Below are 70,664 nucleotides of genomic sequence, written 5' to 3'. Positions count from 1 at the left end.
GGGAGCGCGTCCCCTATGGTGTGTCAGTGATAGAGCGCAACGCCCGGGTGATCAAATGGCTGTATGGGTTGCGACAAGCGCGAGAGACTCCAGCAGCTGAGGGCTAGGCCTCCATGGGACTCGACATTCGCCACGGGACAGATCTTAGAGAAGCCATAGGCCCCTTGACCTCTCCTGCATCCATTCCCTGGCTTGGGGCAGACCAGAAGCTGCTGCCTCATGTGAACTTGCTATAGAGGCAAAGCCTCAGAGTCTGGACCAGCATCCGTCTGACAAGGACTGACCCGGAGAGAGTTGGCTCTTGACCTTGGACTACCGCCTACGCCTCACATGTGGGGTTTTGACGTGGATGGACCCCTGCTTGTAGGTTTGGATTTGGGGCACTTAGCCCTTCCCACTGAGAGTGAGGGACCAAGGGATCTCACCAGAGCTGTCTACCCAGCAGCTCTGTTTCTTTCTTCCTTCCTTGGCCTCTGGCCTTTACTGACTTCCTCTTCCTTAGCCAGTGGGCCTTGGTTCCCTGGGAACTCACCCTGGGGTGGGGGTAGGAAGGAGTGGCCTACCCACATTTTTCAAGGGGCTTGCCAGCCTGGGCCTAGGTGGGTAGACTACAGAAAGGACTGGTAGGAGTCTGCACTGCTCTGACTTCCCTCCTCTTGGTTAATAAACACAAATGCTTGTTTTTCAAGGGCTGGGTCATCAGACTCTTCTGTGTACACAAGGAGGGGTGGGGGAAGTCTTGGGGTGGGGCCTTTAAAACTAAGTGATTGCCCAGCCCAGGATCTGGGGGGTATGAGGCCAGTGGCTGGCTCTGCCTGAGACTCGCCTCACAGGGCACCCTCATAACCCCTCTGGGAGGCTAGCTGATGGGCCTCCTTCATAGTGGAGGACGCTGGGTCTGGCCACAGAGTGGATCAGGAAAGAACTGAGAAGAGGACTGGAGACTTTCCCCTGCACCAGGAAGGGTACCTGCCTGGGAAAGGCTGACAGGTACATGGACCCTCCCCAACCGTAAGTATTCTGCCCTTTCCCATCCCAGCCCAGTTCCCAAGAGGGCAGGAAGCTCAGAGGGGGCAAGCCCTGAACTTGAGGTCACACAGGCCATGGATTGGAGATTGGAAGTGGAAGTTCTTAGAGGAAGAGGGACTTGAGGTGTATAGCAAAAACGAGTGGCCTTGCCTCCAACTCTAGGTGACCCTGGGAAAGCCAGTCCTCCCTCTCTGGGCCTCCGTGGGAGAGTTGGAGGCATGGTCCTGTTTGGGTTGGGGGAAGGGGAAGGAGGTGGCTGGCACTGGGCTGTGAGGTCTCGGCTCCTTTCCATCTCCCTCCAGGTTAGTTACCTGCTAGGAGACCCCCGCCTCCCACCCTTGGCTGGTGAAGCAGCCAGGGCCGGGCACACAAAGGGTGAGAGCCTGGGTGGCCTCTGTATCCCCTCTTCCCGTGGGGGGGTGGCAGGGCTGGGTGGTGCTTCCTCTCCCGCAGGCTGCCTGGGCTGCAGCGCTCAGAAACAGGAAGCTCTAATGGGGGCCCTGGTGACAGGTTTGATGTAGGTTTTATTTTAAGCATAAAGAGGAGATTTCCGTTGGGCTGTTGACAAACATCCAGGTCAGCCCAGCTGTCTGTCTGTCTGACAGTCCACAACCAGTCCCCAGGCTTGGCTGGACCTGGGCCATTTGGGGAAACAAGGGGAAATCGGGTTATAGAAGAGGATGGTGTTCAAATTCATGAGAATGGAGTTCACCCCTCGTGATACAGATGGGGAGACTGAGGCATAGGAGGGGGATGACCCACCATAGGCTCCCAGCAAGTTTGGCAACTCAGGAGTGGCGCCTTCTGGTCCCCAGGTTAAAGGAGTGATGGGGTCGGGGGGATAATCTGGGTAAGCTCTGCAGAGGTCGTGTCCTTTGAGGTGTCAAAGACCTTTCCCTCCAAGGCAACCCAGACAGAATTCGGTGCTAAGTGTTGCCCCTTGCCATGAGCTGCCAGACCCCCAGAAACACAAGAAGGTGGGAGTGTTGGCTGCATTTTACGTGTGAAGAAATTGAGGTTTGGGTCACAGGACTGTTGGTGATGGGCTGGGAGACCCCTTGTTCCTGGAGGAAGTTTCAGTACTGGGCTCAGACCTTTCATACTAAACCTGTCACTGAGTCCTCAAGGTGGCTTCTTCATGGTCACCTGAGAAGGTCACCTCTTGTCTTAGAGCAGGGAGGGGTAGTGGCTTGCGGGCTGTCACAGAGCGGGCCTGCACTCCAGCCTGGGGTCACACCCTGGGCTGCTGGACACCCCAGTCACCGGCACTCTGGCTCCTTGATTCTCCCGACACACGCCTCACCTCTCTTCCCCATTCTGGCGGCCTTTCCTCCTAGTCACTATTGAGCACCTACTGGATGCCCAGCGGTTGACAGGACAGCCATGGGCCCTGCCAAGTCTAGGGGGAGGGAAGGGGCAGCTAAGCAGAAACTAGTCATTTACACTCAGGGACTTCTGCCCTAAGACCAGGGCTGTTCCTAGGAGCTGGGCCAGGGGGAGCAGAGAGGAGCATTGGGAGGGTCTGTTGGAAGAAAGCAGGGAGGGATTCTTAGAAGTGGGGAAAGTGCCACATTGAGCCTTGACTTCTCTGACAGGCTGCCTCGTTCTGGGAGGGCTTCCCCTCCTCCAGGATTCTGTGGAGGGAGCGGCTAGGGGCTTCTGCCACTCCCCTTACCCACGGGTCTACCAGCCTCGGGGATCTGCAGAAACAGGCCCTCTATTGTTTTGCCTCCAGTTGGAGTGTGAGGGGCAGTGAGTGGCAGCCCCTGTGTTTCAGGCCCTCTGAGGGCCTGCAGCTGCTGCCCTGTCCCCTGGGGCCCCCTGGCCGCCATAGCAGCTTCCCCAGGCCAGATTGGCCCCAGCTGCCTAGCCCCTAATTAGGCAGAGATGAGATATCTGCTCCCTGATCTATTTCCCACCAGCTAATTATACACATGTGGGCTTGGGAGACTGGCAACCTGGCTGGCTACTTCTGTCATGAAGGTGTGATGGGCCCACTGGGAAATGTACCCATCCCTACCTGCCGGACCTCAGTTTATCCTTTTGGCAGAGGATGGGATATAGCAAGGGGCATTGTTCCTGTCCCTGATGAAATGGTTCTGGCTTTGTTAATGAATTGCTGAAGGGGACCAGGGGGAGGAGACCCCCATGCTGCCTGACATCCTGTGTCCAGGGGGAGTATGCAGGTCCATCCAGGCCCAAGACAGAAGTGCCCCATCCAGTTTTTTTTTAATTTAATATTATTTTTCATAAAACATATTCATATATTTCCCCCAAAATTTTATTAAGAAAAATTTCAAAGTTGAAAGTATTATATAGTGAACACTGATGTATCACCTACTAGATGCACAATTGTTAATATTTTGCTGTATTTCCTCTATCAGACATCTATCCATCTATCCACCCATTAAAACAACTTGTTATTTTTTGAAGCTTTTCAAAGTAGGCTGCAAACATCAGTACCCTTCCCCTTAAAGGCACTTCAGCATGCATTTCATTAGCTAGAGTTGTGTATCTGTTTATGGTTATTCTTGGGAGTGGGAGGTACAATTTATATACAGTGAAATGCATAGATCTTAAAGGTACCATTTGCTGAGTTTAGACAAGTACATACTGTACTCCAAACCCTAGTCAGGATATAGAGCCGTGAAAAGTTCCCTCACGTTCCTTCCGTCAGTTCCTGTCCCCAACTCATGGATGGATCTATATAAATACTACTAATAAAAACATTCCCTTGCCCTGTACTTCCCACTCCCAGCCCTGCTCCCCAAAGCAACCGCAGTCAACTTTTTAAACTATTTCTTCTGGTACTTTCCTCTGTATTTCTAAGTAACATTCTTTTCCTGCTATTTTCTGTTTTGTTTTTTTTTTGGTACGCGGGCCTCTCACTGCCATGGCCTCTCACTGCCATGGCCTCTCCCGTTGCGGAGCACAGGCTCCGGATACGCAGGCTCAGTGGCCATGTCTTACGGGCCCAGCTGCTCTGCGGCACGTGGGATCCTCCCAGACCGGGGCACGAACTCGCGCCCCCTGCATCGGCAGGCGGACTCTCAACCACTGCACCACCAGGGAAGCCCTCCTGCTATTTTCTTGATTATTTTAGGCAAATATTGACTTTCAGGTCTGATGTTCCCACAGTGTGGCTTCTGCAGCCTGACTGTCTGCGTTTGAATTCCAGCCCTTCTCCTTACTGGCCAGATGACCTTGGGCAAGTGACTTAACCACCTGATGCCTCAGTTTCCTCATTTGTAAAATGAGAGTAATAAGAATATTGAAGTTATTGGACTGTTATGAGGATTCAACATGTGAAGTGCCTAGAATAAGGCATACCACCAAGTGGTCAAAACTCTTTCTTTTTGTAATTTTTATTATCAAGGAAGACAATTTTTCTCTACCTCCGTTCCTTTCAAAATCTACATTTATCACAATTTTTCATTAAATGATTAATTAATGTTATTTATATTGTGACCATATAAATATTGTTTCTTGCCAAGTTGCATATTACAGTTACATTTCCCTTTTTGTGCAACTCTGTTCTTCCTGGAGTTACTACCTGCTTTGGTTTTTCATTTGCTTAGTTTCTTCTTTACTCATCCTTAATTCTCTGACATCCTCAATTTCCCCGTGGTTACACATAGAAGATACTTTATTGGTTCCAATTTTCTTCCTGAAACCCTTCATATGCTTTTTAACAATCCCACCCCCCCTTTCAAAAACAACAATGGGACCAATTTAAAAACTAGAATCTCAAGCACAAGTACAATTTGTAAGATAAGCATTTGTGAGCATCCACGCTCTGTCCCTGCTCACGTGGGTCTCTAAGAGGAATAAAAACTGAGGCTGTGACACCGCTGCCAGGCCTCTCCATTTACCCACAGGAACCCCTCAGCACTGTCTGCTCACAGCTGCCAACCTCTGGCTTGTCCTGTGCCCTTCGCTTTATTCATCGATTCATTCAGCGAAAGTCTACTGGGTCCTTCTTCACCCCTGGAACTGTACTGGGCAGTGCCAGCAACATAGAGCTTGGGCAGTATCAACCCATCTGTTCCCAGATTGGCATTTACATTGACATTACATTACATTGGCAGCCAGGAGAGTGGTCTGAATAGAGGTGTGTGTGGGGTTGGGTGATGGCTCTGTGTGTGTGTGTGAGACTTGTAGGGGCTAGTGAGTGTCTGTATGGGTGCCAACAGATTTTATATGAAACGTTATCTGTGTGCATTTATGTGCATATGTGCATAGATGTTGTCTGCACAGTGTGTGTTCACCAGGTATATGTATCAGATAGCCCTTGCTGTGTAACAGGCCACCCTAGACCCAGTGGCCTAAAACAACAAATTATTAGTTTATGATTCTACGAATTGGCAAGCTGGTCTGGGATCAGCTGGGCAGTTCTGGTTTTACCTAGGCTCACTGATGTAGCTGCAGTCAGCTGGGGCTTGGTGATCTTGGAGGGCCTCACTCACATGTCTGGCAGTTGGCAGGCTGTTTGCTGGGGTGCTTCAGTTCACCTCCAGGAGGCTAGCATGGGCTCATTCCCATGGTGATCTTGAGGTTTCGTGTTCAGCTCCAATGCACCAGTGCTTTTTAAAGCCTCTTCTTGAGTTATGATTACTAATGTTCCATTGGCCAAAGTGACATGGTCAAGTCAGATTCAAGGGGTAAAGAAACAGATTCCATTTCTTAGTCATATTGCAAAGGGCATGAGTACAGGCATGGAGGAATTTTTGCAGCTGGTTTTCAATTTATCACAGCCTATGTGTGCTGGGTAAAGAACTGGGGAAAGTTCCCACCTTTGGAATCAGAAAAACCTGGATTTTTTGGTGCCGCCACTTGTCTGATCTTCGCCAAGTTGCCTCGCCTCTCTGAGCTCTGTAAACTGGATAAAATTGAATGACATGAGATGGTCTTTGTAAGTGCTTATTCCATTCATTTGTTCATTCATGCAACACATATTTATTAGGGCCTACTACATGCCAAGCCCTTGGCACGCCCTGGGGAGATTGCAGTGAACAAAATGAACCAAAACACTTGCCCTTGGGAGGCTTAGTCTAGGTTGTGGACAGACACCAGTTGATCATCCCAATAATTTTACGATCACTAAGATTAGGTCCTGAAGGAAGGAGAGGTTGCTGACCTGACCAGGGAGGTCTCGGAAGCCTGAGATATCTGAGCTGAGATGTGAAGGATAGGTAGGAGTTAAACAGGAGAAGAGAGGATAGGAGTGGAAAAGGATTACAGATTGAAGGACCAGCATGTGCAAAGGCCCTGTGGTGGGAGGAGTAGATTATTGGAACAGAGAGAGTAGGTGAGGCTGAACCTGGAGCATAAGGGCCTGACTGTCTGAGGCTATCAGGGCCTTTGAACAATGGGAGGGTCTATCTTGCCAGGCAGCCTGAAAAAAACCCCCAAAGGTCTAACAGTGTTCTACAAGGCCCTCATGACCAGGATCCCTGTTACTCCTCCCCGTTCCCCTTTACCTACTCTGATACAGTCCGCTGCTTCCTCGATGTTCCTGAAACACAATAGACACATTTCTACCTCAGGGACTTTGTACTTACTATTTCCACTGCCAGCATCTATCCTACTCTAGGTGTCCACATGACTCACGCCCTCACTTCATTCAGGTCTCTGCCCACATGTCACCTCCTCAGAGAGGCCTTCTCTGACCCACCCATTCACTGCTTTCCGCAGCTAAACCATCAGCACGCAACAGCCACTAGTTCCCTACCCTGGTTTATTTTTCTTCCTAGAAAAATACTCCCTCACCCCACCTCCCACCGACACTTACAGTAAACAAAGGCCACATTATATTTCTTGTGTGTGTCTCTCACTAGAATGCAGCTCCAGGAGGCATGGGCTCTACTTTGTCTAGGCTGTGTCCCCCTCCCCTGCGGAACAAGAGGTGTTTCATAACCACCTGTTGGGTGAAGGAATGAGTGAAAACAAGTGAGTGAATGGCATGCTGGAAAGAACTGACTCCTAGAAATTAGGAGATCTGGCTTCAAGCCCCAGCTGGGTGAACTAGAGAAATCATTCACCTTTCTGTTCCTTGGTTTCCCCAGCTGTGCTGTGAGGTGTTTGTGGTCTCTAGGTCCGTTCTGGGTTTGGAAAGGAAGACTCCAGGCTATGGAGGGTTAGGGCCTGTCAGGGAGGAAGGGAACTGGGGCCTTCTCCATTGCCTTCCTGGGGATGAAAATAGCCTAGCCCAACCCCTAGGCTGGCCCCTTACCCTCACTGTGGCACGCAGCTGGAGCCAGGGGGCTCTGTCTGGAGCCTGCCAGCCTGGCGCTGGGCTGGAATCAGGCCGCCTGACAGCTGGGCCAGGCAGCCCTGGGAGGTTCTTAAGGGCAAACTGGGCCTATTGGATGCCGCCAACCTCCCTCCGCACCTCCCCTTCCTTTCTCAGTGTCCACTGGCAGGGTAAATCCCTTAATCTTCTACATGTCTGCAACCTTTGCAGCTTGCGAAACTCCTTCTTGGTCTGTGTCTAATTTCACTCTGCATGGTAACTGCTTTACTGGTGGGAGCATTAAGCCTCAGAGGGGACAGCTGTCTCGTTGGAGGTTACATAGCCAGGACCTAGTGCAGTTATGGGGGAACCCAGGCCTGGCACAGCCCTGCGCTGCCCTGCCTGCCTCTGTGTGTGTGTGTCTTGTATTGTGTGTGTGTGTGTGTGTGTAGGGTGGCATTATCACGGTTAAACCTCGCTACCAGTGCCCTCCCTTCACCACCAGCTCCCAGAGTCTCTGATAGGCTGGAGGTTAACAACTTGTGGAATCAAAGTGCCTGGGTTGAGATCCCACCTTTGCTGCATCCTAACTGGGTGGACTGTTGGGTTACCACTGTCCCCCACCTCAATGTCTGCCAATAGGACAAATCCCTTAGATCTGGACACTGGTAGGACTAACATTGACCAGGTTTTAAAAAATTGAATTAGTTGCCAGTATTTAAGCATTTAAACAGTTGGAAGAGTCACATAGACAAACCAACTATGAGCATCTATGAGGCCCCAAGCCCCTACTGTGTGCCTGGCACAGAGCAAAGTGCTCCCAGGGGAGCTCATTCCTGGGCATGAGTGCCATTGTGACATGGGTACCATTTACCACATCCTCCAACGAAGTCTTAGAAAGGTGAAGCCATGTGCTCAAGGTCACGTGGCCAAGGAGGGCAGAGGTGGGGAGGGAGGTGAGTTTGAGGGGGCTGGGACCCCAGCACTCACTCTTCTGGGATCCTTGAGACCGACCCAGTGGCATTTATTCAGGCAGGTGTGTCACTCCCTCTCTGGGTCTCGGTGTGCCTCTTGGCAAAATGGGATGGGGCCCAGGTGAATGGAGAGGGCCTGCCCCGGCTTAAGGGGCAGTGGGGCCCTGTCCCAGCCCAGGCTCACTCCTGAGAACGGGGGCTCAGTGGGCCCAAAACTTCTGGGTTCTCGTGAAAAGCGAGATCTCAAAAAGCATTTATTTTATTTTATGTTTTTGGCCGCACCACACGGCTTGTGGGATCTTAGTTCCCCAACCAGGAATTGAATCTGGGCCCCCAGCAGTGGAAGCACGGAGTCCTAACCACTGGACTGCCAGGGAATTCCCTCAAAAAGAATTTAGTATGTTGTTCTCTCGCTGTTTAAATGTGGGCAAGTAACTACTTAAGTGTAAAAGTACCCCATACAAAGGCTGTAGGTATTTATTACGCCATTGTTTGTAATAGCAAACAACTGGATATATCCATCAATGAGAAGTGGTTACATCAGCTCAGCCCAGCCATGTAACGTCCCATTGCGGCACTGGGAAGGTGCACTGCACGCACTGGTGTGGACTGGCAAGGTACTTGGTTCCATGAACAGAGCAAGGTGTGAGACCAGGCGCCACGTGCTACGTTTGTTGAAACCAGAATATGTGCCCAAACCCTCTTGTACTGGCCTTCAATCTCCTGGAGAGCTACACAGGGAACCTGATACACTGGCTGCCTGGAGCCAGGGGTGGGAGGGAGACTCACTTCTTCCTCTTTGTACCATTTGAATTTTGAACCATGTGAATGTATTATCTATGCAGAAAAAATAAAAATAAATTCAAAATAAAGTAACATAAAGTAGACGGCAAGAAACCTGAAACAGACAGACAGAAAACCTCAGGCTGCAGGCCCAGTCGGCTCCCCATCTCCCCTGGGGTAGCCACGGCTGCATTCTGGGCTCTGCGTGGCCTGGTTTTGTGGCTCCACCCTCTACAGTAATATTTTGGTTTCCCCACACACGGCACTCACAGGAAACCCCAGCCAATGGGCATCAGGTTCCTGGCTGGACTGCCTGGTGGTGGGCATGACACATCCCTGGGAATGACGTCATCCAAATGCTCGAGTGGTGACACAGCCCCCAGTTGAGGGAGGGCACTTCCCGCAGTCCCACAGGCCTGGCTGTCTGGGGTTTGTCTCGCAACCTCCAGGTGGGCGTGTGGACACTGAAACAGCCACCCCCGTTAACTAGCTCTGAGCCTTCAGGAACTGAATTCATCCATCTACCCAATACTCTTTAAGCACCTACTATGTGCCGACTCTTCTAGCCACTACAGAAACAGCAGAGAACCAAACAAATAAAACCTCGTGCCCTCCGGTGTGGGGAAAGGCAATGCCTACCAGCGAGTGGAAGTGCTGTGGAGGAAGAAGAAGCAGGGAAAGGAGGCGGGGCTCTAGGGTTTTTCCATTTTTACTGGCGTAGAATTGATATACAATAAAACTGACCCATTTTAGGTGTATAGTTTGGTGAGCTGACAGTTGTATACATGTGTGTATCCACCACTCCAGACAAGTTATAGACATTTCCATCCATCCGGTAAAGTTCCCACATGCACCTTGGCAGTCAATCCCCAACTCCCACCCCGCTTCCCATCTAGAAACTTGCTGGTCAGTCTTCCTTCACTGTGGATTGGATTTGTCTTTTCTGGTGTTCACACAAGTGAAATCTGGCTTCTTTCACTCAGCGTAACACATTTGCGATTCATCCATGCTGTTGTGTGTTAGTTCCTTCTGGTCGCTGAGCATCCCATGACCATGTTTTGTTTATTCATCCAACCTATTGACGGTCATCTGGGTTGTTTCCACTTTTTGGCTGTTACGAATAAACCTGCTATGGATATTCATGTACAACTGTTTGTGTGCACGTATATTTTCATTTCTCTTGGGTAAATACCTGGGAGTGGAAATGCTGGGTCTAGTAGAAAGTGTATGTGTAACTTTATTAAAAGTGAGAATTGTGCTTTTAAATAGGGTGGTGAGGGCAAGCTTCACCAGGTGACATTTCAGCAGAGGCCAGAGGAGGTGAGGGGAGCCTTGTGGTGTCTGCAGGGAAGAGTATTCTAGGCAGAGGGAACTGGTGGGTGGTGTGTGTGAAGAACGGCATGGAGGCCAATTTGTTGGGATCAGGGTGAGTGAGGCAGAGAGGCCTAGGAGGTGAGGTCAGTGTGTAACAGGGCTGGATGGTGTCTGGCCCTGTAGGTCATGGTGAGGACATTGGCTTTTACTCTGAGAACCCATGGGAGGGTTCTGAGCAGAGGTGGGACAGGATTGGGCTTGTATTTTAACAACCCCCTTCCCAGATCTCCAAGTGGAGAATGGGCTGTAGGACAGGGAGCAGGGAGGCCAGCAAGAAGGCTACTGCAATAGTCCTGGTGGGATATGCAAGAGCTGACTGGGGTTAAGGTGGCAGAGGGTGAGGAGGTCAGATTCTGGGTCTACTCTGAAGGTGGAGCCGCAGTGGAAGCATTGGATATGGGAGGTGAGGGAAATAAGGACATGAAGGATGGCTTGGCCCCGAGGTGGCCTTTAGGAGCTGAGAGTTACTGCCGGCCAACAGCCAGCAAGGAAATTTGTAACTCAGGCCAGCAACCCCAAGGAACTGGACTCTGCAGGTCACCTGAATGAACTTGGAAGAAGACCCTGCGCCTCTGCAACGGAACACGGCCCAGCTGACAGCTTGATTCAGCCTGGTGGGACCCTGAGCAGAGAACCCAGCTGTGCCATGCCCGGACTCTGACCCATAGAAACTGTAAGATGTTGTTTTCAGTCACTAAGTTGGTGATAATGTTTTGCTCAGCAGTAGGTGACTAATACGGGCATCCTAGAATCTACAGTGTCAGAGCTCAAGAGGTCCTTGGCAACCACTGAGTTCAACCTCCTCTTCTACAGATGGGGAAACCGGGGCCCAGAGAGTAGCTGGGCCTCGAACCCTGGCCCCTGCAGGGAGGAAGTGTCAGGCAGAAGCTGCCCAAGCGCTAGAGGCCCTGCCAGGACCAGCCCCTCGTCTCCTAGGAGGCTGCGGTACCAGCTCCTCTGCCAACCCCTCCTCCGTCTGGGCGCTGGCCTCCTAGAGAGCTGGCTTCTGACCACCCACTGAATACCCTCAGCTCCCGGGCCAGCAAGCTCAGGCAGGTTCCCCGTCAGGCCAGGCCCAGTGACCGGGAGGGAGGAGCACCCTCGCCCCCAGCAGAGCAGGGCCCAAGGGCATAAGAGCCAGGCCTGAATCTGAGAGCCCCGGGGAGAGGGACAAAGCACAGGCTTAGGTCAGAGGAACCGTGGCTAGAATCCCAGCTCTGCCATTCACTGGCTGTAAGACTCTGGCCAAGGGAAACCCCTTTGTTGAGCTGCAGTGTCCGATCCATGAAATGGGAGCAGGAATGCCTTCCTCCAGATGGCCAGTGAGCTCAGGTACATGAAACTGTTAGTGGGAGCTCCGTAAATGCACAAATGCACGTCCCCAACCTCTTCCTTCCTATGGGCCTCAGTTTCCCCATCTGTTAATTGATCTCATGGCTTAGATGTGTTTTGGGAGCACTTTTAGCTCTAACAGTTGACCATTTTAAGGTTCAAATTCTGGCTCTGCTTCTTATCAGCTGTGTGACCTTGGATACGTCACTTAAGCTCTCTCAGCCCCAGTTTTTTAACTTGTAAAATGGGCTATTAATAATACCTACCATTACCTGAGAGACGCAGGTCAGATACCTAGGCTAGTGTCTCAGAAAATGTCAGCTAGTTTTATTATTGTCATCATTATCATCGTCCCAAGCATGTAAGTAAGGTGGTGCCCACTCACAGGGGCAATAGGGCAGAGCCTCCCAGGGTGGGGGAAGTTTGGTTTCCTTGGACCCAAATGTTTGTGGGCTGGGCCTACAAACTGCTGGGAAAATAAAACTCGTTCTTTTCCCCCAGGCCTCTGGCCCTGCACCCACCTTGAACCAAGCCTCCAGTATCACAGTGCTTATAAACGGCAACCCCACAGGCAGGTTTTGGGAAACAAAAATATGCATTTATTTCTCTTCCCAGTTCTGAGAACCACCGCTTGCTTTCCTCTAGAGGAATACCAGTATCTTGTGCAAACACCTGGCGGAGGGAATGTGTATCATAGACACAAACTGGGGTGGGCATCGCCACGAGGTCCCCGCTGGCCATGTTTGAATTATGCGCGCTGTCCTCTGACCACAGCTAATTCTCAGGTGCTTCCAGACACCTGACTGCAGGCTGGGCAGGCCAGAGTCTCTCCCAGAAATTTGAAACTTGAATAGAGGGCACATAGGCAGAGCCCCTCCCATAAATCCACAGCCAGGCCCTCGGTTAGTCGCTTTCTGGTGTTTGTCACCCAACTTCGTCTTGGCCAACATGGTGACTGGGGGGACAGAGCATTGTGGCGGGTTGAGGACTGACTGTGGGATGGAGCAGTAACCCTCTGGTCCATGCAGGAAGCTGTCAGTTGCTTCTGCCCAGAAAGAGTACTGGACTCGAAGTCTGGTTCTCCACAATTTTCTGGCTGTGTGACCTTAGGCAAATCACTCAACCTCTCTGTGTGGTCCAGTGGGATGGGACCACAGGGGACCTCAATGAGCAGATGGGGAACCTGAGGACCAGGGAGAGGAGGGAGGGGTTTTACTTAAAGCCACACAGCAAGTTTAGGACAGACCCTGGAGAGCTCCTGCGTCCCCCAAGTGCCAGCCCTGGGGATGGGACAGTCCCTGGAGTAGGAAGCTTGTCTCTAATTAGTGGCAGGGCTTGTTTCCCCCAGGTGAACCTCAGGCCCCAAGCGCTTCACAGATCACAAATTCCTTTCCCAACCAGTCGTCACATTTGGCCCAGCAATATTATCAATGTCACATTCAGGGGCCGAGCAAACTGAGCCCAGCGAGCCCCAAGACAGACTTGTCCAAAGTCGCACCACAAGTTCATGGCAGTTTGAGGCAGATCTGAAAAGCCTGTGCTTTTTGCTCTAAATCAGTGTTTCCCAAGCTGGTGTTTGGGGATGCACTGGGGGTAGTGGTTTAATGAGCTCCCCATAAGACTTTTTAAGTTGCTTGCTTTCATTTTGACAGTAACCCTAAAAAAGTAACTCGAATATATCATGAACCATCTGCATGACCATAGGTGAGTCCTGTCTGAGATTGTGTTTGGATTTGGGGTCACACTGGCATCAAAGAATAACATTTATTGAGAACTAACCATGGGCTGGGTACTGTGTTTTGTACTTTTCATGTAGTATTCATTTAACCCTCACAACAACCCTATAAGATAGGTACTATTATTATCCCCATTTCACAGAGGAAGTTGAGGCCCAGAGGGGTTAAGTAATTTGCAACAAGGTCAACAGCGAGTATGGGGTGCAGCCAAGATTGGAACCCAGGCTGACTTCGGAGCCTGTGATCTTTTTTTTTAAGGTAATTTTGCTTACCTTTATTTATTTTTAAAAAATTTATTTTTGATTTATTTTATTTTTGGCTGCATTGAGTTTTTGTTGCTGTGCGCGGGCTTTCTCTAGTTGTGGCGATCAGGGGCTACTCTTCGTTGCGGTGTGCGCGGGCTTCTCATTGTGGTGGCTTTTCTTGTTGCGGAGCACGGACTCTAGGCGCGTGGGCTTCAGTAGTTGTGGCACATGGGCTCAGTAGTCGGCACTCACGGGCTCTAGAGCGCAGGCTCAGTAGTTGTGGCACATGGGCTCAGTAGTCGTCACTCACGGGCTCTAGAGCGCAGGCTCAGTAGTTGTGGCGCACGGGCTTAGTCGCTCGCCCCGGAGCCTGTGATCTTGACCACAATGCTTTACCACTGTAACCAGCTCGGAGTGGTGAGAAAAGGCAGGTGTGGCCTTGATATGTAAAATGAATTCCTGCTAAGTGAAGGCCATGTGATGCAGAGGTAGAGGGTGAGAAGGAAGTTTTGCCATGGGTAAATCAGAGACAAGTGGTGGGAGAATAAAGTCAGCAGCACACAGAGTTGGATGGAAGTGTGTGACGAACCCAAAAGAAATGGCAGCACAATTGAGTGTCGCACATTCACACTGCTAGTGACAATTCAGGTTTAGCAAAGCAACATTGTCCATATCACTAAATTAATATTGTTACATTGATGCTGTGACAGCATAACTTAGTGGTTAGGGCTTAAGAGACATGATTCCTGAGTTCAAATCCATCTTCCTCCTTGCCTAGTCCTCAGACGGTAGGCAAGTCACTCAACCTCTCTGAGCCTCAGTTTTCTCATCTCTAAAATGGAACTATAATAGCACTTGAAAGACTGCTGGTTCCCTATGCCATTCCCTTCTCTTCCTTTTCTTTGTTGACCAAACCCTGATTTTATTCCTGGTAGCAATGTACCCAGCCAAAACACTACATTCCTAGTCTCTCTTGCAGCTACCTGTAGCTAATGAGTGGAAGTTGTTAAGTGAGGTTTGTTGGAAATATCCTTAGAAGATGCTGATGCAGCTGAGAAGAAAACCAATTTGCCCTTTTTTCTCTTCCTACATGGAACTCAGGCATTAAGGCTGGAGCCCCAGCAACCATCTTGGATCAAAAAGGACCTGGAGGATGAAACCATGTATGGTTAAGGATGAAACAACATGAAGCCGGAAGGAACCTGAGACATTGGTGACACCATGGAGGCTGCACCAGCCCTGGCCCAGAATGATCTTTCCAGATTTCTTTTTTAAAATAAACTTTTTTCTTTTTTGAAAGAACAGTTTTAGGTTTACAGGATTATTGCATAATACAGAGACTTCCTACATACCCTACACCCAGTTTCCCTTATCATTAACATCTTATATTAGTATGGTACATTTGTCACCATTAATGAACCAATATTGTTACATTATTATTAACTAAAAAGTCCATTCTTCATTCAGATTTCCTCAGTTTTCCCCAAATGTCCCTTTTCTATTCCAGGATCCCATCTAGGACACCACATTACATTTAGTCATCATGTCCCCTTAGGCTCCTCTTGGCTATCAAAATTTCTCAGACTTTTCTTGTTTTTGATGACCTTGACAGTTTTGAGGAATACTGGTCAGGTATTCTGAAAAATGTCCTTCAATTGGGATTTGTCTGATGACTTTCTTATAGTTGGACTGGGTGATGTGTTTGGGGAGGGAAGTCACAGACCTGAAGTGGCAGCCTCCTCATGTTCTGTCAAGGGTAGATACTGTCAACATGACTTAGTGTGGCGGTGAACTTTGATCACTGTCAGGTTCTCTCTGTAAAGTTACTCCTTTTCCCCTCTTTCTATGCTGTGCTTTTGGGATTAAGGTCACTTTGCACAGCCCACACTCAAGAAGTGGGGAGTTAGTTTCCCTCCTTAAGGGTGGAGTATCTACGTAAATTATTCGGAATTCTTAGGAGAGTTATCTCTTCTATTTGTTTGTTTATTTACTTATTTATACCAGTATGGGCTCATAGATATTTATTTTATTCTTTGGGGTGTAATCCAGTAAAACTTTATTTTTTTTACTCAAATTGTTCCACTTTTGGACCTTGGTATCCCGTTCTGTTGGTTCCCCAGACTTCTCGACATGAGAGTAAAACAAACTGAGGTAGATTTTTAACAACAATGGTCTCAAATTCCTCCCATTCCTCCATGCTCATGCCTTTGCAATGTGACTTTATAGCTTCTGGCATCAAGACCTGACCCTCTCTCCATCCCTGGAGTCTGGGCTGGGCCAAGTGACTTGCTTTAGCCAATGGGAAGAGGCCAAAGCATGAAAGTGGCTTGTGCATTGGGGCTGCTGCACCCAGGACCCTAAGACCACCATGTGAGCAAGCAGCGCTTGCCTGTGGAGGAAAAGAGGCCGTGTGGCCTGGTCACCTCCGCTACCCTTGCCTACAGCCAGGCAGCAGGCACGTGTGGGAGACCTTCGACCATAGCTGACTTCAGATGGATGACAGACCCAGAGGCGAGCCATCCCCACTGCCCACCCACAGGGTAATGAGCACATCAGTGGTCAGCTTAAGCCACTAGCTTGTGGGGTAGTTTGTTATGAAGCAAAAACTAACTGCTACACAAGCCACTTTCTTTTGCCAATCTGTTGAGTTTTCTGTTACATGAAGTCAAGCCTAATTCTAAAAGACTCAGTATTTACTTCATAGGGAGGTTGTGGGACTTGAATGAGTGAGGCAGGGACAGTACATGTAATAGTATCCCAGTAGATTAAGATTATGTAATTATATTCTATTTCTATAAGATATATAAGATATACAATATAACCATTGTGGTTATTATTATTAGTTTTGTAGTGTGTTAGTATTTAATTTGTAACTTTGTTTCAGATTATAGCTGTTTGAAGACTATAAGCTTCAAGACCTGAGACCTCATTTTGTGAGCGACATGAATCAGTAATGTTCTGTCCATGCCTCCAGCCCAGGACCACCAGGAGCACACCAGTGGTGGTTACACACGGGGGCTTTATCACCCACGGCAGGGAGGGAATGCATGCCATGGGGAACCCAGGTGTCTCAGTAAGAGGGTGTCAGAGAAGGCTTATCATAGGATTTGGGCTCGTGTGAAGTGATTTTGAGGAGAGTTTAGGGAAGTGGGGTTTTTCTCTCGATTGGATGCTGTCAGGAAGTGGGAGTCATTACAGGCTTGGGACCTCGATAATCTTCTCTAAAGAGAAGGTGGGCTAGAGCCAGGCTAACTCTGGTAAGTGGTGAAGAAGCAGCAGTCACTGTGTCAGGTGGGGTAGGGGGACAGTGTCTCAGCAAAATGTTTCGTCATTCTGCCTGAGACGTGATTACAAGCGGTCTTGGTTTTGTCTTGAGTCATCAGCCACAGAGCACCTTGTCTGTCGCTGGTGTTCTGTGAAATTGTTTATGTTCGGTGAGACATCAGCTGTCCCCTGTGAGTGTCAGGCCAGTTTGCAGCAACGTGATCACCATCCGTGCCAGCTCCTGGATGGCAGGGCTGCTTTTCTCCTTCTCAACTTAAGTCAACACTGGTGAATCTGGGAGGATTCCTTCCCCCTTTTAAAGATCTCAAGTTGAAGCAAAAGTTCACTCCTGCTCAAACAGGACAGCTATTTTTAAGGCACTTTTCTTCTCTCAGAAGTTTTCCTCTCCCACTTACATATTATATCAACACTACCTTAACCATATAGTTATAGTATTAATTGCACATAAATGAATTATATAACTAATAAGATAATAGTAATAACAATATTTATCATGCACTTGCTATGTGCCAGGTACTCTTCCAAGCATTTTATATCTATTCGTTTAAGGATTCTTAACTGGGGTCTTACCACAGTCCATGAATGGAATTTATCTTCATTCATGTTTAATTAAATTCAGCACTTTTGGGCTTCCCTGGTGGCGCAGTGGTTGAGGATCTGCCTGCCAATGCAGGGGACACGGGTTCGAGCCCTGGTCTGGGAAGATCCCACATGCTGCGGAGCAACTGGGCCCGTGCGCCACAACTACTGAGCCTGCGCGTCTGGAGCTTGTGCTCCTCAGCAAGGGAGGCCGCGACAGTGAGAGGCCCGCGCACCGCGATGAAGAGTGGCCCCCGCTCGCCGCAACTAGAGAAAGCCCTCCGCACAGAAACGAAGACCCAACACAGTCAAAAATTAAAAAAAAAAAAAGAAAAAATCAGCACTTTCTTCAGTTACGAACATGGAGACAAGCCACAGTGGTATTAGGGCCTGAACTTTGTCACCATTAGAAACCATGGCTACTTTCATATCCTATCAGTGGTTTCAGATAGCTCAGAATGTTGTTCACAACCACCATTACTTTGAAATTGCAGTATTAATGACATCCACCACTAGATCGTGCAATAAGTGTTTTAATTAAAATTTTTTAAAATTTTATATTGGAGTATAGTTGATTTACAATGTTGTGTTAACTTCAGGTGTACAGCAAAGTGATTCATTTATACAAATACATATATCCATTCTTTTTTAGATTCTTGTCCTATATAGGTTATTACAGAATACTGAGAAGAGTTCCCCGTGCTATACAGTAGGTCCTTGTTGATAACCTATTTTATATATAGTAGTGTATATATGTTAATCTCAAACTCCTAATTTATCACTCCCCCATAAGTGTTAATAAAGAATCATATATAATACTATGTCACAATTGTGTTCTTTAAAAATATTTTGATAACCACAATTTTAATAAATTTGTTTCCTTCTAAATCTGATGCATTTTATTTCAAGCATTTGAAAACACCATTCTGAGAAGTGCTCCATGGCTAGATCCAAAGGTATCCATGACAAGACAGACGTGAGGAGCCCTGGGCATTGATTAAATCCTCCAGTGACCCCCACGAGCAGGTATTATTACCAGCATGTTACAGAGGGGGATGTGAGGCACAGAGAGGTTGTACGGTTTGCTTAAGGTCACGCAGATATCAAGTTGTAGTGCCTTATCTAATCTGAGAGCTGTGTTTACAGCCTATGGTCTGCTGTGGGCTTCTTCTCTGTGTTGTGCTTATGCATGTGAATGTCCCTAGGCAGGTATCATGCGTGTGGTTGTATGGATCTCCGTTTCTGTACGTGGGTGTGTGTAATGCATATAGAAAAGGGAACCACAAACACCTGTCCACTCGGGGGGTTCTGTCTGACTTCTGGGATCACTTGGATTAATTGCATCTCCACATCCCTTGGGCCCTGGAAACCGAAGGGCTGGGTTGGGGGAGGACAGTGCGGCCAGGCCCGGGGGAAGGGGCAGCAGGTGAAGGTGGGGTAGGAGGGCAAGCATAACCCCAGGGCTCAGCCTCTGGCCTGGGTCTAGACATGTAACCTGGGCACAGCCTGGGGGGAGGGGAATTTGGAGGAAAGCGGAGGCAGTTCCCATAGTGAGCCCTTCTCTTGGGCACCTGTGACTGAAGGCTATCTGGGACCACAGTCCCTGTGCCAGGCTGCCTGTGGGGAGTGGCAGTGCTGTTGGGAACTGTAAAGGAAAACCACACTCTTGGAGGGCTTCTTGGCCCTCAATACCCCACTATAACACTACTTCACTGCTGATGCCAGACTGGGTTTTCCACACATCAAGCAGTTCTGTGACACCAGCTGGGTGTGTTCTACAATTTAACTCAGTTCTGTCACTACCTGGAATTAGTGTCAGATCCTACAAGAGTGCCCTCCCTCCACTTCAGACACGAGTCTCAAGTTCAGGTTGTCACCTGTGCTTCTGACAGACCAGCTATCAATCGGAGTTTCCCAAGACCCCCTCCCCAGGTTTCATTAATTTGCCAGAGCAACTCACAGAACTCAGGGAACCAGTTTACCTACTAGATCACAAGTTTATTGTAAAAGGATAAAACTTAGGAACAGCCAGATGGAAGAGATGCGGAGGGCAAGGCATGTGGAAGGGGGGGCGGAGCTTCCATGCCCTGCCTGGGTCCCCACTCTCCCTGCACCTCCACGTGTTCTCCAGCCCAGAAGCTCTATGAACCCCATCCTTTTGGGGTTTTATGGCAGCCTCATTACACAGGCACAGTTGATTAATTCATTGGTTGTTGGTGAAAACCTCCAGCCTGTGTTCACTCCAAGGATTTAGAAGTGTGTGCCAGAAACAGAATGAAGACCAATCTATATATTTCTTTTTTTTTTTTTTTTTTTTTTTTTTGCGGTACGCAAGCATGTGGGATCTTCCTGGACCGGGGCACGAACCCGTGTCCCTGCATTGGCAGGCAGACTCTCAATCACTGCGCCACCAGGGAAGCCCTATATATTTCTTATTATAAATCACAATATCACAGTAGTCTAGTAAAGCCTGCCCCCTATCCACACAGGGGTCCTGGGGTTCATAGCCTGAGGAGACTGAATCCCCAGAGGGGTCTTTGGATGTGAGCCATCTGAGCCACAGAGCTAAAGGCTCTTCCCACCCCATGGCCCATGGGATAGGAGTCCCCCAGAAGGGGCCCTTTAATATTCTCCCTGAATATCTCTCCCTGCTCCTCAGCTGTACCTCTCAATATATCTTTCCAAAAATGCCAAGTCTAGTTAATTGTTTTCATCCCCAATGTTAAATGATATCAATAACAATAATACATATATTGCATGGATTATTTGTGGTCATCATTTGCTAATCCTCATACTTGTGCCGCACCGGGTCAATGATTATAGCTCTGTGATGTGCTTTCTAAGGAGTCGGGGCAGAATGGAAAAAAAAATCACAGCAAGTCACCTCATCTCATTTTCTCATTTAAAGAACAGAGACAGTTACTTGAAGTATTTGTGAGGATTAAAAGAAATATCTGTATTTCCTCAGTTCTGTATGGTAGCCTCTATGTCTACCCAATGCTATGTCTGAGGAAATTTGGGCAGGAAGAGAAAATAACAACTTGTATCTTATCTAATAACTTAAAAAAAGAACAGCTTTACTGAAGTAAAACTGACATGATGAATTACACATATTTAAAGGAAAGCATTTGGTAAGTTTTCACATACGTATACACCCGTGAAACCACCGTAGTCAAGATAATGAACCATATCATCACCTATAAACGTTTCCACATGTGTAATTTAGAGCAGGGGCTCTGGGAGCTCCCATTTGTCTGTGATTTTCAGAAGGATCATTCTCTTGTTTCAAGGCTCTGCTGTAGCCTTAACCTTCTTGACGATGGTATATTTGAACTTGTGTTTTGTAAGTGAAGTTTGACGGGATGGTGGCTCATGTGGCAGGAGATATGTGTGCATTCGTTCCTTGCTGCCTTATTAGTATATGCGTTTGTGATGCCTGCTACGTGGCTTCTGTAACAAGCTTATTTTGTATGTAGGGCCACACGCTCAGAAGGGCTCCTCTCTTGTTTTAATGCTCTGCTGTCACATCTTAAAATTCTTAATAATTGTCATCTTGAAATTTTTCATTTTATCTTTGAACCTGTGTATTGGAAGTGAAGTCCAATGGGCAATGGCTCTTGTGTGTGAGCAGAAGAGAAACATGCGATATGGGTGTTCACCATTCACATACAGTGTTCACAGTGCCCCATGAGCATAGAATTCTGGTGAACCCACAACGCATGGACAGTCAGCGAGACTCAAAATGAGTACAAGGGAAGCGTGTTATATCTATGGTAAGGAGGGGCACCAAAGAGGCCACGCTTTCTGTTCAAACTAGAAGTTTCTTAGGTCCCAGAAAAAAGGTAATGGACTTCCAAGAAACAAGGACAATCAAGGAAACTTAACATATCCTTTCTTAGTCATGATACTTCCCTGTTTTAGCCAATCACTTACACTGAAAATGATAACATAGAAGGAAGGGGAAACATAGGACACCTCATACTTCCCTTTCCTTTCAGCCTTCCTCATTCATTAGTAAGTAGGAAGTAGGGAGTGTCGGTAAAATGTGTGAATATCAAGAAGTGAAATAAAAGCAATTCAGTTGGTTTGGTGCAACATTTCCACTGTCCTGGTAAGAATGTATGAGCTATGCAATACCAACGGTGTAGTTTCAGTGATTCCACATATGAGTTAAATGCTCTTAGATTGCATTTAAAACTGTCATTGCACAATATAAACATGAATGGTAAAATTCATGCTAATAATTTAAAATTAATTTTTCTTAGAACAACATTTAGTAGTAAATAAAAAACACCATGACAAGTTGAGAGAGACTAGAAGAGAGGAAACAGCTTTATACTTCAATGCTCCTACTGGCACGTTTTTCCTACTTTTTGAACAAGGGGGCCCGCATTTTCATTTTGCATTGGGCCCTGCAAATTATGTTGTTGGCCCGGTTTGGAAAGCTTGCTGTCAGGACGCTTCCTCTCAGAATGCAGCTGCCGTGCTGGGAGCAAGCCCAAGCCATATGGAAAGGGCACGTGTAGGTGCTCCAGTCAACAGTCCTGCCCAAGCCCAGGCTTTGGGGCATCCCAGCACAGGTGACAGAAATACAGCCTTCAGATGATTCCACTCCTACCTCTCCTAGCCCTCCCCCAGCCCCACCTCAACTTCCAGACACCTCCATCCACCTGGGTCTTCCAGCTGAGGCCCAGCCTTCATGGAGTAGAGACAAGCCATCCCTGCAGTACCCTGTCTGAGTTCCTGATCTACAGAATCCATGAACAAAATAAAACACATGGTTGTTATGTTTCACCAGAGATTAGGGTAGTTTGATATGCAGTAATAAATGTATCCTAGTTTATTCACTCGCGTTGATTCCAATCTTTTGTTAATACAAATGAAGCTGCAATGAATAACTTTGTGCATAGCTTATGTATACTTAGGGCAGATTCCTAGAAACGAGGATTACTGTGTCAAAGGGTAAAATGCATACACAATTTTGTTAGCTCTTGCCAAATTCCTCTCTAAACAGCCTTCTTTGCGTTTACAGTATATTTGTACATGTATAATTCCCCTCCCCAACATACCTACAGAGAAACATACATAGAGAAAAATGCATAGAGGTACAGCTTGATGAATTCTTGATGAAACTAAACACATGTGTAACCCTCACCCAGGTCAAGAAACAAACATTCCTAGCAGCCTAAAAGCTGCCCTTGTCCCCCTTCCCAGTGAGTACACCCTTCCATGGTATGAATTTACCACTATTTATCCAATTTCCTTTTGGTATTTCCCGTTAGGGGCTAATACATTCTATGCTCCTTGGCTTTTATTATAGTCATCAGAACCTGTTGCACAGATGTCACGTTTGTTAGATGCTCCTCTATGGTTCTGCCGTTCTGTTGGGTTATTGTTCTCAAAGTAGGTTCCTGTGGAACCCTGGGGTTCTTTCTCAAATGACAGGAAAAAGAACAAATGCATGGATTGGCTCTTCTCAGTGCAAAAATTTTCCTAAAACCTTTGGGGTTCGTTCCCACTTGTCGGCTACCAAGTTTTAGCGATGACAGATGTGCAAGAAACAGGAAAGAATGGGAAGACCCAGAAATGCCATGGGCTGCTACTGAGAGTAACAGTGGTCATCATCTACGGAGAAGTCTTTTGCATTGGGATAGGGTCTTTTACGTACAGTAGATAGATCTTCTCTAATCTTCAAAAGCCTTGGCGAAATAGGTATTGGGACCCCTCTTTCACTGGGAGTGAAAACCCAGGCTCTGAGAGGGGAAGTAACTTGCTCAAGGTTCATTGCTCACATTGGAGAATGGCAAAGCCTATAGGCTCTGGGCTCCCCAACGGCCCTGGCTTCCTTCGGTTTAGACCACATCTTTGTGTCCTCTTCTCAGTCTGGCACCCAAGGCTCTGCCTCCTCTGCCTCTTTCAGAGCACTGGCCTCTTCCTTCCCCTTCCTGAATGTTCTCAAGCTTTTCCCTGAGCCGCCCCTGGGCCTTTGCACATGCTGCTCCCTCTGCCTGGAACCCTCTTTTTCCTCTTTACCTAACTCCTCCTCGTCCTTCAAGGACGCATCCCCTAAGTTGATATCCTTGCTCCAATAGCACTGTATAGTTCCCCTGTCACTGTCACTGTGCTTTTCGTTGTTTGGTTATTGAATTTCTGTCTCCTCCCACCCACCCCAGACTGAAGGCACCTTAGAGCAGGTGTCTGTCTGTCTTGTTCATGGCTGTGTCCACAGAGCCTAGCACAGTTGCTGGCACATAGTAGGCACTCAATAACATTTGCTGAGGGAAGGGACCATCTTACTTGAGTCCCATGGCAACCCTGTGAAGCAAGCAGGGCTGGGCTGCTCACTCGCATTTTACAGATGAGGATAGCAAAGCCCAGAGAGGGAAGGGTCCAGTCCCCTGTGACTTGTGGACACAACCAGGCCTGGGTGACTGTGTTCCTGACACCTCTCCCAGACCGAGGGGTGGGGCCTCAGCCAGCCAGGGGGGCTTCCAGGGCTCCCGTAGCCCTCCCTTGTTTCCCAGATTGGAAGTGACAAGTGTGACCCTCTCCTGCCCAGGACCTGGTGGGCGGGGTGGGAGGGGTGCGTGGGTGCAGCCGGAGGTGGGATCAGAGCGGCGAGAAGGCCGAGGAGGTAGACAAGAAAGCTAAGTCCTACTTGCAGAAGAGTTGGGGGGTTGTGGAGCTGTGGTCACATTCTGAAGCCAGGGCAGGGGAGTCAGGAAGTCAGAAGCAGGAAGGAAGCTCCCGTCCCTGCCCCAGGAGGACCCAGAGGACTCAATGGCCTTTATCTTCCTGTGTGTTCCAAGCACTGGTCAGCTTGGACTCAGCAATTGCTTATGTATTTATTTTCCTTTAATCTTGGTCACAGGGAACATAAGACTCTGGAGCAGGTGATTTGGGTCCAAAACCACCTCTGAAACCCCTCACTGTGTGACTTTGGCCAAGTATCTTGGCTTCTCTGGACCTCCATTTCCCCATCTGTAAAAGGGGGAGATGATAATAGTACCTATCCCATACGGCCGTTATAGGGCTTCCCCAGATATTCTAAGGGAAGTTCTTCGTGGGGTGCCTGGCATAGAGAAATAATTAGAGATAACATCACAGAGAACTTACTATGTACAGGCCCAGTACGAGGGCCCTTACAGTTTACTAAGCCTTCATGTGGACTTTGGAGGCTCCAGCATGATCCTCGAAAGGGGCAGAAGTGGGACTTGGACCTAGCTCTCTACAGAACCAGAGGGCTGAACCAAAGAACCATGTTACTTAGACAGAGCAGCTGCTGCATGCCGGGCCCTGCATTCTGTTCCATAGGGCAATAAAGGTCAAGTGGAAATGGACAGTTCTTCCAGGACAACTGATGGCCATCTGGGACCCTCTCTTCAGAAGGAATACTTCAGGCCCAAACCTGCACTCCAGTTTAAGAACCCCTGCAGCAGGAGGGGAGCTGGAGAGGGGCTGAGCTAGGCGGTGAGGAGTCCTCCTTGTAGGCTGAGCTCAGGGTACTTGGGAGCCGCTGAAGGCTCTAGGCAGGGGAAGTGACATGACTGTAGGCCAGGAGGGAGCAAACCTGGAGATGGGGCTCTATTGGGAGGCTGCTGGGATCTTCCAGGCAAAACATGAGGCTGGGGTGAGAGGGCAGGCGCTGGAGGGGGAGCGGTGCCGGATGTCCTGCTTCCCTTCCTGCCAGCTGGGAAATGTCACCTTTGGGTACAGCTTGCCCTGCTCCCAGAGAAGGAAGCTGAGGTGGTGGGTGGCTCTGCCATACATAGACGGCTCAACTCCAGACATACACAAAAGAGAAATATTTAACTTACTGAGTTTTGGGGTCTTTCTGCTACAGCAGCTTGGCCTGTACCAGAACTCACTGTGTGACCTCAGGCAAAGGACTTTACTTCTCTGAGCCTCAGTTTCCACATTTGTAAAACAGGGGCAATAACAGAACCCACTAGGATTCCGAAGTGGTGTGTGTAGAGCTAACACGGAGGAGCCATGCAGTGAATGCCCCTTATCCCCACACAAGCCCCTGGCTGGCCCCTAACTCCCGTCTAGCCCAGTGGCAAGACTTTTATTTTCTCTTCCTCCTTCTGACTCCCTTGGTGGCACAGGCTCAGGGCAGTGGACACAACAGACGTCAGACCCAGGGTCTGGATGACTTTCAGACAGAGGCGATCCCTCTCCTGAATTTTACAGATTAGGAAACTGAGGTCTAGAGAGGGGCAGGAATTTGCCCCAGCTCCACAGCAACTCGGGCAGAGTGGTGCTGGATCCAGTCCCTCGTGGGCACTGGGGTGGGGAGTTGATTTCCGAAATAGGTGTCGGGGGCACCTCTTCCCACCACTCTCCCTTGGCTCACTGGCTCAGTGGCATCACTCTCCCACACTAGCCTCCTTATGGTTCCTCACAACTACCTCAGGGCCTTTGCACATGCTGTTCCCTCCAGTGGGCCTACTCTTCCCCCAGCTCCTCACCTGGCTGCCTCTTTCTCACCTTTAGTCCTCAATTTAAGTGTCCCTCTTCAGAGAGTCCTTCCCTGATCACCCTGCCTCTGAAATCTTTTATCTGTAACTCCTGTTTATTTTCTTCACTTACAATATATTAATTAGTTAATTTAGTTAAATAAAAAAAATTTTTTTAAATTTTATTTTGGCGGGTCTCTCCCTCTAGCCTGTTAAGCGCTATGATTTCGGGACTGTGGCCATCTGTCTCTCTCGTTTGCTGCTCCCTCCCCATCACCGAGGCAGGCCTTGGCCCAGGCAGGTCCTCAGTACGTCCCTGCCACGTGAAAGAATGAATACGTGTATGAATGAATAAATACATGAGTGAATGTGCCAGGCCTGGATGTCCACCACTGCACTGAATTTGCACGACTTCCCCATGACTAGAGCACAGTCTCTGCATTGTGCAGATGTGGAAAGTGAGGCTCAGAGAGGTCCCACAGGGGAGGGTGGGAATGTGTTGGATGTTAAAGGCCATTGGACTTCCCTGCCCTCAGGACACAGGCAACAGCATCTCACAGGCCACATTACATGTTAATCTAACACAAGAAAGTAACACATTTTTGCTGGATGTGGCCTGGACCAGATTCCATTCACAGAAGGGCTGCTCCATCAAAAGATGCTGATGCTGCTGTTGCCAAGGCAACACTGTTAGCTTTCCGAAGCATCTTCAGTGAGAGAGGTGAAGGCCCAGATGGACATTGGGGGGGGCGGGGGGGGGGAAGTCTGGAAAAAGGGATCAAATCACCCAGCCAGCAGGACAAACCATCCTGATGCTGACTTATCCCCTGCCCCCTGCAAAGGGCCACCTCCTACCCCATCCATGATTGTTGTCTCTAGGCTGTGCTCAGTGAACTCTCTCCCCCAGTGTGGCAACTGCCTTTGCTGCGAACGTGCAGAGATCGTGGGAAGAATGCATTCTGCCTGCCTGGCTCCATCGGGACCTACCAGGTGCCAGTGGGAAAGACAGATTAGTCTTGGAAAACTTTCCAGAAAGTTCCTTCAGCCCTTGATATAGGTGGAGGGGACACCACTCCAGCATTTTTGTCGTCGGTGCCAAGGTGCCTCCAGAGAGCTCTGGACGAGGGAGGCAGCTGATAGGTGCAAGTGCACTGGAGGTGGTGACTGGCTGTGCCTCTCGGATGAAACTTTCCCTCTCTGAGCTCTAATTTCTTCATTACTAAAATGGGGGAACGCTGGTCTGATTCAGGGAGAGGGGACAAGGATTCTACATAGGAACCTGCAGATGTAGGTATCTCAGAAGCCGGTTCCTGCAAGCGGTGGCCTCCAGGAGACCCACCCAAGGCCAAGACCTCACCAGCCAGGCCCCCTAGGGCCTTGTGCACCCAGAATCCTTTAGCTGTTCATGTCTGCAGCCACGGTGAGTCAGCGTTGCTCTCTTTTAGATGTTTGTGGGTGCTCCATCCTTATAGCACAGATGAGAACTGGAGGCTTAGAGAGGGCAGGGGCTCTGCTCCAGTGACAGAGCCTGTACTGCGAACCAGGGTCTGACACCTCTGGGCAGAACACAGCAGTGTCCTTGATAGTCTGGGGCAAACCAGGGATTAGCTGGAGCCTGAGGGGCAGGCCTTGGGGGCAGGGAGGCTAGGAGAAGAGGCAGAGATGGAGATAAGAGAGATGGGAGTCTGAGAGATGGAAAGAGAAAAAGTGAACCTCTGTTCTTGCCTGCCCAGCATCCCTGCTTCCTAAAGTGGCTCCTTAGTTTCCCCAAGGCCAGTCCACACTACTTGGAGGGAACTAACTCCACCCCCTGGTTCCAGGCATGATAGTGTGACCCAGGTCTCGTCAACCAGAATCACAGTGATAAGCACAGGGATGGACACAGAACTAGTCCTGGCTGGAAGGAATCCTGCCTTTGCTGGAATCCCTGGGACAGGGGAGCTTTCTGTCTGAAGGATGCTGAGCAGGCAGGCCACAACCCTGGGGCTGCTGGAGCCATCTTTCAGGAGAGAACGTGACTGAGAATGAGGTCAGCATGGTGGAGGGCAAGCCTGAGAGGTGGGGAGGGACATCACTTGAGCACCTGGATCTAACCACATCTGAATCCATCCCTAGACTCCCTGTATGTGAGTCAATCCATTCCTCAGGATAAGGTTTCTATCCCTTACACTTGAGAGTCCTGGCACAGAGAAGGAAGGAAAGTAAGAAGGAAGGACGAATATTTTAAAGAACAGGTGTGTGAGCGTTACCCAAATCGGCTTCTTGGTCTTCTCAGACAACTGGAGGGCAGACAGGGATTTGGGACTTCACCCCACCCAGAGGAGCTCTGTTCCCGGGGCACACAGCATTGCCTACACACTTGTAGCACAAAAATAAATGCTGTAGATACAAAAATAAAATGCTTACCTTCCCTGGGTCAGAAGAAGGGGTGGCATGCGCTAGGGGGCCGATTTCTCCACCCCATGCACCTCTTTGGGAACTAACATTTATTAGGCACCTGTTTCATGCCAGGCTCTGTTAAGAAGTTGCAATACAAGGTCTCATTTCCTCCTGCCCCATCACAGCAAGGAGGGAATATCACCATCTCCATTTCACAGACCAGACGATTGAGGCCTTGAGAGGCTGAGCCACTGGCTTCAAGTTCAAGAGCTGCAGCAGGGCTGTCTGACTCCTAAGTCCTGCCGACAGCACCACACTGTACACCGTAGACACTAAATAAAGGCTGGCCGAGCAAATGCTGGGTAGGGCGGTGTCAGCCTCCTGGGCAGCCACCTGCCCCTAAGTACTTTTCCCTCCTGCCTGAAGTCACCATTAGCAACCACATCCTTTGGATTCCCTGAAGGAGATCAGCATTAATCTGTGCTGGGTTTAATCAGTGGATTGGCCGAGGTGGGACCCAGGGGCGGGGGCAGAGCCCAGTGGGATGAAGCTGCCCCATTTCCACCGTGCAGCCCCATCCAGGAGAAAACCTTCTGAAGACAGAGGTGCAACCTGGCGGTAGGGCAGGTCGGCCGTGGGCTGAGTCCGGGTGTTGGCTGAGGACGACAGGACTTTGGTGGCCTCATCAGGTCTGAGGAGGGTGACACAGTAATGGGACTGGGTGGCAGAGTGGCTGTGGCCCCTCTCTGAAAAAAGTTCATGAGAAGCCCGTGGTCTCCCAGACTCAGCAAAGGCCCAGTCTCCATGGAGCCCTAGCTGCAGCATCACTGTTGGACAAGGCAAGAGGAGGCTAGGGGCTCTGCCTTGGAGGCGAGAGGGATCTGGACCCAGCTATTGGTGTCCTGTTCGAGGCAGAGTGGGCCCCAAGAGCCCCTGAACTTGAGCTGGTATGAGCTGGGGTCACACGGAGTGCTGAGGGCAGCCCCCGGACAGAGATCTGGCTTCCTACGGACAGAGAAGCCTTGGAGCACAGACAGGAAACTTAGTTCTAGACCCTTCTTCAGCGACGGTGTATCTGTTTTAACCCAAAGGTTCCTTCCAGTTGTTTTTAGAGGCTGAGAATGTCACTGTGGCCCTCGTAGCTAGAAATGGTGAAAGCAGCTGGGGCTGGGGATAGTGACCTGGGGTTTCAGCTCATGACATATGAGGACCAGCTTTTTCCAAGGGTATCCACAGCCCTGAGAGATGCTCTGGGATAATCAGGGCCCATTTTCAAATAAATAAATTTGGGGAAAGCTGCCTACTCTAGCCCTTTCATGGGCAGTCACTAAGCACATGACCACACTAATGGCCCTGACAAGGCCTGCAGCTAAGAATGCCGGTTCACGTTGATTTAACCTGGTGTTTCCCTCCCTCACTTGACCACAGGTACTTTTAGAGGGGAGTCCTAGTTATTCTCTCTGGAATATATTCTAGGACATTCAAGGGGTAAAGGAATCCCTCTTAGATCTCCTGGAGCCCCTGAGAAACCACATCTGAGCTTTAGATGCTGGGGCCTAGGAGTGGTGGACAATGTGGGCGGAAATAACTCCCGTTATAGGGTGGATGCAGCTCCTTCAGTCCTAAACAGAAAGTTCAAGGACATCTCAAGGCTGAGAAAGCTTGGAACAAGAGATGGCCTTCCCAACAACCCAGGGACAGACTCTGGGCCTCCATCTGGGCAGTTTCCCGCCTGTAAATACCTTTCCGCCTGCCTCACATCCCACCACTAGTCGTGTATTCCTTTGAGGAGCCCAGTTAAATCTGTTCTCAGCTCATCCAGGGTACTGCGACCCTCAAGCTGGCCGGAGGGCCCTGCAGGAGGCAGGAGAGAAGAGGAAATAGGGACAATGAAGAGGCAGGAACCCCCAAACACCCACCATTTCACAACTTGAGGGAAAAAGGGAGGGAGGTGACTCTTCTGGACTCCTGGGGTAAGGAGGGCTGGCTCAGGGGACCCAGGGTGTCCAGGACGAGGTCCTGGCGTTGTGTCCTGTGTTTGGGTCCAGCTTGTTCAGAGGATACCACATCCAGGTCCTCCTGCGGGACCAGCCTCCAGGCGGGCTGCTCCTTAGATGTCTGTGGGACGCACCATCATGCGAGTAGAACGCAGCGAGTAGCTGGGGCCTTGGAAGTAGTGCCAGCGGATGCCGTTGAGCTTGCGCACGTGGTGGCGGGCCGGGTAGTAGATGCCATTGAGGTTTGAGAGGCCGCAGGCATCAAACCACCATCCTGGTGGAGGGGGAGTTAGAGGCTCTGGGGATGTGGGAGCCCAGCCAGTGGGGGAGGGCAGCCCCCTACCCCGAAGATGAATCAGGGCTGGTGGCTCCTCTGGGAAGCCAGCTTGCTGGAGACGGGGCTGGGTGGGAACGGGCATTGGCTGGTGAGGGAGGGAGGCTCCCAGACCCGCCGCTCAGTATGGGGCCTCCAGAGGCAGTGCACTCATGTCTGTCTCTCTGTGTCTCTCTCTGATCTCTCTGTCTCTCTTTGCTCTCCCTTACCCTACCTTTCTGGGTCTCTCTGTCTTTCACACACTTTGTCCATCTGTCTTTCTGTGGTCTGCGTTTCTCTCTCCATCTCTCCCTCTGTACTTCCCTCTGTCCCCGTGTAGCTCTGTGCCCAGCACTCTGTCTGTCCATCCTGATGTCTCTCTCGTCTCCATCTGTCCCTGTCTCTGTGTCTCTGGAGGTCTCCTCTGATCTCTGTCCTTCCCATTCTGTCTCTCACTCCTCATCTCCCACTCTCTGATGTCTCTCCCCACAGAAAACACTGCCTAAGCCAGAGTTGGTGGGCAGCTGCCCCTCTGCCCTCCACCCAGGTCTCCCGCCTCCAGATCCTGCTTGGCCCGGGAGGAGGGTTGGGGAGGAAGTCTCAGGCCTGGGGTTGGGGCAGATTAGGCATTGTACCCTCCTAGGGTGCACCCTGGGCCCCGCTCTCAGTGCTTCTCAGAGGTCTCAGAGGAGAACTGGTGATGCCAGCTTTAGGAGGAGGTGAGACCTTGGAGGGGACCTCAAGGAGCCTGTCGGGGGGAACGTATGGATGAGGGACGGCCAGGCCAGCCCGTGGGTGAGCGAGACCCTGACCTGCACCCACTTCTTGACGGCACCTGGCTGCACAAGGACCCGAGTGGGGAGGGGATGGGCGTATTCAGCCAGGCGTGCCTGTGGGGAGGTGGGGCTTCACCCCGCCCTGCACCCACCTCCGGACAGCATCTGGGCGCACTTGCAGAGGCAGTTGTCGTTGTCTGCGTCGCGGGTGCTGAAGTTGGTGCCCTGCAGGACCAGGCTGCTCTGGCGCCCCGCCGAGCCGCTGTACCCACTCAGGGAAAGCCTGGAGGCCACCCGGAGGTGGTGATGGGAGAGGGGCCCAGAGTCAGGTTGGGGGTGGTTGCGGAAGGGGTTCCCCTCCAGGTGTGCTGAGGCATGTTCCCTCCCTGTCTGCTGCCTGCAGGGACAGAGTGCCCACCCCATGCCAGGCCTCCCTCAGCTGGCTGAACCTGAGTCTTGGCCAGTTGTGAGAATGATCGTGACAATAATAATGAGGACCACGGCTAACATTTTTTTGAACATCTACTATGTGCCAGGCATTGTTTAAAGCACTTTACATGGGTTAATTCATTCTCATTTAATCCTCAAAATACCTTAGTATTCCCGTTTTACAGACGAGGAAACAGAGCTCCCAAGAGCCCCAGGAGCCTGCCTGAGATCTCAGAGCGAATGAGGGTGAGAGACAGATCCCAGCCCCATCTGGCCTGACTTCCCAGCTGACCATCCGGCAACCCCAGCCCTATCACACCTCACGCCCACCCACGCCCTCCGGGAAGCCTTCCTTGACCACAGCAGCCCACATGGATCAGGGCCCTGAGGCACCCCCAGCCCTGTGACCTCCACCCCTGCAGCCAGCTGGGGAGGGTTTCTATTTCTCGGTCAGGCTATGAGGCCCTGGCGGGCACATCCAGGCCTTTGTGGTGATTACGACCACAAGTCCTGGGGGTAAAACGCCTGGATTCAAATCCAGCTGTGCCGCTCGTCAGCTGTGTGGCCTTGGGCAGATTGCTCCGCCTCTCAGCTTCAGTTTCTTCATCTGTTAAGACGGTAACGATAGTATATTAACCGTCATGGTGATGGGGTGACCTCGGCGTGTGACAGGTGCAGGGCAGCACTGGCACACAGTAAGTGCCTGGCACGTTCGGTGCTTGTGGACTCGTCCCATCCTGTCCCCGTGTTCCCAGCCCGTGTGCATGGCTGGCACAGGCTTCCACTGAGCCTGGCAGGAGAGAGTGTTGGGGGCTTGTAGCAGGGCAGGGGCTGCACTGGCAGCTGAGGCGGGAGCCAGTTTGGGAGCAACAGAAGATCCTACGGGTGGAGGCAAGTGGACACCAGATGCAGCCGGGGCAGCTCGGGGAAGCCCTGGCTCCCCAGGGCAGGGCCTGCGAGATGCCCCCATTGGGATCCAGAGGGAATGTGGGGCCTGGGCATGAGGCCACCTCAGTCCCTGCATCTACCACCTGTGTTCTCTGTCTGTGGTGAGGGCAGGGCTGGCTCAGGGTGGCCAGCCGTGAAGCCTTAACTGTGCCCCTAAATATGCCACCCTGGGCTTGCATGAGTGGCATTGCAAATCCCCCGCCAAGAGGCCCACCTGGCCAGGGGCTCCCTGGGGTGGGGACAGGCTGGCCGGCCCACCCGCTCATATGGTCCCAGCTTCTCCTTGTGGCCATTGAGGGCTCCATTTGAGGGCTCAGTCATGTCAGTTCAAGGCCAGGCTCGGGACTCAGGCTAAAGTTTGGGGTCACCTTTAGTCTGGGGCTGTGTGGAATCAGTGCTGGACAAAGCCGAATGATCTCATGGGGTCACTGCGGCAGCACTGGCCCCAAGTCCTCAGCCTCCCTTCCCCTCCTCTCTGGGAGCCAGAAGGGGGATCTGCGATCTCTAAGGGACCCTCAAGTCATGAGCCGGGAAGCCCCAGTTGACCCATTGCTCAGATGCACTTTGGACATAATCATGGCTCAGGTCTGGGGAACACAAACATACACACGAGTCCTTGGACACCCCCAATTGAGACACACGAGGTGCGTGAGTCTGTATCTGAGGCCGTGAGCATCCGGATACAAGTCTCTGTGCCTGCGTGTTCATGTGTGCGTTTAAGTTTGTGCGGCAATCTCTATGGTGGGTCTGAGTGTGCGCTCTGGAATATGTCTTTGTGCCTGAGATTGTGTGCGTGTTTACCTGAGAGGGCTTCTCTGAGGCACGTTTGCACACGTCCCTGGGTGTGTGTCTGTGCTTGTTTGTGTGGCTGTGGCACTTGTGTGAGTCTGTGCCCTGAAGGTTCAAGTGTGTACCCCAGGGGTACATGTGCATGTGCGTCTGTGTGTGTCCCTGTATATCTCTGTGTGTATCTGGTGCTTGTTGCCGGGTCTGGGTGTGTGGGCACCTCTGGAAGGCCTGTGCCTGTGTCTTGTCTGTGCCTCCCCCATCCCGCTCCGTGGGCCGCTTCTCTGCAGTCTTATGCATGCACCCCAGCTGGGCTCCAGAGGGTTCCCATTATTGTGTCTGACAAATAAGGGTGCCCCTCCCACCCCGATGCCCACGCTCCAGCTTCTGCCTGCCCAGGTTTCGCCACCTCTAGGCTTCCCTATGGGGATCCACCCCACCTCACCAGGCAGCTGACGCTGTACGGTGGGGACCCAGGGACGGCACCTGTTTCTGTCACTCTCCTCTTAGCCCTCCTCTGGCAGTTTCCAGGTCCCTATGTGTTTTCCAGGATCTTCCAGGCTTTTCCTGAATGAGCAGGGCCTATTCCTTACGATCCCCGGAGCCCTTGAAAGAGCCTTGCTCAGGTTTGGGGTTTCTGTGGCCAGCTGCATGTCAACTCTTCTTTCTGCCTTCTTTTCAGAATCTCCCTGCTGCCTGAGGAGCCCTTTCTATCCTCTCTCTGTCTGCAGAATGCCTACTCTTCATAGGCACCACCTCCTCCAGGGAGCCCTCCCCGATAGCGCAAGCATCTCTATGCCCTTGTGCTTTCCCCTTAGGCAGCTCCTGTCTTCTTGGGGGTGTGGGTTTGCTTGTGGACACACTCACCCTCAGACACACACGACACGTTGGACTGTGAACAACTTTGAGGGGTAGAGCGCAGGTCTGATTCTTCCACAAATGACCAGAACCAGCCCATGCCTGGCACAGAGCAAGTGTTCAATATATCATTATTATTATTTAGGGCTCTGCAAAGGGTCACATAGATGTGGGCCCTTTGAAACCTGAGCATAACAGTCTGGAACCATGGGCAGGGAGCTCTCCATGTCTCAGATAAAAAGCCAGAGGGAGCGCATCAGATTCACAGAGGGGAGCACAGCAAGGGGTTCCAAATGTAACATACATGTACATGCTTGTATAAATGGACATAAATAATTGAGATATACATAGATGCAGAAATATTATATTTCTGTCTTTGAATATATCGTTTGTATATCTCTAAAATTTATGTAACACTTACCACATGCTGTGCGTTTCCTGCAGATTATCTCAATTATGACACAGATACTATATTTTACAGATGAGGAGACTGAGGCACAGAGAGGTAAGTAACTTGTCGAAGGCCATGAATCCAACGAGTGATAGAGTCAGGGTTCGCACCCAGGCAAGCCGGCTCCAGGGCCACGTTCTTTAGCACAATGAGATATTTTTCCCGATGTTTCTTGCGCAAGAAAAATGGCAGATCCTGGACTTAGGGCCACAGAAGCTGCTGCCCAAGAATTGGGTCATGGAGCTGAGGTTTAACTGTTACTTGTGTAGGAAAGGGAGGCTCCCCCAGCTTCCTGTTATGCACTTACCATGTCCCAGGCACTGGAGATGGGAACAGCAGTGAGCTTGCCCAGAGCAGTCCAGCCAAGTGTGTGAAGGGCTGGCTTGGGGACAGTAATTATAATGTTATAATATAATTTGCTGAACATATACTAAGTGCCAGCACTAATGCTCTACGTGTGGTATCTCATTCAAGCTTCACAACACTTCAGATGAGGTAGGCACACCTATGGCCCCCATTTTGCAGATGAGAAGGTGAAGGGACTTGCTCAGGGTCGCTCAGGGAGAGAGGGATGAAGTCAGGATTTAAGCCTTGGCTTTGGTGGTCAGCGGCTTAAAGAGGAGTCAGCAGGACGTTGTGGCTACTCACTGTTCCGCTTAGGGAGTCGGAGGCATCCAGCTGGGCCCCGCCTAGCCCAGAGCCGGGGATGTTTCATTCAGCTCTAGACATTGCACTTGAAGGAGGAACATTATCAGACTGGGTTGGGTCCCACAGAGGGGATGTCAGAACCAGCTAGCTGGAGGAACCAGGGGCATTTACTAGAGGGGTTGGGGACCCATCACCGGGAAGCCCTCAGAGGTGGAATTAGGCATACAATGCAGGCGGACAGAGAGTCATCAGAGATTCTTTGGGAGGAAGTGACCTCCCATCAGTGAAGGCATTCCAGCATGGCTGGATGATGAATGTGGCTGTGGAGGAGATTCTAGCATCATGTGAAGAACCAGATGACATGTGAGGTCCTTTGTGGCCCTAGAGCATGAGTCTATGAATTCAATTCTGTCCTGGTTCCAAGCTAGCTTATCTTTAAGATCCTTGAGTTTCTGAGAGACGTAACATCATGTAGGAGAAACACCATGAGTTTTGGCAGCAAAACTGAATTCAGAACCAGGCCCTACCTGTTTTGTAACTTTGGGCAGGGGACTTAAGCTCTGTGTCTCAGTTCCCACATCGCTAAAGCAGGTACAACAATGCTTACCTCAGAAGGTTGTGGGGAGGATTAAATGGAGTCATTTGCCTGGAACATAATAGGTGCTCAAGAAATGTTCATTCTTTTTCCTGAACAGAGCCAAGAACCAGGCTGAGGGAGGGGTGAGAGACCTTGATGATTTTCTAGTGGGCTCATATTTAAGCCCATCCTGTGGTTAAGAAGCAGAGGTACAGAGAAGCCCACTTGACTTGCCTGAGTTCACACACTGAGCTGGAGCAGAGCCAGAATGAGCCCAGTTCCCCTGATTCCCAGCCTGAAATTTCCACCTCACCCCACAGCATAGGACAGGCTGGGAAAGTCACCTCCCCACTTCTGGGCCTCTGTAAAATGATTGCCTCGGGGTGACTGACCTTGGAAGGCCCCTTCCTGTTCCTGGCATGGCAGTGTCAGCGACATTCTCTCCACCCCACCCAGTTGCCAGGATGTGCTGAGTGCTAACCAGCCGTCTCCAGATCCCATGACGTGCGCCCAAACGGGGGACAGATGGCAGGAACTGGAGACGCCCAGGGACTGACCGCTGGTGCATACTCTGTAGCCACTAGCCCAGGGCTCCCAGCCCACCCATGAGCCTGGGCCCCAAGCCCACCTGTACAGCTGCCCCTCGCTGCCCAGCTGGAAATGCTCATACTGGGCGTAGGCCTCGTTGCCTTCCCAATCTTGCAGCTCCACGCGCAGAGAGTACGCTGCCCTGCTGGTGAGCTGGTGCACCACCTCGTTACCTAACCAGTGCTCCCCGGCTGGGTTGCCAAAGCCCTGGGGAAGAGGAGAATGGGGGTAGGCTGCATGTCGAGGAGGAAGGCTACACCTCTGGTTAAGGAGCTGGGCTGGGCCGGGCTCTGGGGACACTTACCCAAAACCATTTTGCTAGGAGCTCCCCAACTCCTAGAGCAAAAAGACTAAGACTTTTGTGAATGTAAAAGCCTGTTAAAAATAATTGAAATCACACGAATCGTAATTGAAATCTATGAAGTTCAAGAACAGGCAAAAAAACAGAAGTCTGTGGTGGTAGGAGTCAGAATAGCTACTACCTTTAGGGGAGTCTTGACTTGGAGGGGACACAAGGAGGGTTTCTGGGGTGCTGGAAGTGTTGTGTGTCTAGCTTTGAATGGTGGTCACATGGGTGAATTCATATGTGAAAATTCACTGAGCCTTACACTTCAGATTTGTGCACTTAGCTACATGAACATTACATCTCAATTAAAAAATTAAATCAGCTGCATAAGTGGTAGAGCCAACATTGTTCAGTGACATGGCAGCCACTGCAAAATTTCAGTGACATAGGAATGTAAAGCTAAGAGCATTGGGAGTCACCAGTGTCCCAGAGTGACACGTGACCAATGCCCTTGGGCAGAACAATAATTCAGCACCGAGGACAGGGCACGCCTAAGCCCCACTCCCCATTTCAGTCATGCTGTACCCCTTATTAGCCTAATGGTTAATATCCAGCAATCTTTTGCGTATTTCTGCTTCTGAGCACCCTCTTTCTCTTTGCCATTTGAGTGATTCTTTAAAACCCAATTGGTTCAAGAACAGTCATAGATTAATTTGGTGCTTTTTAAAAAGTATTTATCAAATGAACAGCAAGCAGACACACAAAAAATAGTATTGTATTTCTGTGTAGCTTTTTCTATTTCTTTTGCTCTTAAAAACTTTAAGAGCTTTTGAGTCAGCTTGCCAAAAATCCTTTATCCAAAATTTAATTAAAAAATTGAAAGACGATCAGGCACTATTCCTCGTCTTGTAAAATGCATGGGGTCTTTAAGCCAGCAATTCTGAATTTAAAACATCTCTCCTGCAGATGTAGTCATGTATGTGTGCTAAGACAAAGACATTCATTTAAGCGATGCAGCCAGGGGTAAGTAAGCCAGCAATTCTGAATTAAAAAAATCTCTCCTGCAGATGTAGTCATGTATGTGTGCTAAGGCAAAGACATTCATTTAAGCAATGCAGCCAGGGGTGAGCAGCGGAGATCACTTTTTTCTCTTCCCTTTTTTGTATTCTTTAAAAATTTTTAGCAAGGTATATGTATTATCTTTTCCAAAAATTAAAACAAAATAAAACTTAAACTTTCATTCTTAGGATATATGTCAGGACTTGCAAAAAGAGGGTTCAATTTCGGGTGATGGAGTCCCCGATAGCATACTTGCACTGGCCAAATCTCTTTGAAGGCAGTTGGTTTAGGTGGGCTGAGTTATTTTCTGAGAAGGGTTGGGGGCAAACCAGACCCCTGCCCACAACCCACTTCCTGCCCCAGGTTTCAGGGCTAACAAGCTCCTCCCCAGGGCAGAAATGTTACCTGTTTGTAATCCTTCCAGTTCCGTTGGAAATTCATGCTGCCATTCTCACGGCGCTGGATGAGGGTCCACCCACCTCCACTGGCCTCCATGTCACAGAATACCTGGAGGAAATTGGGGAGGTGGGAAGTTGGAAGCCCCAGGAGGCAGCCAGAAGCCAGGTCTGGGCCAGCCCGAGGGTGATTTGGCTGACAGAACCTCACAGAGCAACAGGTGAGCTTGGTGGTCCAGGGCCTCCCAAGGATCCAGGTCCGAATCCCCCACCCGTTGTCTTCATTTGTCTGAAACGGTGGGCAAGTGATGTCCTCCCGGAGCCTTCTTTTCCTCAGTTGTAAAATGGGGATGTTAATACCTTAACCTTTTTGTGCCTCAGTGTCTCATCTGCACACTGGGATTGTTGTGAAAATTAAATGAGATGAGTCATCCACCAAAAGAACAGAGCCTTTCACTCGCTGTTATTGCAGGGTTGCTGTAAGAATTAAATGCCAAGAGATGTAAAGTGCTTGGCACATGGTGTAGACTCAGGAAATGTTATTACAGGGGTTCCCTGGTGGCCTAATGGTTAGGATTCTGTGCTTTCATTGTGGAAGCCCAGGTTCGATCCCTGGTTGGGAAACCATCCTGCATGCCGGGCGGCATGGCCAAAATACAAAAAAAAAAAAAAAGGAAATGTTATTACATTCAGCAGATAAATGTTTTCTGAGCATTTATTAGGTGCCAGGTTCCATTCAAGGCATGGGGAATGCCCATATGGATAAGACAGAATGATTCTTTCTTTCAAACAGCTTACCATCCACCACAATCACATCTTTCAGTTTAACTTTTGTTCACATATTATTTTTTCCAGCCAGCTCAGTACATTTCAATGTTTGATGAGGAAACACTTGGTGCCTGCCCCTGTACTAGGTGAATCAGAGACAAATCAGAGATAAATTAACCCCCAGGGCTGGCTTGGTCTGGAGGAGGCTAGCGGACTGATAGGGCTAGGTCTGATAGGGCTAGCAGACTATTGAATAGGAACATTTGGCCAGCTACAAAGAGAGTTCCCAAGAAGGAGTCATGGGGCAATCCTGGAAAGCTTCCCAGGGGAGGTGGCATTGGAACAAGGCTTTGGATGATGATATGCCTGCCAGACAGAGATCAGTGGGAATAGTGTTTCCAGTGGAGGGAGCAGGAGTAAAGGCTCTGAGATGGTGAAGGTCTGCTCAGGGAGAGAAGACAGTGGCATCTGTTGTGAGGGTAGCAGAAGTTGCAGGAAGGGAAACTGAGGCCCAGAGAAGGGAAGGGACTTGCTCAAGGCAAATGAGTCAAAAGTAAAGCTGAGGTTTGAGCCCAGATCTCTTGCCTCCCAGGCCAGCTCTTCCCTCTCTATCAGTGTTCCCAAATTTTAGTTATTCACGCCTTCCCAAATTCCACCATAGCTGAACTAATTTCATATAAAATATTTACTTTAAAACTGGTATCTTTCGGGCTTCTCTGGTGGCGCAGGGGTTGAGAGTCTGCCTGCTGATGCAGGGGACATGGGTTCCTGCCCCGATCCGGGAAGATCCCACATGCCACGGAGCAGCTGGGCCCGTGAGCCATGGCCACTGAGCCTGCGCGTCCGGAGCCTGTGCTCCGCAACGGGAGAGGCCACAACAGTGAGAGGCCCGCGTACTGCCAAAAAAAAAAAAACAAAAACAAAAACAAAAAAAAAAAAACTGGTATCTTTCATAGAGAATGGACTTGAGGATACGGGGAGTGGGAAGGGTAAGCTGGGACGAAGTGACAGAGTGGCATGGACATATATACACTACCAAATGTAAAATAGATAGCTAGTGGGAAGCAGCCGCATGGCACAAGGAGATCAGCTTGGTGCTTTGTGACCACCTAGAGGGGTGAGATAGGGAGGGTGGGAGGGAGATGCAAGAGGGAGGAGATATGGGGATGTATGTATATGTATAGCTGATTCACTGTGTTATACAGCAGAAACTAACACACCATTGTAAAGCAATTATACTCCAATAAAGATGTTAAAAAAAATGGTGTCTTTTTTTTTTTACTTAAATAAATACTCAGACTAAATGCATCTTAAAAGGAAATCTTATTAGTACCATAGAGGGAAAATTAGTAACACTTGCTTTTATTCAGATAATTGTAAAAATATATATAATGAAAACAAAATAGTGTTAGAAAATTCTAGCTAAAGATTGAGGGCCTGATCTCTCTTTGTTAAAAGGGGGACTTAGCAGGTGTGTGAGAACTGTTGAAGATAATCTGAGCCATCCTCCTTGATATATTCAGCTGGGTTGAAAGAAAACTGAAAAGGGAATATGAAGTGGGAAGACTGGCTAGTTGTTCTCCAAACTCTTCCACTTCTGGGCCTGGCCCCCAAACCCTCCCTCCTGACATCCACATTTTCCCTTGACTGCCCTCCCCCCACATATCTGATAACGGGGCCTCAAAGTTCTGGGTAAGCTTGGGAGCCACTCACTGAAGACGGTGGAGCTTCCATCGGCCCCAGTCTCTAATTTCCCACATAAAGCAAGCTCCCACACCTACCTTCAGCTGGACTGTAGGTAGACTAGAAATAAACTTCTTTGTGTTAAGCCCCTGGAACTGAAGTTCTTGCAGGTTTGTTTGCTGTACCAGCCAGCCTTATCTGAGCCAACACAGAACCATTTATTGCTATTCCAACTTAAAAGCATCCCAGGAAAACATGCTGGAGAAGGATGCATTGCCAGCTTTGGGAACTTCTGCTTTAACCGCATGATCTGATCCCTGAATGCGTGGGGGCTCCAGAGGGTAGGGTCACCCCCACCTTCTCTGGAATCTCAGCTGTTGGACAAGACCTGGAGGTGACGTTGGTGGGGGCAGGGCGGGGTGGGGTGGAGGGTTGTCTGCGAGTCTTCTGGCTCAGCACCCTCTGACAGCCTCAGCCCTCCGGGAACCCCCTAACCTTTCTGGGCTCTGTCACATTGGCCACATGGATGGTGTAGATGCCACTGGCATTGGCTCCGGAGCGCTGGATCTCTGCACAGTCCTGGAACACCTGCTCAGCTGCCCTCATGGAGGCTGCAATGGGACAAGGTAAAAACAATTGGAAGTGAGCTCAGGAGAGAGGGAAGGGGTCAGGTGGGCACTCCCATCTGCTCTGTGCCAGGTTCTGGGCTGGGAGGCGTTGGGGATAGGGAGAGGTAGTGGACCCTGGAAGGTTTCGTAGAGGAGCTGACAGTGAGCTGGGACCTGGAGGAGGAGCAGAGGCCTCCCAGGTGGAGAAGGGGCGAGTGTCTCAGGCAGAGGGAACAGCATATGCACGGGCTCCAAGGCGGGAAGAGTCCTGTGTGTGCAGGGATCAGGGTGAGGTGAGGGGAATTTGGCTAAGGCCACGAAGAGGAGATGACTCCCACCCAAATCCAGAGCTAAGGCCAGAGGGAGCTCTGGCTGTTTGATGGACCAGAGAGCAACATTAAGGAAGGAGAGATGAGGCTGAGATTTCAGCCTTGAATGCCAGGCTGAGGAGCCCAGACTGTGCAGAAGAAGAGCCCTCTGGCCAGAGGATAGAACAGAGATTGGAGGGGATGAGACTCAAAGCAGGAAGGGCAGAGATGAGGCTGCTAGAGTCTTCCAGGACAGGTAATTGGGGCTTGAACTCCACTGAGGTACTTTCGCGTTTCACAGACTAGGAAACTGAGGCCCAAAAGTGAGGTAACTGGCTCAAGGCCACACAGCTGGGTCGGGTGGGAGGGGTTGGGCAGGGCTTTCCCTCTCTCCAGGTCTTAGGGGGGATTTGTCCTTGGAGCTCTCTCGGGTAGGAGACCCAGGGTCCCCTCCACAGCCCACTCTACCAGCTGGATATCCCTGCAGCTCTTAGGTGAGTCCCCCTCATTATGCCCTCCCTGGGAGCTGACCTCTGGCCTTAAGGGAGAATATTAATTTAATGGCCAAATCCCACCAGGGCCCTGGAGGCCTTCAGGCTTAACCTGAAAAAAGTGACTGTTGGTAAGTAAACTACAGAGGTTTCAAACACCCTCTCTGGCTCCTTTTTTGGGATCCAATTAGAGGTTTGGGCTATGATTCCACCAGAAACCAATCTGTGGGTAGGTGGGTATCCAAGGATAGGGCTAAAGTTCCAGATGGATAGGTATCCTGACCAGTGAGGAACCAGGAAGCTACCAAGGGGTGGGACTTCCTGTTTTGGCCTCATTCTTGAACCTGGATCCTGGGTCCTGGAGCTGAGGCCCTGTTGAAATGAGGCTGTTATTCCCAGATCACAAATGAAGGGACAAAGGCCCCAAATCCATCCCAGTCTGTGCACAAACATTCCCTGGGCAGGGTCTCCACGGCCCCGTCTGCCAGCCCCCTGGTCCCTGGGGAACTGGAGTCTAGCCAAGCCTGGTAGGTTGCTGGCCTAGAGGCGAGCTGGGACAGGCCCAACTTTCCCAGCTAGGCAAAGGGCAGAGCTAGGAGTTGGCCTCAGATTTCCAGCCACTCTTCTCAGGGTCTGTCCACTATTGTTTTCCTTAGTCAACAACAATAGCCTTAACGACAATCATAGCAATAAAAGTGAAATACCCACCATGCATTGTAGTGTTTCTTAGCCAGGTACTGTCATGGGCAGCCTGGGGCCAGGAAAAGTATTTTCAGGGAGCATAAGAGCAAGGATGGACCAGTATTGCCATGCAACATAGTCTGGCCTCAGCCTGGACCCCGCTTAATCTTTGCACCAGCTTCACCCCCTTTTGGCCCTAGGCACCAAGCTCAGCCCCTTCGAGTGTATGAACTCATCTGATGCTCTGTGCCAGAGCTCTGAGAGATAGGAGCTATTATTCCCATTTTATAGGTGAGGAAAGTCAAGGCTCTGAGATGTTAAATGACCTGTGCAAAGTGCCAGTGCTAGTAAGTGAAGGAGCCAGAGCTTGAACTCTGGTCCATTTGACTGGAGAGCCAGTACCTTTCCTACTACCCACCTCCCCTTGGGTCTCCACCACTGAGCCCATACAAGGTTGGACAAACAGACTTCGTTAACGAATGCTGCTTCTGATGCCATGCATGGGTTAGGTCTTTTCTACCTGTGTCCCCGTCCTTCTAACCTTCTGAATGCCCTGAGTTCTCCACCCCTTGCCAGCCTCCACCTGCCTAGGACAAAGCTGTGCAGAGAGGGGGTGCAGGCTTCCTGCTGGCCTTCATGGATGCCTGGTTCCTGTGCCCGTCTCCATCCAATCTTCTGTTCTACACCTGGTGACTAATCTTCCTCCAGTTTCTCCATCTAGACAGTAGGGAGAAACAACCCGTAGTGCCTCTCCCTGGTGACAGTAGGGCAGGACAGGCGTTTGGTCAAAGGGGGCCTGAGGCAAAGTCCCCTATACAACCTCTCACCCAGACTGGTGAGCAGACATTGGGCCACAGCTGGAGACAGAGTTAGCGGTGAGCCTGTGGGGAGAAGTGTTGGGCCCAGGCCCCGTGCCTTTGCTACAGGATTAATTTAGGCAGCCTCATTGCTACGGCTCTATGCACAAGCCAGTGATGGGTTCGGGTCACTCCTAATCTCATGGTTTGGAAGGTGTTCACCTCTCTTGCCTGTGGCCACCTCAGGCCTCACACCCCTATCTGGTGGGACCTGCCCAACTTAGATGGAGCCATGGTGCCATCCTCTGTCTCTAAATCGCTGCCACCCATAGTGTCTGGAATCCATCACTATTGCTTTTTGGGTTTTTTTGGCTGCATTGGGTCTTCGTCGCTGCGCGCGGGCTTTCTCTAGTTGTGGCGAGCGGGGGCTACTCTTCCTTGTGGGGCGTGGGCTTCTCATTGCGGTGGCTTCTCTTACTGTGGAGCACGGGCTCTAGGCACGTGGGCTTCAGTGGTTGCAGCACGGGCTTAGTTGCCCCACGGCATGTGGGATCTTCCCGGAGGACCAGGGATCGAACCCATGTCCCCTGCATTGGCAGGCGGATTCTTAACCTCTGGAAACTTCAGGAACACTGCTAGCAGGGCACCTAGCACATAGTAGGCACTTAACAAATATGTATTTCCTCCTCCTTCCCTCAGAGACCCACAGACGGGGGTTGGGCATCTTTTGCAAGAGACAGTTGTGGAACTCTGCTGTTCACAGCTGTATCCGCAGCACCAGCACCGGGTCTGGCGCAGTAAGTGCTTGTTGACTGAGTGATTGAAGCTGGAACTGAGTGACTGAAGTCGGTCCCATTAGAAGTGAGGGCTGGGGAGCGGGGCCGGCCATTGTCCTCCTTTCTCAGAAGCCTGGGCCACAGGTGCCTCTCCACTTCTGTTTGGCCCTCTAGGGCTTAGGGGCAGGGGGCATTAGGGTGAGAGAAGTCCTTGGGAGGCATTGAGTCCAACCTCTCCATTCTGCAGATAGGGAAACTGAGGCCTGGGGAGGGGGGCAAGCCCAAGCAAGTGAGGATGGAGGGTGGATCCTGGACCCCGGACTCCTCAGTCTGGGCTGGTGGTATCCTTCTTATTATCATCACCTCCATTAAACGCATGGGGAAACGAACGCCGGTCAAGGTCACACGTGGAGTCGGGACAAGAGTCTGGATTGGGTCCTCTTAGGACTGTTGTCGTCACCATTATTACTGCTGTTTGGTGTTATTCCTGTTTCATAGGTGGGGGCGGGGGGTGGTCTTTCCCGAGGTAGCTTCCAGGACTGGCGTGAACCGGGAGGGTAAGCGGGGTCTCCCACCCCTCTCCTCCCCTCCTCCCGCACCTGGCGGGCCCCCTTTGCTCACCCGGGCCCTGGGCCACGACGCGCACCAGGCGCTGCACCGACTCCAGCAGCTGGCTCTGCTGGCGCTGCAGGAGGCTGGAGTTGCTGCTGGCGGCGCGCAGGCTGCGCTCAAGGCCGGCGAGGGCGCCGCTTTGGCGGCCCAGCAAGCGCCGCAGCCGCTCCTTCTCGCCGCGGAGGTTGGCCAGCTCCGCCTGCTGCTGCGTCTCCAGGGCCTGCACCCGCGTCTCCAGCGCGCTGCGGGGCGGGGGCGCACAGGCGTGAACCCGCCGTCCCCACCTTGCAGTCACACTCGCGGGCTTTCCCCTGGGCCCGGGGGTGAGACTCAGACCCGCACTGAGGCTCAGAGCGGTAGCGTCCCGCCCAGGGTTACACAGCCCGGAGGTCCGTGCCCACAGATAGCACAGAGTGAGGAGGGGAGGAAAGAGAGACCTGGCATTGGAGTAAAATGGATTGGAGTCCAGTAGAGGAAAGGGGTGGGGTGGGAGGGACACAGCAGCAACCTGGTAGCCATTATCAAATCCCAAATATGCGTGCCCTTTGACCTAGCAGTCCACTTACCAGAGATAACCTCCAGGGAGCATGGGCATGAATGCCCTTTGGAGGATGGGTTGTAATAGGGAAAAACAAAACAGCCAAAATGCCAACGGCCAGGACTGGCTGAGTCTGTTCTGTTCTGGTGTCCCTGGAAATGTTCTGGAGTGGTGAAGGGGAAGGAGGCTGAGAGCATTTGCGCAGAATTGGAAAGATGCCGGGGACTTGGAGTGGGCGCCCTGGCGCATCAGTACCTCTAGTCTAACCCCACATGTGGGAAATTAAAAGAGAAAGAAAAAGGTATTAATATAAATGTAGAGGGATACTGGGGAGCTTATAGGAAAAGGCGTGGATGGACACGTGGAAGGACATAGTAGCGCCTGTGTTTCTAGCGAATGTGAAAGAAAATCCACTAAGTGCTGTTACTTCTGCAGAGCAGGTTTGAGCAGATGGGGGTGGAGAGGCAGGGGTGGGTGGAGGGGACTGACCTTCCCTTTCATTCTGCACAGGTCTCTATTGTCTGATAAGTAAGACTGTCTAATGAGCATGAGGCATTTTTGTAATGAGTTTAAAAAAAAGAGTCTTAAAAAAGAAAGAAGCTTTTGACTCAGCTCTTGCACTTTTGGCATTTTATCCTAGAGATTTGCTCACATGTGTGTGCAATAAGATATGGGAATGTTATTCATAGCATCACTGGTTGGAATCGTAAAAGACTGGAACAACCTCAATACCCATTAACTGGGGACTGGGAAATAAATGCGGGGACAGCCACACAGTGAAACATTATGCAGCTGGAGGAAAGAACGGGCAAGTGTGTCATGCAGTTACGGAACCATCTCTAGGATAACTGAAAAAACGAGACAAAAAACCAACGTGCCGAGGAGTAGTCTGCTTCACTTGGGTTTAAAAAGGGACTGTGCATACCTATTTGCCTCTGCTGTGGGTGGGTGGGTGGCTGAGGGATAGGGGTAGGAGGGAGATGTTTTCCTATACGTGAGGCTATGCCAACCCATTCTCCAGACTAAGAAAATGAGTCCAGCCAGGGCAGGAGGAACTTTCCCTGGACCCCAAATTATGCCGCAGGAAAAGAGAGAGTTTGGGCACACTGGATTCTAGAATTTTAGCTGTCTCCATGGGCCAAGAGCTTATTGATCATATCCTCCATCTTCACTGGTCTCTAGGCACTTGGTAATTCAATTCAGAGTGATTGATAGTGTCCCAGTCCTTCCCCCCTCAGGGTGGAGAGTAAGAATAAGAAATTACACAAACTATCATTAACGGTCCTCAGGTCACAGGGAGCTGGAGGACCTTTATGCCTTTTCTTTTTTTTTTTTTTTTTGTGGTACGCGGGCCTCTCACTGTTGTGGTCTCTCCTGTTGCGGAGCACAGGCTCCGGACGCGCAAGCTCAGCGGCCATGGCTCACGGACCCAGCCACTCTGCGACATGTGGGATCTTCCCGGACGGGGGAACGAACCCGTGTCCCCTGCATCGGCAGGCGGACCCTCAACCACTGCGCCACCAGGGAAGCCCCTTATGCCTTATCTTGACCCAGCATGTGAGCAACAGTAACATCTCGCCCTGTACACAGGGCTTGTGGCTGCTTCAGTGCCTCCTCCAGCAGCCAGACCTTGGCAGTGTTTTCTCTACTCAGCTCGAAACCAAGATGAAATCAGCTTCAGAGGTCCATGTCTCTCTGCCTTATCTGTACCCCAGGACTCTTTCTTTCTTTGTAATTTAAAGGGTGTTCCCCTTGTGTGTCTTTGCTTATAAATGCAGAGACTGTCTGCTAATGCAGAAAAGAAACTGGTCACTGTGGTTGCTTCTGGGAAGGAGAGTCGGTAGATGAGATCAGATTTATTTGTTTGCAAATAAGTAAATCAAATTAAAATGTACAGGGGAATTGTATGGTATGTAAATGGTAGTTCAATAAAGCTGTTAAAAATTTATGAAATAAATAAAGGAAGAAAGAAAAGAAGGGAAGAAAGAGAGAGGGAGAGAGAGAGGGAAAGATAGAAAGAACAGAGAAAGAATCAGCGTGTCCTGAGCCCCAGGAAAATGCCTGTCCCCTGTCCCACCCAGGACGGGATAGCCAGGCCCCATGCCTGCCCGACCGCCAGCCGCAGGGTCCACATTCACTCTCGGCTTCAGTCTGATCCCCAGCCCTGGTTTCAGTCTTTCCCCCAGCCCTGGTCACGACCCAGCTTTAGCTCCAGCCCTAGTCCCCCAAGTGTCCCCTCACTCCAGTCTTAATCCAGGCTCCTAGCTCTGGCCCCACCCCCCAGCCCAGGCACTAGCCCAAGTCCAACTTCCGACCTCGGCCCCGGCCCGAGCCCAACCCTGGCTGGCTCTGGTGCTCACCCTTGGTCTCAAGCCCACTTGGGTCCCAGCTGGCCCTGGCCCTCAGCCCTGCTCCCAGCCCTTGTCCCTGTCCAGTGCCAGGGTGCCAGTGCCCACCTGTTGTGGCCCTGCAGCCGGTGGAGCTCGTGGCCCTGCAGCAGCAGCTGCCTCTCCAGCTTGTTGGTGGACAGTGACGTCTCCAGAAGCTGGATCTCCATTCTCGATGTCTGGTTCAGGACCTGCCCCGGCGAGTGGGGGGTGGGGGGAGGTGGGGGCCCATGTAAGCCCTGCCAGCAGCCACAACACCTGACCTTGGGCCCTGCCATTCCAGAAACTTGCTGACCTATTTCCACCTTCTCAGTATTTTCTCACTCGCTCACAGACCCTAACTGAGCTTTTGATCTGCTTCTTAAATTTACTCTTCCCCGTCACTGCATGGCAGTTCCATTCCTCCTGCTGCTCGGACCCCAGCAGGGGTCAGCTTTGACCCACCCCCCCATATCTAATCCATCAGCAGGTCCCATCAGCTCCGCCTTCCAAATGGGTACCTGACCACTTCCCTGCGCTTCCCCGCCCCCACTCAGGCCCCGGCCTCCATCTCCCGCCGTGCCCGGGCCAGGCTACTCACAGGGCTCTCTGCTCCTGCCCTTGCTTCCTGCAGCCCTTGGCTGCTTGGTAGTCTGAGGTAGACTTAAAAAGCAGCCCCTATGCTCTCCCTGCGGCTCCCACCTCACACGGCAGTGGCCTGCAAAGCCCTGTGATGCCATCTGCCCCCATCACCTATCTGAGCCCACTAGTCTCCCTGGGTCACTCCAGCCATACCGGCCTCCCTGATGCTCCTGGAGCTTGCCAGCACCGTTCCACCCCTGGGCCTTTGCAGATACCATTCTCCCGGTCGGGAAGGTTCTCCCAGTAAGCCTGGCTCCAATCCTACCCTCCCAGTGGTGCCTTCCTGGCCGTACTGTCTAAACTTGCAACTCACCCCTCCCGCCACTCCCGGCACACACTCCCCACTGATCTCGTCCATGCTAGTTTCTCCCTAGTGCTACCACCGTCTCACACACGTATGTTATTTATCCTGTTTGTTTTCTTGGTGCTCATTAGAAAGGAAGCTTCTTGGGGGTAAGGCTCCACGCCTGTTTTGTTTACTGCTATAAACTAGAACCAGGCCCATCCAACAGTGCCTGGTACATAGTAGGGGTCAACAAACATGTGCCCATTTGTCAGTGTCTTTTCAGCCATTCACTTACCCTCTCATTTATACTCCTGTCCTCTCCTTCCCTCTCCGCTGCTCCCTGTGGCCTCCTCTTTCAGAGTCACTGGCCCCCTGAGTTCTAATGAATTGTTTATTATCCACCTTCCCCTGGAGCACTGTGAGTCCTTTGGGGGGTGTGTGCTGCGGCATCCCCTCATCCCAGCGCCCAGCACGGACCCGGACACTGGAGTCACAGAGGCAGAAGAGCCAAACCCAGTGTCTACCCTCCCCCCTCTCCCTACCCTGGGCTCATGGCCTGGTGGGAGAACGTTTTGTAACGGGGTCATCAGGGAGGAGCCCAGGAGGCTATAGGGTCAGAGGAGGCCCTGACCTCACCCAGGGACAGGGGTCAGGGCAAGATGACTGGGGCTGTGAGCCAGCCTGGCCTGCCACAGGCCCCCCAGTGCTGCCCCCTCACCCTCCGGTACCTGAGCCTCCACGTCGGTCAGCTTGCGGGTCTGGGCGGTGGTCTGGTTCAGGAGGCTGGTGCCCAGCTCCAGCATGGTGGCTGTCTGGTTCTGGACCATGTGCTGCTGGGCCTGCGCCAGCTCCAACCTCAGGTTCATCTGGATGTACCTTTCTAGCTGTGGGGAGACAGACGGTGGGCTGGGGTCATGGGTAGGGCCTGGGGGAAGGCTCCTATCCCTTCCATATATCCCCGTGGAAGGACATAGAGCAACCAGGGGCATCCTCCACTCAGCAGCCAGAGGGATCCTGTTAAACCTAAGTCAAATCACATTTCTCCTCTGCTCAAAACCCTCCCAGGGTTCCTGTCTCACTCAGAGGGAAAGCCAAAATCCTCTCTGACCGCAGGTTCTTTCATGACCTGGCCTCCTGCTATCACTCTGATTTCCTCTCCTTGCCTTCTCTCCCTCACTCAGCTCCAGACACACTGGCCTCTGTAACACCCTTCCAACAGAGCAAGCACACAACCACCTCAGGGCCTTTGCACATGCTGTTCCCTCTGTGTGGATCCTCCCCACTCACACACCATCTACAAGGCTCACACCCTCATGTCATTTCAGGTCTCTTCCTACCACTTATCACTCCCTGACTTCGTATTACATATTTATCTGTTTATTGCCTTTTAAAATTTACCCTTGGAATGTCAGTGCCATGAAGCAAGGGGCTTTGACTTGCTATATCTCCATATCTAGCACAATGCTTAGCTTACAGTGGGTGCTCAAAAAAAATGTGTTCAATGAGTCGATGAAAAGGGGAAGCAGCAAGGGTCAGAGCATAGCGCCCAGCGTCATGCCCGTTACCCAGCTTCCTAGGGCTGAGTCAGTAGCAGGAAGTGGGGATGCATCTTTCCCCGTACAAGAGTTTGCAGGTCCATCAACCAAGCTGGACTTTCTATTTTCTGGCTCCCTCCATCTGTGAAATGGAGCTGAACTGGCCAGTCTCCAAGGGTTCTCCCAGCTCAGATGTTTTGGGATCTGACAAGCTAATGTTCATTTCTTTGACAGGGCAGCTCTCTTTCCCAAGAGCAGGAGAAAACTGGTGTGGTGTGAGACCAGGATCAAATTGCAAAGGTGAACAGCATGTTCTCAGGGCTCAGTGCCTGAAGGCAGAGAGCCGGTGCCCCTCCTCCACTCCCTCTCCATTTGGCACACTTGCTGGCCTCTTGCCACAGTCTCTATCCCTCAGCCCTGGCTCCTTCCCTTCTCCTGTCAGTCTTCCAGGAGGTCCAAAAGGGCAGCTCCCAGGGTCCCTGGGAAGACTGGTGCTTCCAAGAGAGAGGCAGTGACCTTGGCTGGGGGTCAGCTTCCAGCTGCTTCTTCCTTAGTCTCTTCCATCTCAAGTGTCTGCTCCCACACCTTCCTCCCTTGAGTGCTTTAGAAGGGGCATGGTCCATTGTAGTGCAATGTTAAATCCTGAAGGGGGCGCAAGTGGTGTTGATTAGAGCAGTAGTTCTAAACTTGTAGTCCTTGTGGCAGCATTGCCAGTGAGCTTGTGAGAAATGCAAGTTTCTAGGCCCCACTCCAGACCTACTGAATCAGAAATTCTGCGGAGAGGCCCAGCCAGCTGATGCTCGCTTAAGTGTGAGAACCCGTGGTGCAGAGGTCACAAAGGGGACTTGAGGACCAGGGAGACAAGTACATCCGAGCTTCTCAAGCCTTTGTCCCTTTGGCCCCTTCTTTCCTCCTCTGCACCATGAGCGCCCCACCTCCCCCAGCACACACATGTGCTCCAAGGGCTCCCAGCTAAAAATTAAAGAAAAAAAAATCCTTGACTCCACAGCCCCCTCTATCTGTGTCTCCGGTTTCTCTGCTCCCCCAAACAACAACACTTCTTGAACAAGTTGTCTCCATTTTCACCTCCATTCCCACGCTCACCTTTTCATTTTTTTATTTTTAATAAATAAATAACTAAATTAATTTTGGGGCTGTGGCATGCGGGATCTTTGTTCCCCAACCAGGGATCACCCTTGCCCCCTGCAGTGGAAGCATGGAGTCTTAACCACTGGACCACCAGGAAGTCCCCACCTTTAAAAAAAATTAATAATATTATTATGGTGTACTTCACGCACACACACAAAAGCGTAAAGAATAGTACATTAAAATGTGTGTATTTACCACACTCAAGAAAAAAATACAATCCGTATTGTTGAATCCTGTGCACCCGCCGACCTATCCCCAGCCCCAGGAGCCCCTTCACTCTTTAACGCACCTTGTTATAACCCTCCTTGACAAGCGAGGGTCAGGGGACACTTCTGTGCCCTCAGCTTACTCTCCACCTCAGCAGCAGTCAACCCATATGGCCGCTCCCTTTTTCTGGAAGTATTTCCCAGATGTACGCTCCTTGAGTTTTCCTTCTCCCCTCCTCCGTCCTTTGCCCTCCCCTCCCATCACCCCCTCTCTGAGTCCTCCTTTTTCAGGCTTCTTAGGGAGCTCTCATGAGCCCCATCCTGGGCCCTCGTCAAGGGTGTTTACGTTCTCTCCCTACGTCAAGGGTGCTTAATGGGGGACCACAGGGCCTGTGAAGAGAATTTAGGGGGTCCATGAACTTGGATGAGATAAAAATTACATTTCTGTTCACTAACCTGTAATTAAAATTTGGTATTTCCTTCAATTATGAGCATAGGCCCCAAATCATAGCACTGTTAGTTGATTGTACAACTTCATTACCAATAGAAATCACAAATATTTTCACATCACAGCACCGATGTTACATTATCTTAAAATATGATATTGATCATCACTTCAGAAGGACAGACATTCTCAAACCCACCACTGGATAATGTGACAACTATGGCACAGATTTAATTTTTAATGTTTTGATTATAATCTCATTATCACTGGGTGTTCTTAGGCTTTTATTTTATGCATTTAAAAGTAATATTCTGGGGCTTCCCTGGTGGCGCAGTGGTTGAGGGTCCGCCTGCCAATGCAGGGGACGTGGGTTCGTGCCCCGGTCCGGGAAGATCCCACATGCCGTGGAGCGGCTGGGCCCGTGAGCCATGGCCGCTGAGCCTGCGCGTCCGGAGCCTGTGCTCCACGGCGAGAGAGGCCCCAGCGGTGAGAGGCCCGCGTAATGCAAAAAAAAAAAAAACAAAAAAGTAGTAGTCTGAAAAAGGGTCCATAAACTCCCCCCAGGACCAGATGGCAAAGTGCCCAAGGCCCCAGAGGCATCAGCGTCCTGCCACTCCAGTGGGTCCTAGGATTTCCACATCCCCCTATGTGCTGACTGCGCGGTCTCCATCCCACCCGGATTTCTCCCCTGAATGTCCCACCAGCTTGCCATCACCACCCGGGCTTCCAAAAGCATCTCAGACAGAAGCATCCAACATATAACCCTTGATTCCCCAGCTCCCACAGCACCCCGTCCCTGCCTGTCCACCCCATTCTCCTCCCTCTTTCCCATCACAGTAAATGGCCTCACTCAGTACTTAAGCCCCAAACCCAGACTCCATCCTTGACTCTTTCTGTCACCCACCGCACTCAATCCACTAGCAAGTTCTGGTCACTATGATCCTAATGTGAGTTGCCAATCTGTTCGCTTCCCTGCACCTTGGGCCAGGCTGCCAGCATACCCACAGGTCAGCCTCCCCGCCGTGCCTCTATCAATACTCTGGGGATTCTAACATGTGGCCCAGCGTGCATTCATGTGCACAAGGGTAAGCAGAGCTATACTGAGGCTGCTCTCAGACTATCCCATGTGTCACAAGCCTGGTTTAAAATATAGACTCCCAGGCCCTGAGCTCCTGCTCCACACAAACAGCAAGTTTATTCCTTCCATGAGACCTTCTCAAGCCTCTCCCCCAAGAGTCTCATTTGCAGATGGTCAAACTGAGACCCAGAAGAATTGCCGAAGGTCACCAGCTGGTGGGCTGTGTTCCAAGACTCCTCAGGTCTGCAGAGCAGGGTAGCTTGGGATCCTCTCAAGCGATGGGAGCTCCTTAAGCACTCTTATTAGTCCCTCACTTGTCCTGTGGCTGCCAATGGCTGGGTGGGGCGAAGGCCACCCACAGCTGGGGCCCATCACCCAATTTGCCACGCATGCTCATGGGCCCTAGGATGGGTGATCTGGGCACCGTTCAGCCAGCCCGCAGCTCTGGTGACTGATGTCAGCTTGTGTGGTGGGCGCTGGGCCCAGCCTGGGCTCAGGCACCAGCTGGAAGGGTGGAGGAAGGACCCCCATGGAGAAACAGGCCCTGGTGGGATCTGCCACGCCGCCGCCCCCCCCCCCCCCACGCAGGACTGGACCTCCCCATTCTCTGCCACCCTCATGCTGGTAAACTCTCAGGGCTGAGATGGGGGAATGGGGCTCTGAACTCCCACCACCCCTCTGGCCTGCAGAGAGGCTGATCTTTGGCCCTTGAGCTACTCCCTCTCCCCTTGGCCCTGGGTTTGACTTCTGGCTCTGCTACGCTCTAGCTGTGGGCCTCTAGCAGGTGAGGGCTACCTTTCTCTGAGCCTCACTTTACCAACCTCTGACACGGGGACAGTAAACCCTGCTCCTCGTTGGGGAGGGGGCATTTGAAAAGGGCCTTGAAGGAAAGGAGAGGAGTTTTGACAGGCAGGGGCTGGGGGAGGAAGGAGGCTACCTCGGACACACTAGGGACGAGCATGTAGGCACGAGCAGCCTCAGTGGCCAAGGGGATCTGCTCAAGCCAGCTTTGCTCCTGCATTATCTAAATGAACAAGACTTCAACTGGTCAATGCGTAAACAGCTGTGCTCCATTCATGCAATGAACTCTGCTCAGCAATAAAAAGGAATGAATTACTGACGCATGCGACAGCACGGAGGCATCTCCAATTATGCTGCACGAGAAAAGCCAGACTCAAAAGGCTACATGCTGTAGGATTGTATTTATATGACTTTCTGGAAAAGTCAGAATTAGTTGTTGTCAGGGGCTAGGGCCCGGGGGTAGGGATTCACAGCAAAGGGACACAGGGGAAATTTTTGGGGTGCTGGCAATATTCTATAGCAGGTGATGGTGGTTACACGACTATGTACATTTGTCAAAATGCATAGAACTGTACATTGAAAGAGTGAATTTCACCGTATCCACATATGAGACTATATCTCAATATAAAACACACCTAGCCACACAAGGTTCTATAAAGTGTCCCACATAAAAATGTGTTATAATAATAAATGTTTCCTCAAGCTAATCCCTCGCCCTCTGAGTTTCATTCATGTATTCACTCGGAAATTATTTCTTGAGCTTCCCATCTTGGGATGGGAATTAGGGTGAAGCAGGACAGGCTGAACCTTGGCCCCAGGGGAGGAAGGGCAGAGATTAGAGCCTAAGGAAGGAGAAAGGGCTTCCGCAGGGGTCCCTCGGGCACTGGGCCCCAGGCAGGGAGGGATACAGGAGCAGAGACCTGGCGAGCCTGGAGGACATGCAGGGCCCAGTCAGCCCAGCCCCATTTCACATACAGGGAAACTGAGGCCCCAATCAGGAAAGTAACTTGCAGGAAGTTACACACAGGAGCTACTGCCCTGTCTAGCCAGACATATGGACATCTGGAAGGTCAGAGCTTTGACGGTTTTGTGTATGTGTTTCAATTTAAACGCAAATTTTTGTAATTTTAATTTAAAATTTTCTAATGGGTAATATAAGCACTGCCTTGTTTCCCCTACTCACAGGCCACTGAAGGGGCTTCCAGGTTTCCTCTCAGAGAAACTCTAAGCATGTACCAGCAGTAAGTATGCTTATATCCCCCCGCTTTTAGTCTATAAAAATGTCAGCTCACCATGCTGCACCCTGCGTCTTTTTTCTTAATGTAATTTGGAGACTGTTCTAGATTCATCCAGGGAGACTCGCCTTGCTGTTTTAACAGCCTCCCACTGTTTGCTTACAGCTGGGCTGTAGGTTATTTCCAGGCTTTTGCCATCACATCAGGGCTGCTGGGAACATCCTGTCCACTTGTCATTAACTCTCTTGCAAGGCTGCTTGGGGATAAATCCCTTAAACCAGAACTGCTGAGTTTAAGGGTGTGTACACTAGTGATGTGGACAAACTGCCCTGGGCAGAGGCTGTGTCTGTGGTTCCCACACTGCGTCTGGAGGAGGGGCCCTGAGCCAGGGTGTTACCTACTCCAATCCTCCAACACACATCCACACGCCGCCCCTATCTCAGGAACTCCCAGAGCTTCTCCTGTCAGCTCCCTTCTGACTTTCAGGTCTGCCCATAAGTGTCATCTCCTCTGAGCAGCGTTCCCTGGCCACCCCATCAAAGGTAACTGCACCCCAGCCCTACTCCACCTGCCATGACTGTGGTTTCTTCACAGCATGTCACGCATCTGAAATCACTGCAGTCATCTCCTATTTGTCTCTTCCCCCCACAGGAATATCAGCCCCAGGAGCGCAGGGTTGCCCTGTTCATGACCACGCCCTCTGTGCCTCTAACAGTGCCAGGCACATAAGAGGTGCTCAGAAACTATTTGTTAAAAAGAACAAATAGGTCCATTCTGTGTAAGGAGCACCGGATTTCCACCGAATCATCGTTTGGCTGCTAGAAATAAGTTTGGACGTCCTAACCCAGCCCCAGCTGCCCCTGGAGCCCCGTGAGAGGTATGGCCAGAGGGCCAGAGTGTGGGGAGACCACTGGTTCAAGGACAGGAAGAAAAGGGGAAGAAATGCCACACAGAGACTGGAGGGCAGGGGGGCAGGAGCTGAGGGAGGCCCACGGCAAGGGAGGGAGCCAGCTTGTGGTATCTGCAGGGGAAATGTTCCAGAAACCTGACACAGTCTCGGGGCCCATTCGTCTGTTCAACACACTCATTCAGAAGTGCCAGGACTCTTGCGGGGCACTGGGGAGAGAGCGGTAACCAGGGCAGGCTGGTTCCTGCTTGAGGAGGGGTGCCAGGTGTGGCCCCAAGGGCTTTACTTAGCCCGTTTAGTCCTTGGTCTCATCGCTCCCATTTCACAGATGAGGAAAAGAAGCACAGAGAAGATGAGCCCGTCCCCCAAGTCTCACAGCTTGGGAGTGGCAGAGGCTGGCTTGGGACCCAGGCCTTCGGGCTCCTGAGACCACAGCCTTCACCACTCCAGTGGGCTGCTTGTAGCAGCCAGACTTCAAGGCAGCCCCAATCACCCTCCCAGTACTCATGCCCCAGTGTAGTCAGACTGGCCAGTGTGACCAACAGGACCCTGGAGAGATGTTGGTGGTGAGCCCGTGGTGACATCGTCACATTGTGGCTTCTGCTTTGCCCCCTCTTGAATCTCTTGCTCGGGGGGAAGCTGGCCCCCATGTCCTGAGGACCCTCAAGCGGCCCTGAGGAGGGACCCATCTGGAGAGGAACAGAGGGCTCCCACCAGCAGCTAGTACCACCCTCCCGGCCCTGTGTTGGGGCCACCTTAGGGGCTGATCCTCCAGCCTTAGTCAAGCCTTCAGATGACCACAGCCCCGGCTGACATCCGAGTGTAACTACATGGAAAAAAACCCGAGTTGGAGCTACCTTGGTAAGGGGCTCCCGATTCCTGACTCTCAGAAACTGTGAGAGATAATAAATGTTTGTGGTTACTCTAACTTGCTGGACATCTTAGGGTGATGCATTATGCCACAATAGATGACCGGAACTACTGCACTGCTTTCGCAGAGGTCACAGATGTTAGACCCTCTTTCTCACCGGCCCTGCCCCCTTTGCCTGGCCCATCACATCCTGCCCTGCCATCCCCAGGCTTCAGTTTCCTCATTTTCCCAATGGAAGTAACTTTGTGGCTGTGAGCCTGACGGCCAAGGTTGGCCTCTGGCTGGCTCCAGCCCCTCCCGTCCCCTCGGGGCCCACACAGGCCCTGACCCCTTGGCTCAAGGCAGAGGGGGTTGTCTTGTTTTTCCTGAGCCGCCAGGCCCAGACTTCCTAGGCTCTTTTCCTCCCTGCAGGAGATTCTGTTGCTTTTCTTCTGGGTCAGGGCTCAGAGTAAGCAGAGTGAGTGGGCAGGGAGCCAGGAGTGGAGAGTGTCAGGGACCAGCGGGCTGTTGAGGAGGAATGCGCTTTTCAACTCTCAGCTCAAGCTGCGATTCCCGGCACAGGCCCGGCTCCGCCAACCTTCCAGCTGGAGCGCTGAGTCCAGTGTGGGCCTGGTGCATGGCGCTGAGAGTCAGGCGCTGCTCCAGTCACAGCTTTGGTGTTTGCTTTCTGAGCCAGTGAGGGAGCTTCTCTGAGCCTCAGTGGCCTCATCAGAAAATGGGGCTCATTGATTCCTCCTTGCAGAGGGGCTGGCGTGGGTGCCTCTGCCACCTGGATGTGGGTGCCTCTCATAAGCTGGGAAGGAGCTGCCAGGGCTCTGGTCTCAGGTTCAGCTATCCCTTTGTGGTTGTCTGTATCTAAACCTTGATCTTGGAAGGATTGTCTACAATGAGGCCAGTGGATGAGGCTTCCTTATTCTCCCAAGTGTAGGAATTGGGAGTTTGATCAAGAGGAAGTGAAGAAGCACATTTCTTGCAGTCACTCACCTCCCTGCCACCTGTGCAGCAGCCCTTACACAGAGTGGGGTGGTGTGTCCATTTTGCTTGGCAAGTGTCTACTTAGTGCTTGTTATGTGCTGGACACTGTTCTAACCTCTGTGTATATTAAATCCCATCCTCTGTGGTAGGAGATACTATCAACCCATTTTATAGATGAGGCACATAGAAGTTATGCAACTTGTCCAAGGACAGACAGCTCATCAAGGGCAAATCCAGGCTGTCTGGGAGTAACTCTCCCAGGCTGCACTTCAAAGCTGGCTTGACTGAAGTGATCATGTGACAGTAACCCCAGCTCCCCTCCCAGCCCCAGCTCCACCTGGGGGAATGGAGTCAAGTGTGTTCTAGATGGAAGGAGGCCTTGCTGGGGTCTCTCCCCATGCAGCAACAGGGTTTCCTGCCTGCGCAACTCTGGTGTATAACTCTGATCCCCAGCAGCCTGGAGGAAAGGAGAGATTGCTCCACCCTTGACAAATGAGTAAACTGAGGCCCAGAGAGGCCAAGCATTACCCACAGCTGGTAAGTGAGGATTTGAATCCAATGGCTAAGCTCTTTCCCTCACCCATTCCCCCATCCCCCATCTCTGGTGGGCAAGGCTGATATTGAAGACAGGGTGACAGGGATAGGACCAGGGTCAGGCAAAGAGGGGAGGAGCAGGTCCAGATGTCCATTGCCACTGCCCATCACTGGGGGCAGGACAGAAAGTGGCCACATCAGTTCCCAGCACCCGAAAGCCTCGAGAGCAGGGTCAGGCCCAGGGAGGTTGGGTCTGGGCCCTGATGAACACGCTGGTCTCATCTTGGCCACACTCTGCTGACTCTCTGGTTTACAGCCACACCAAACATTTTTCACTCCTTCAAAATCCTTTTGCTCCATTCCACCGCAGGGGCTTTGCACTTGCCATTCTCTGTGCTTGGAATGTTTTTCCCTTCTCTTCCTTGCCTAGGAACTGCTCATCTACTCTTTAGATCTCAGCTCTGTCCTTCCTCCTGGAGCCGTCCCTCCATCAAGGTTGGGCCCCCTATTATCCACTCCTAGAACAGGTGAGCCCCTCCCTCACAGCATGTATCATGGTTTATCATTGCACATGAGAAATTACTAGGTTAGTGTCTCTTCCTCTGCTCCCAGAGGGGAAAGACCAAGTCTTCCTTGCTTACTGCTGAATCCTCATCCCCTGCACAGTGCCTAGCGTGTAAGCTTGCAGTAAGCATCAATGGAGGGGATGATGAAGTGCATGGAGGAATGAACACTCTACCTGGCAAATTGAGTTCAGAACGGTGCATGTGTGCACGTGTGCAGGCCTGTATTTCTGCACATAATCCCAGAGCTTCGTAACTGTAAGGACGCATGGATTTTTCATAAGGTTTCTGACATGTTGTGTGTCCTGTCACCACAAGATTGTCCCTGCCAATGACCCTGGGGTGAATGTAGTCGAGTCATTCCTCCACCCAGGGTCAGTGTACTCATCTGTAAACTGGGTGGCATGGAGAGGCAGTCAGTGTAGTGATTAAGAGTGTGAGGTCTGGAGCCAGCTTGCCTGGGTTCAAGCCTACCTCCCTCACTTCCTAGATGTGTGAACTCTCTGGGCCTCAGTTTCCCCACGATAAATGGGGATCATAACAGTCCTCACCTTTTAGGGTATCATGAGGTTCAATGAGTCAATGTTTGTAAAACACGTATGATAGCGCCTGGCACAGAGACAGTCCTGTTTGTGGAGTAGCCACAGCAACACATTCACCCCGGAAGAGAGAAGAAGCAATAACAGCATCTCCCTCTTCCCTGCAGGCAGATGCAGCGCCAGGCATGCTCCCAGACCTCCGCATGCACTAGTTATTTGGGCCTCACAGCAAACTCAGGCATGTGCTCACCATTGTCCCCAGTTTACAGATGGAAAAACTGTGACTCAGGCTTTTCCCACACTTGCAGAGCTATAAATCTCACAGATACAAGGTCGAGTGAACAAAAGCAAATTGTAGAAAGAGATAGACAGTGTGACCACTTATACAGGAAACAAATATACATCGGTTAGGGAGGGACCTGGAGTAGGAGGTCATCAACACAGAATTCACAGTAGCCATCTCTGGTGGGGGAAGGAGGCAGGAGAGGGTGAGGGGCTTAGCTAGGTTGGTAAGGTTTTGTTTCTTAAGCTGGGTTGTGGGGACAAGAAATTTCATCTGATTTTTCTCTCTACCTTTTCATACGTCTAAAGCATTTCAGTAAAAATTTCAAATGCATAGAATGAACAGCAAGGAAACTAACCAGGAGATGATCAGGGGATTGGGGGATTTTTTTCCCTCTGTGTCTTCACACACTTCCATATTTCCCAATTTTTGCACACTGAAAATTCGTCAAAAGCTGAGAAAAACAACTAGGGTGCTGGCAAGAGGTAGAGCTGGAGCTGGACCCTAGGTCAGCGTGACCCCGGCTGCTGTATTTACAGCCTCTCCCTAGCTCATCTCTGCGCCTGGGGGACCCATTTACAGTCTCTGCAGAACTTTCATATGGGGGTTCCCCTCAGCTGCTTGGGAGTCACCTTCCATCCTTCAGCCCTACTTGGTAGACCAACGAGTGTTGGACCGGAGTCGGGAGTAAAGGGCCACAAGCCTCCGCCAGCATGAGCTTCTGAGGCTCTGTTCCTCTGTCCAAAGGAAGCCGTTTTGCTTTCAGTCATCTCCTCACCTGCAGACCCCACCAGATCTCTGCATGCTTTACTTCATTTTGTCCTCACCTGAGGTACTTGTTTTCATGCTCCCCACTTGGCAGACGAGGAAACTGAGGCCCAGGGAGGAGAAAAAGGGACTTTCCCAAGGTCACACGAGGCGGGACACAGGGAAGTTGGTTGGGCTCCTGTGCTGACGCCAAGAAGGATTGCCCTCCTGTGCCGAGCATCCCAAGCTTGTTTTCCACAGCTGGCTTCCCTGGGCTCTGACTCTATGCCGGGCGCTGTCTTCAGCCCTGCACGTATATTAATTCATTTAATCTCCACGACAACCCGCAAAGTGGCTTCTACTAGTGTCCTTGTTTCACAGACAAGAAAGCTGAGGCACAGATTGGCAAAGTGATTGAGAACACACGCCCAGCAAACAGTAGAGATGTGATTCAAATGGAGTCAGTGGAGCCCCAGGGCCCACGCTCAGTCTCTGTGGGATTTACCCCAGGCCCTGGGCCAAGGATGGAGGTTGTGACAGTGACGACGCCTAGACGGAAGTTCAGGGTTCCCTCAGCTTTCAAGGGCTGCCCCTGATGACTGAGGTGCTCGCTGAATTTACTCTGGCAAAAGAGCCCTAGAGAAGTTCTCTTTGGCTGAGGCCTCCCGGGAGAAGGGGAAAATCTAGCACCTGTGAGTTTTCCCTCTGATGGCCAAGGGCCTCTCTGTTCCCCAGGCCCCAGTTGGGTACCCAGGGACCAGGTCACAATGGACATGTCTTGTTTATTGTGTTGAGAGCGTGGTTTCTGGCAACAGACAGCCTGAGTGTGAATCTGACCTCACCCTTCCTGGTCTTGTGACCTTGGGCAAGTCACCTCACCTCCTGGTGCCTCAGTTTCCTCATCTGTTAATGGGCAAACAATCTTAGGCTCATTGTGAGAATTCAGTGCAATAATTCCCACAAGGCACATAGGACAGTGTCTGGTGCACAGGAAGTGTTCCATAAATGCTGGCCATAACTCCTGTTCTATTTCCTTATCTTACCCTCTCACTGGGAGGCAGGATTTTAAATTCCACTTTGCAGAGGAACTACTTGATGCAGGTGGCTTCCCCAGGGCCCACAGCTGGTCGGTGGCCCCCCTGGGACATGACCCCTGACTCAGGCTCCATTCCAGACATTTCAGAGCTGACTCTGGGGTTAAGCAAATGCTCAGAGGCCAGAGTGTGGGCAGAGCTTCAGGCTGAGGGGCAGACCTGGGGCCTGTTTTCTCACATTTCCTGCCCAAAGAGTGAAGGCGAAGGGGTCTGTGTGTATCCCAGCCAGGCCAAGCTCTGGGGCCCGGGAGGAGAGAGCCAGAAGCTGCCCGTATGGGATGGCCTGCTCCTCTGGGGAATCCTGCATGAGGGGCTACACTGCCTCTGCTCCCTGCTCATCCCTACGCCCAGGGCATATGTGCAATCCATTTCTAGGTTCCCTCCTTGGAACAATAACCCCATTCTTCCAAGAAGTAGATGCTGTTCTCCCCACCCCCTTCCCAGCCCCAAACACTTTAGAGGAGCCAGCGGTGAGGTTAGGAAATCAAACCTCAAGACATTTTGTTCGGCAACCAAGATTCATTTCTTGTTTGGATAACCGAAGGCTGAAAATGCCAAGAATTTATGGGCAGCCTGGGGAGGCCAGGGCAGCCGGGAGCCCCGGCCAGTTTGGGAGGATCTTGGGCTGGGCCAGGACCCCACGCTGAGCTCCCGCTGGATGCACTTTCGATCCTCGTTCAGCCAGGCAAGGCCTCGCAACCGCTGGGCCGAGGGACCGAGTTATTCTGAGGTTTGACGTCAGGGACCTGGAGCGAACAGCAGAGGCTGGGGGGCTCCTGCCCAGCCTCTGACCCTTCCCTGCTTGGCTTTGGGTGCAGAAGGAGAAGAGAAAGAGGCCCCAGCTGAGCCTGGCTGAGGGGTGGGGTGCTAGCCATCGGGCCGGTGTGTCCTGGGTCCTCCAGTGTGGACAGAGCATGTGGACACCGGGGAGGTAGAGGCAGGAGGGATGGATGGCCTAGGGGTGAGGGGAGACCAGAGCAAGAGACTGGGAGAGACTCAGGTAGACGCCAGCCAGACAGGAGAGAGAATAAGAGTGACAGAGGCACCCACGGAGTTAGAGAAAGCGAGTCAGGCCACCGTGAGAGCCCTAGGACAAGAGGCAGACAGACACAGAGACAGAGAGAGGCAGAGACACACAGAGAGATCGGCAGAGAGACACAGAGAGATCGGCAGAGAGGGCCAGCGGTTCTCGGTACAGGTAAGAAAGTGGAGGGCTCCACGGTTTCCGGGTTCAGAGTCTGCCCCGCTCTCAGCAGAAGCTTTGCTACCCTCAGGTGCTGGGGGTAGGACGGGAGCCTGGGGACTTGCGTTTCCTCACGCTCCTCACGTGAAGGAACGGGTCTCCTTGGGGGGCACGGGAGAGGGACTTCCTGGCTGGGAGGCCTGGGGCACTGAGGCCATGACAGGACAAGAGTGGGGCTTTATCGAGCACCTGCTATGGGTAGATGCTTTCTGGACGCTGCCTCTCTCGACCCTACATCAAATGTCAGGAGGAGGACCTTTCACTCTCCATCTTGCGGCTGAGGTTCCCAGAGCTAATCTGAGGTGGACCCAGGAGCCAGGCGCTAACCACTGGTATGCACGGCCCAGCGAAGGAAGCCTGCTCTCCAGCTGGCTCTGTCCCACCCACCCCTGTCCCCCCAGCATTCCTGCTGCAGCTCTTCACCCAGATGAAGTGGTGGAGCAGAGCCAACGTGCATCCCGCTGAGCTGATAGCCGGCTCCAGACGTGAGTCATTGGGCAGCGGTTCCAGGAGGAGGGAAGAGGAAGAGGAGACTAATAGAAGGAAGGGGAGGGGAGGGGTGCCTGGAGGGGAGTGAGGACGGGGGAGAGGGAGCGGGGGTGGGCACCCCCATGCACCCTGAGCATAGGCAGGAGGACACCACAGCAGAGTGCTGAAAGAAGAGAGTAGGTATTGGGGATTTGGGAATTCTGAGGCAGAAGGGAGCACCCCATTGTCTCAGGTCGGGCTTCCCCCACCTCGTTGACACCCTGCAGAGCTGGAGAAGGAAGCTGGACTTTGGGTCTCGCTGCTGTGCCATTCTGGCAAGTTCCTTCCCCTCTCTGGCCTCAGTTTGCTCGCCTGTATACTGGGAACAGGGAGAGGGGTTGGGGGCATGGGCTGAGCAGGTATTGGCTATGGCGAGCTTGCAACAGGGAGGCTCTTCCCTGTGCCGTCCCAGCTGAACGAATCTTGCTGAGAGCTCAGTCTGGGAGGCCAGTCCTCCCCAGTCATCCCTGGTCATCCCTGATGGCGATGGTGATGAGAATATTTTGAAACTCATTTTTTTCCTCTTCTGGGAGATTACAGCAGGAGCCAAAAAGAGGCCCTCAAATTTCAAATACTGTGAGATAAGCCCAGACCAAGAGAATACACAAGAGAAGAGCCAGAGGCAGGTCATGGTCACAGAAGGTAGCAAGCACCCCTGACCAGAGGGGGAGAGATGACTGTTCAGGGGCCTTGTGTCTCTGAGTCGGCGGCCACATGTCTCATCTGGGAGAGGAAGAACTCAAGAATCGCAGGATTTGTGTTTCTTTCCAGGGAGAACTCCTAATAGAAACAGCCAACACTGATTGAGAATTTACTGTGCGCCTGGTGCCGGGCAAAGGACTTCATATACATCACCTCATTAAATATTCATGAAGGTAGATAGTGTTGTCACCACATTTTATAGGTGAGGAAACTGAGGCTCAGAGAGGTGAAGCAACTTGCCTCAAGTCACACAGTCAGAAAGGGGCAGAATGGGTCTCGAATCCCAGAAGCTGGGCTCCAGATCTGGGGCTCTCACATTCCAGGCTATGCTGCTGCCCAGGAGGTGACAGGATTCAGAGGAAAGCGACTGCCAATGGGTCTCACCTTGTGGCAGGCTCCACCGGCACAGGGTGACCTGGCAGTAACCCAAAGACCAAAGGGCATGAAGGGGGCACTCAACCCAAGGGTACCCAGGAGATGGCACAACAAACCTCTGCTTGGACCCCAACAGAGACCAGGCAGGATTGGGGACCCCCGAGAATACCAGCATGGACAAGTGACACTCCGTGCCCCAAGGTTACCTGCCACCCTTGGACTGACTTGACGAGGATTGAGCTTCCCCCACCCAGCGGTGCAGAGCTCCAAACAGAGATGATGTTGAGTGGAGTAAAAGCCTACTGCGCTGCTGTATCCCTGCCCAGGTGAGCTACCCCACGTCTTCATATGTTGTAGCCGGGCAGCAGGCTGTGAGTGGTCTCACTGGTCCTCCCAGCCACCCCTTAACATACTGCTCTTCTCTCCACTTTGCAGAAGGGAAAACTGAGCCTTGCTTATCAACCGCCACGTGGCAAGTAAGTGCTGGGGCCGGGATGGGAACTCAGGTCCACCTGATTCCCACGTCTGTACTCTTTAGCCCCATGGTGCTCCATGGGGACCCCTGCCTGGGATTATCAGGCTACGTGGACAGATACCACGTAGAGGTATCTGTCAGAGGACACTCCACTGCCAGATAAAGAGGCGAGGGACCTCCTAACCTGAAAACCATTGGTTTAAATCCATCATTTGGCTCAGCCAATGTTATCCAAGCACTAGACACCCAGGGGAGTCAAAGATGGATGAGAAGGTGAGACCTGGGGGAGAAAAAGCAGGTGGGAGGTGAGAGAAATGTTCACAGGAGAGGTGACAAGGCCTGAGCCAGGGCAGTGGCCAGGAAGACAGGAGGATGGTCTGAGAAACTGAGGCAACAGGATGGTTGGGACCTGCTGCCTGGGGGTGAGTTGGGGGTGAAGGACTCCCCAGGGCCATAGATGACCTACTGGCTGGGTGGTAATGTCTTCAACAGGACAGGTGGGCAGGGGAGGGAAGAGCTGAGTTTCAGGCAGCTTTGGAGTTGAGATACTGTGAGCTCTCGGAGAGGAGATCAGGAGCCCATCAGATGTTGGTTTGGTGTCACTGGGGGGCAGGTTGGAGACGGTGCTGCTGGAAGTGACAGGGGCAGCCCTGTGGGTTGTGCCACGAAGTGTGAGAGGAAGCAAAGAATGGAGACTGTGTCCTAGGAAACACCAACATTTCAGGGTGGGGAAAGGAGCAGGAGTGGCCGGAGAGATTGGAGGATGCTTGTGCGTCCACGCATTCATCCATTCAACAGACATGTATTGAGCACCTACTATGTGCCAGGCACTGTCCTAGGCCCTGGGAACCCAGTAGTGAACAAAACAGACATGGCTCCTCCCTTCTTGGGGCTCACAGACCAAAAGGAATGCTTTTAAGAACAGGTGGTGGTAGGTGTTAAGGGAGAAAACCAAAGCCGAGTAAAGGGATAGAGAGTGGCAGAAGGATTGTGGCTATTTTAAATGGGGTGGACAGGCAGGGCCTTTCTGAGGAGGTGACATTTAAGCACTAGACCTGAGGTGGGTCAGGAGTGAGCCACAGAAGTGTCTGGGTGAGGGGTGTTCCAGGCTGTAAGGATTTTTGTTCAATAAGAGAATAACTAAAGAGAATGGGAGTCCCAGGAGGGTTTTGAGGAGAGGATCTAGCTTAGGTTTTAACGGGACCCCTCTGTCTGCTGAGTGCAGAATGAACTATGGGGGTCAGGGTGGAAATGGAGCCCAAGGCAGCGGCCATGACGACCATACAGGTAGGAGATGGAGGTGGCTGGTCCTGGGTGCAGGTAGGGAAAGTAGTCGGAGTAGCAGCTGAGGACTGGTTGATGGAGACTGTTTCTGGAAGGATGATATTGGTCAGCAATATTAAATTTGCCAAGAAGTCAAGTAAGATGAAGACTGAGCTGTGGCCATTGGAAGTGGGAAGTGGGAAGTGGGAAGTGGGAGGCTGCTTAGGGAAAGGAGAGAGTGGAGGAGGAAGTGGAGGCAGAGCTTGTGGATTTCTGAGAGACAGGCCAGACGTCAGAGGGTGTGGGGGTTGGAGAAGGGGCTTGTTCTCCTTCCTCCTCATTCTCTGCTTTCTCTTTCTTTTTTAACATAGGAGATACTTGGACGCAATTAAAGACTGAGGGGAAGGAACAGCAGAGAGGGAGGTGTTGTTAGAGACACAGGAGGGCATGGTTGGTTTGAGGAGGTTGAGGGGCTGCAAGGGATGGAACCCGCAGGTAGGGAAGAGTGGCCTTGGCTCATGGAGGAACACTTCCCTCTGAGCCAGAGAAAGGCCCTGGGGACTGGTGGGTGCATGGGTGAATCTGCAAGTGTGGGGCAGGCCCCATTTCTCTTTGAAGTAGGAGGTCCATGGTCTGGTGAGATGATGGACAGAGGGTGAAGATGGAGGCCTGAGGAGGAGGTGAGGTTTGGCACGACCCTTATGGGACTGGAAACAGCTGCCTGAAGAGACACACACAGATTTCAAGGCAGCATGGAGCCCCCTGGGTTGGGCTCTGGTGTATGAGGCCAAGAGCTCCCTTGAAGCGGAGTCCAGGGGTGGGATGGTGGCAGCTGGAAGTGCTGCAGGGCAGGAGGGGTGGAGGGCAAAAAGGCAGGGACTATGGGAAGATGGTGAGTGGGGGGCGAGGGAGATAGATGGCCAGGGCAGGAATGAAACAGGAGGTTAAGTGTGTATTCGAGTGTGTGCACAAATCAGCTTGACTAGATACATATAGAGCAACCTCTCCACCTGGGGGATGGACCAACCCAGGGTATGCAGAAGGCAATCCTTTGGAAGACAGGAGGAAACCACCAGAACTTCAGTTTACATGATGTCATATCTTATCTTCTTCTCTTTTTTTTTGCGGTACGCGGGCCTCTCACTGTTGTGGCCTCTCCCGTTGCGGAGCACAGGCTCCGGACGCGCAGGCTCAGCGGCCATGGCCCACGGGCCCAGCCGCTCTGCGGCATGTGGGATCCTCCCGGACCGGGGCACGAACCCGCGTCCCCTGCATCGGCAGGTGGACTCTCAACCACTGCGCCACCAGGGAAGCCCCATATCTTATCTTCTTAAAGTTCCATTTTCATTTGTCTCATACCCTGTACATATTATATTAATATGGGTGCACGTGCATAAATTCTAAATAAATATGCGTGTACTGGGGGAGCGAAGCGTTGTTTGCTGATCGGGCAAATGATCTGAAAAATTTGGAAACCATGGGTAAGGAGGGACTGCTCCCCATCTTGGACACCACAGGATGCCTTTTCTGCCCCCACCCCACCCAGGGCCAAACCTGCCTCGTTCACCTCTGTATTTCAGTGTCTTGCCTAGGGCCTGGCACATGGCGGGTGCTCAGAGTGTCTGCTGAAAGTATGAGGACAGGAGACCCTAGAGTGGCCCTGGCCTTGGGCCAAAATGGCAGTGGAGTCCTCAACTCCTTGATCTCTGCCACGCCATATTCAATTCATCAGCAGAGCCCATTCGCACCCTCTTCAGAATATACTAGAACCTGACGGCCACACCCCCTCCCCCAGCTCTGTTCTGCTCCACACCTCCATCACTTCTTGCCTGGTGGCTGCAGTGGTCTCTTCTTTGGGCTCCCAGCATTGAATCTTCTCCTACAGTCTATTCTGTTAAAACTAAATCAGGTGTTTCTCACCTGCTCAAAACCCTGCAATGGCTCCCGTGATGCTCAGAGAAAGAGTCAAAATCCTTCCCAGTGGACTCCAAGGCCCAACATGGTCTGCCCTCCCCTCATCTCTCAGATTTTGTCCCTCACCCCTCTGTCCTCCTCCTTTCTGCTCCAGCCACACTGGCCACCCTGCTGTTCCCCAGGTAACCCAGCTACATTCCACCACACAGCCTTTGTACTTACTGATCCCTTTGCCAGGAATGCCCTCCCACCAGATACCTTCCTGGGTTGCCTCATCACTTTGCTTGTTCTCTGAGCTCAAACGTCACCTCCTCCGAGAAGTCCTCTCAGATTATCTGACCTCAAATAGTCACCTCTGGTCATTCCTCGCCTTTTTCCCTTTTTCATTTTGCTTCACCATCTGACAGAATAGATATTTATCGTTCATCTCTTTATTGCCTCTTTCTTCCACTAGTCCAGACAGGGATGTACGGTTCTGTTTACTGTTGTATTCCCAGCGCCTAGGATGGACCTGGCCCTTAATCGGATGAATGAATGAATGGCAGTTAGGGAGTCAGGTTCCCCAGCTCTGACTCTGCCCAGTCTTGCTGTGTGGCCTCAGGCTCCTCTCTTTCTGGGCCTCATCATCCCAACCCGTACAATTCGGAGACAAAGGACCTATCAGCCTGGCCATCTGTGTCCAGGGCAGGCCTCTGGGGTAGATGTTTCACCTGCTGCTCGCTGCGCACCACCCTCCTGCAGGCCCAACCCTTACCTTCTGCAGCCACTGTGTGTTGTTCTCTAGCATTTTTTCCAGCTGTCGTACCCGCTGGGTCGGCCAGTCCCCTAGGTTCAGTGCGGCTGCCGGGGAGTCCCTCTGGAGGCTGTTGGAGCCCCCGAAGGCCTCGGGCTCCGGCGGGCAGGGCTCAGGCTCGGGCAGCACGAAGGTGTAGCTGCACTGGCCATGCTGGACTCGGTGTGCCCGGCGGCGCCCGCCGGCCTCCTGCCCCCTCCGCTGGGCCACAGTCGTGGTGGCCACAATGAGGAGGAGGCCACTCAGCAGCATGGCTGGCCGAGAAGGCATCCAGAGATGTGATGGCGAGGGGTGTCAGGTCAGAGCCCAGGGGCCGTGCCTGTCCACCGCCTGTCTCCCTGCCCAGTTTGCACCCACCGTGGCCAACAGTGGCCAGTCCCGCCTGCACAGCCGCTGCAGCTGCAAAGCCCTGTTTGGCCAAGCTCCGTCCAGGCGGCTATTTATACTTGCTCCAAATACCACAGCTGCTCTGCTTCCTCCCACCGCCTCAGGCTCCCGCCCCAGACACCCCCTCACCTCTCTTCTTCCCCCTTTCCCTTCCTGCCTCCTCACTCTTGTCCGCACACTGCCGTGTCCCTGCACTGGCTTGCCTGCCTCGCCCCTGAGTCCTTGGATTATCCAGGGGAGGCCTGGCCTCCCTGCCTGAGCGGAGGAAAGAAAACAACGCACACACAAACCCCCAAGCTGCCCGCTTTGGAAAACTAAAGGCAACTGAATTCTCTCTTCCTGTCTCTGTCTCTCTGTGTCTCTCTCTCCAACCTCCCCCCACAGGGAGGCTGGGATCTCAAATTTCAGCCCCCAACGCCTTCCCCTTCTCTCCCCGCTCCACCTTCCCCCCTTTGATTCCCAGTTAGCCTCGGAACACAGTGAAGTGACCTTACAGGGAGCAAAGGGGAGGGGGGCAGATGGGTGAGGCTGGGGAGGAGGCAGCCAGTTCAATCTGTTTCTAGAGACAGAGAACATCCTTGCAAAGCCAGGGAAGTGGGCGCCCCAGCCTGAGTGGCTCCCATCCTCCTTTCTCCCTCAGGGCCTAGAGGGACATTGGGCCTTAAGGTGGCCCTGGCTCCGTTGCTGTGACAGTAATGAGAGATTGTCCTGTCTTGGGGCAGTAGATTTTGGGGAGAAGAGCTTGGGGTGCAGCAGTGCCCGAGTTAGCAGCAGCTGGCTCTAAATCCTCCTGTCCCAACTACTGGCCCTGAGACCTTGGGTGGGCAACTTCACCTCTCTCGGCTTCCATACCCTGGTGTGTAAGCTGGGTAAACCCCATCTCTTGCATGAGGAATGTATGTGAGTTCTGCGTGTGGGGACTGAGGAATTTTTGATTTACTTGTTCAT

General features: G+C 51.6%; 2 protein-coding genes across 2 annotated transcripts in view; one reads left to right on the top strand and one right to left on the bottom strand.

The window, feature by feature from the left end:
- FAM110A (family with sequence similarity 110 member A) overlaps positions 1–590 on the top strand; it is a 4,815-nt gene extending 4,225 nt beyond the window's left edge. Inside the window, exon 2 of the mRNA XM_082670993.1 lies at positions 1–590. This exon is cut by the window's left edge and continues 877 nt beyond it. Within this exon, the coding sequence (XP_082527119.1) occupies positions 1–107 (107 nt within the window). The 3' untranslated portion in view covers positions 108–590.
- A 29,927-nt stretch (positions 591–30,517) lies between these two features.
- On the bottom strand, positions 30,518–69,599 carry ANGPT4 (angiopoietin 4; the record flags this gene model as incomplete). Its single annotated transcript, XM_082670305.1, has 9 exons — positions 30,518–30,678; positions 31,646–31,776; positions 36,819–36,985; positions 38,529–38,630; positions 41,465–41,580; positions 45,252–45,484; positions 48,237–48,358; positions 49,803–49,958; positions 69,291–69,599. The coding sequence occupies 9 exons, from the start codon at positions 69,597–69,599 to the stop codon at positions 30,518–30,520; spliced, it is 1,497 nt and encodes a 498-aa protein (XP_082526431.1).
- Positions 69,600–70,664: the final 1,065 nt, after the last annotated feature.

This window comes from Grampus griseus (genome assembly GCF_964374135.1).
Source record: "Grampus griseus genome assembly, chromosome: 14".
Taxonomy (NCBI): Eukaryota; Metazoa; Chordata; class Mammalia; order Artiodactyla; family Delphinidae; genus Grampus; species Grampus griseus.
Note: the sequence above shows the minus strand (reverse complement) of the source record. Positions and strands in the feature narration are given on the sequence as shown.